Genomic DNA, 72089 nt, shown 5'->3' with positions numbered 1-72089 from the left:
AGCCAATCTTCGCTTAATTCGTAGTCCCTGTTTCGAGTTACAAATATTAGCAACAGAACCAATATCAAATACCCAGGTGCTACTGCGAGCATTAGTAAGGTACATATCAATAACATGTATATCACATATACCTTTGTTCACCTTGCCATCCTTCTTATCCGCCAAATACTTGGGGCTGTTCCGCTTCCAGTGACCAGTCTGCTTGCAGTAGAAGCACTCAGTTTCAGGCTTAGGTCCAGGTTTGGGTTTCTTCTCTTGAGTAGCAACTTTCTTGCTGTTCTTTTTGAAGTTCCCCTTCTTCTTCCCTTTGCCCTTTTTCTTGAAACTAGTGGTCTTGTTGACCATCAACACTTGATGCTTCTTCTTGATTTCTACCTCCGCAGCTTTCAGCATTGCGAAGAGCTCGGGAATAGTCATATTCATCCCTTGCATATTATAGTTCATCACGAAGCTCTTGTAGCTTGGTGGCAGTGATTGGAGAATTCTGTCAATGATGCAATCATCTGGAAGATTAACTCCCAATTGAATCAAGTGATTATTATACCCAGACATTTTGAGTATATGCTCACTGACAGAACTGTTCTCCTCCATCTTGCAGCTATAGAACTTATTGGAGACTTCATATCTCTCAATCCGGGCATTTGCTTGAGATATTAACTTCAACTCCTGGAACATCTCATATGCTCCATGACGTTCAAAACGTCTTTGAAGTCCCGATTCTAAGCCGTAAAGCATGGCACACTGAACTATCGAGTAGTCATCAGCTTTGCTCTGCCAGACGTTCATAACATCTGGTGTTGCTCCAATAGCAGGCCTGGCACCCAGCGGTGCTTCCAGGACGTAATTCTTCTGTGCGGCAATGAGGATAATCCTCAAGTTACGGACCCAGTCCGTGTAATTGCTACCATCATCTTTCAACTTTGCTTTCTCAAGGAACGCATTAAAATTTAACGGAACAACAGCACGAGCCATCTATCTACAATCAAGCATAAACAAGCAAGATACTATCAGGTACTAAGTTTCATGATAAATTTAGGTTCAATTAATTTACTTAAAGAAGTCCCACTTAGATAGACATCCCTCTAATCTTCTAAGTGATTACGTGATCCAAATCAACTAAACCATGTCCGATCTGTTGGGGAACGCAGTAATTTCAAAAAATTTCCTACGCACACGCAAGATCATGGTGATGTACAGCAACGAGAGGGGAGAGTGTTTTCTACGTACCTACGCACACCGACTGCGGAAGCGATCACACAACATAGAGGAAGTAGTCGTACGTCTTCCCGATCCGACCGATCCAAGCACCGTTACTCCGGCACCTCCGAGTTCTTAGCACACGTACAGCTCGATGACGATCCCCGGGCTCCGATCCAGCAAAGCGTCGGGGAAGAGTTCCGTCAGCACGACGGCGTGGTGACGATCTTGATGTTCTACCGTCGCAGGGCTTCGCCTAAGCACCGCTACAATATGATCGAGGTGGAATATGGTGGCAGGGGGCACCGCACACGGCTAAGGAACGATCTCAAGGATCAACTTGTGTGTCTAGAGGTGCCCCCTGCCCCCGTATATAAAGGATCCAAGGGGGAGGGCTGGCCGGCCAAGGAGGAGGGCGCAGGAGAGTCCTACTCCCTCTGGGAGTAGGATTCACCCCCCAATCCTAGTTGGAATAGGATTCCTCGGGGGGGAAGAGAGAGAGGGGGGCCGGCCACCTCTCCTAGTCCTAATAGGACTAGGGGAGGGGGGAGACGTGCAGCCCACCTTGGGCTGCCCCTGTCACCTTTCCACTAAAGCCCACTAAGGCCCATATAGCCCCCGGGGGGTTCCGGTAACCTCCCGGTACTCCGGTAAAATCCCGATTTCACCCGGAACACTTCCGATATCCAAATATAGGCTTCCAATATATCAATCTTTATGTCTCGACCATTTCGAGACTCCTCGTCATGTCCGTGATCATATCCGGGACTCCGAACAACCTTCGGTACATCAAAATGCATAAACTCATAATAACTGTCATCGTAATGTTAAGCGTGCGGACCCTACGGTTCGAGAACAATGTAGACATGACCGAGATACGTCTCCGGTCAATAACCAATAGCGGGACATGGATGCCCATATTGGCTCCTACATATTCTACGAAGATCTTTATCGGTCAGACCGCATAACAACATACGTTGTTCCCTTTGTCATCGGTATGTTACTTGCCCGAGATTCGATCGTCGGTATCCAATACCTAGTTCAATCTTGTTACCGGCAAGTCTCTTTTTACTCGTTTCGTAATACATCATCTCACAACTAACATCTTAGTTACAATGCTTGCAAGGCTTATGTGATGTGCATTACCGAGAGGGCCCAGAGATACCTCTCCGACAATCGGAGTGACAAATCCTAATCTCGAAATACGCCAACCCAACATGTACCTTTGGAGACACCTGTAATGCTCCTTTATAATCACCCAGTTACGTTGTGACGTTTGGTAGCACCCAAGGTGTTCCTCCGGCAAACGGGAGTTGCATAATCTCATAGTCATAGGAACATGTATAAGTCATGAAGAAAAGCAATAGCAACATACTAAACGATCGGGTGCTAAGCTAATGGAATGGGTCATGTCAATCAGATCATTCAACTAATGATGTGACCTCGTTAATCAAATAACAACTCTTTGTCCATGGTTAGGAAACATAACCATCTTTGATTAACGAGCTAGTCAAGTAGAGGCATACTAGTGACACTCTGTTTGTCTATGTATTCACACATGTATTATGTTTCCGGTTAATACAATTCTAGCATGAATAATAAACATTTATCATGAAATAAGGAAATAAATAATAACTTTATTATTGCCTCTAGGGCATATTTCCTTCAGTCTCCCACTTGCACTAGAGTCAATAATCTAGTTCACATCGCCATGTGATTTAACAGCAATAGTTCACATCACCATGTGCTTAACACCCATAGTTCACATTGATATGTGATCAACACCCAAAGGGTTTACTAGAGTCAGGAATCTAGTTCACATCGCTATGTGATTAACACCCAAAGAGTACTAAGGTGTGATCATGTTTTGCTTGTGAGAGAATCTTATTTCAACGGTCTTTTACATTCAGATCCATTATGTATTTTGCAATTTTCTATGTCTACAATGCTCTGCACGGAGCTACTCTAGCTAATTGCTCCCTCTTTCAATATGTATCCAGATTGAGACTTAGAATCATCTGGATCGGTGTCAAAAAATTTGCATTGACGTAACCCTTTACGATGAACCTTTTTGTCACGTCCATAATCGAGAAACATATCCTTATTTCACTAAGGATAATTCTGACCGCTGTCCAGTGATCTACTCCTAGATCACTATTGTACTCCCTTGCCAAATCAGTGCAGGGTATACAATAGATCTGGTACACAGCATGACATACTTTATAGAACCTATGGCCAAGGCATAGGGAATGACTTTCATTCTCTTTCTATCTTCTGCCGTGGTCAGGCTTTGAGTCTTACTCAACTTCACACCTTGTAATACAGGCAAGAACTCTTTCTTTGACTGCTCCATTTTGAACTACTTCAAAATCTTTTCAAGGTATGTACTCATTGAAAAAACTTATCAAGCGTCTTGATCTATCTCTATAGATCTTGAAGCTCAATATGTAAGCAGCTTCACCTAAGTCTTTCTTTGAAAAACTCCTTTCAAACACTCCTTTATGCTTTACAGAATAATTCTACATTATTTCCGATCAACAATATGTCATTCACATATACTTATCAGAAATGTTGTATTGCTCCCACTCACTTTCTTGTAAATACAGGCTTCACCGCAAGTCTGTATAAAACTATATGCTTTGATCAACTCATCAAAGCGTATATTCCAACTCCGAGATGCTTGCACCAGTCCACAGATGGATCGCTGGAGCTTGCACATTTTGTTAGCACCTTTCGGATTGACAAAACCTTCTGGTTGCATCATATACAACTCTTCTTTAACAAATCCATTAAGGAATGCAGTTTTGTTTATCCATTTGCCAGATTTCATAAAATGCGGCAATTACTAACATGATTCAGACAGACTCTAGCATAGATATGAGTGAGAAACTCTCATCGTAGTCAACATTTTGAACTTGTCGAAAACCTTTTGCGACAATTCTAGCTTTGTAGATAGTAACACTACTATCAGCGTCCGTCTTCCTCTTGAAGATCCATTTATTCTCAATTGCTTGCCGATCATCGGGCAAGTCAACCAAAGTCCAAACTTTGTTCTCATACATGGATCATATCTCAGATTTCATGGCTTCAAACCATTTCGCGGAATCTGGGCTCATCATCGCTTCCTCATAGTTCGTAGGTTCGTCATGGTCAAGTAACATGACCTCCAGAACAGGATTACCGTACCACTCTGGTGCGGATCTCACTCTGGTTTACCTACGAGATTCGGTAGTAACTTGATCTGAAGTTACATGATCATCATCATTAGCTTCCTCACTAATTGGTGTAGTAGTCACAAGAACAGATTTTTGTGATGAACTACTTTCCAATAAGGTAGAAGGTACAATTACCTTATCAAGTTTTCTACTTTCCTCCCACTCACTTCTTTCGAGAGAAACTCCTTCTCTAGAAAGGATCCATTATAAGCAATGAATGTCTTGCCTTAGGATCTGTGATAGAAGGTGTACCCAACAGTCTCCTTTGGGTATCCTATGAAGACATATTTCTCCGATTTGGGTTTGAGCTTATCAGGATGAAACTTTTTCTCATAAGCATCGCAACCCCAAACTTCAAGAAGTGACAACTTTGGTTTCTTGCCAAACCATAGTTTATAAGGCGTCGTCTCGACGGATATAGATGGTGCCCCTTTCTAACGTGAATGCAGTTGTCTCTAATGCATGACCCCAAAAATGATAGTGGTAAATCGGTAAGAAACATCATAGATTGCACTATATCCAATAAAGTGCGGTTATGACGTTCGGACACACCATTATGTTGTGGTGTTCCAGGTGGCGTGAGTAGTGAAACTATTTCACATTGTTTTAACTGAAGACCAAACTCGTAACTCAAATACTCTTTTCCACGATCAGATCGTAGAAACTTTATTTTCTTGTTACGATGATTTTCCACTTCACTCTGAGATTATATGAACTTTTCAAATGTATCAGACTTCTATTTCATTAAGTAGATATACCCATATCTGCTCAAATCATTTGTGAAGGTCAGAAAATAATGATACCCGCTGCAAGCCTTAAATATTCATCGGACCACATACATCAGTATGTATGATTTCCAACAAATCTGTTGCTTGCTCCATTGTTCCGGAGAACGGTGTTTTAGTCATCTTGCCCAAAAGGCATGGTTCGCAAGCATCAAGTGATTCATAATCAAGTGATTCCGAAAGCCCATCAACATGGAGTTTCTTCATGCGCTTTATACCAATATGACCTAAACGGCAGTGCCACAAATAAGTTGCACTATCATTATTAACTTTGCATCTTTTGGTTTCAATATTATGAATATGTGTATCACTACGATCGAGATCCAACGAACTTGTTTCATTGGGTGTATGACCATCGAAGGTTTTATTCATGTAAACAGAACAACAATTATTCTCTGACTTTAATGAATAACCGTATTGCAATAAACATGATCAAATCATATTTATGCTCAACGCAAAAACCAAATAACACTTATTTAGGTTCAACACTAATCCCGAAAGTATAGGGGAGTGTGCGATGATGATCATATCAATCTTGGAACCACTTCCAACACACATCGTCACTTCACCCTTAACTAGTCTCTGTTTATTCTGCAACTCCCGTTTCGAGTTACTAATCTTAGCAACTGAACTAGTATCAAATACTGAGGGTTTGCTATAAACACTAGTAAGTACACATCAATAACATGTATATCAAATATACTCATGTTCACTTTGCCATCCTTCTTATCCGCCAATCACTTGGGGTAGTTCTGCTTCCAGTGACCAGTCCCTTTGCAGTAGAAGCACTTAGTCTCAGGCTTAGGACCAGACTCGGGCTTCTTCACTTGAGCAGCAACTTGCTTGCCGTTCTTGAAGTTCCCCTTCTTCCCTTTGCCCTTTTCTTGAAACTAGTGGTCTTGTCAACCATCAACACTTGATGTTTTTCTTGATTTCTACCTTCGTTGATTTCAGCATCACGAAGAGCTTGGGAGTTGTTTCCACTATCCTTTGCATATTATAGTTCATCACGAAGTTCTACTAACTTGGTGATGGTGACTAGAGAATTCTGTCAATCACTATCTTATCTGGAAGATTAACTCCCACTTGATTCAAGCGATTGTAGTACCCAGACAATCTGAGCACATGCTCACTAGTTGAGCAATTCTCCTCCATCTTTTAGCTATAGAACTTGTTGGAGACTTCATATCTCTCAACTCGGGTATTTGCTTGAAATATTAACTTCAACTCCTGGAACATCTCATATGGTCCATGACGTTCAAAACGTCTTTGAAGTCCCGATTCTAAGCCATTAAGCATGGTGCACTAAACTATCAAGTAGTCATCATATTGAGCTAGCCAAACGTTCATAACGTCTGCATCTGCTCCTGCAATAGGTCTGTCACCTAGCGGTGCATCAAGGACATAATTTTTCTGTGCAGCAATGAGGATAAACCTCAGATCACGGATCCAATCCGCATCATTGCTACTAACATCTTTCAACACAATTTTCTCTAGGAACATATCAAAATAAACACAGGGAAGCAACAACGCGAGCTATTGATCTACAACATAATTTGCAAAATACTACCAGGACTAAGTTCATGATAAATTTAAGTTCAATTAATCAAATTACTTAAGAACTCCCACTTAGATAGACATCCCTCTAATCCTCTAAGTGATCACGTGATCCAAATCAACTAAACCATAACCGATCATCACGTGAGATGGAGTAGTTTTCAATGGTGAACATCGTTATGTTGATCATATCTACTATATGATTCACGCTCGACCTTTCGGTCTCCGTGTTCCGAGGCCATATCTGCATATGCTAGGCTCGTCAAGTTTAACCTAAGTATTCTGCGTGTGCAAAACTGGCTTGCACCCGTTGTAGATGGACATAGAGCTTATCACACCCGATCATCACGTGGTGTCTGGGCACGACGAACTTTGGCAACGGTGCATACTCAGGGAGAACACTTCTTGATAATTTAGTGAGAGATCATCTTATAATGCTACCGTCAATCAAAGCAAGATAAGATGCATAAAAGGATAAACATCACATGCAATCAATATAAGTGATATGATATGGCCATCATCATCTTGTGCTTGTGATCTCCATCTCCGAAGCACCGTCATGATCACCATCGTCACCGGCGCGACACCTTGATCTCCATCGTAGCATCGTTGTCGTCTCGCCAATCTTATGCTTCCACGACTATCACTACCGTTTAGTAATACAGTAAAGCATTACATCGCGATTGCATTGCATACAATAAAGCGACAACCATATGGCTCCTGCCAGTTGCCGATAACTCGGTTACAAAACATGATCATCTCATACAATAAAATTCAGCATCATGCCTTGACCATATCACATCACAACATGCCCTGCAAAAACAAGTTAGACGTCCTCTACTTTGTTGTTGCAAGTTTTACGTGGCTGCTATGGGCTTAAGAAAGAACCAATCTCACCTACGCATCAAAACCACAACGATAGTTTGTCAAATAGACTCCGTTTTAACCTTCTCAAGGACCGGGCGTAGCCACACTCGGTTCAACTAAAGTTGGAGAGACAGTCACCCGCAAGCCACCTGTGTGCAAAGCACGTCGGGGAAACCGGTCTCACGTAAGCGTACGCGTAATGTTGGTCTGGGTCGTCTCGTCCAACAATACCGCTGAACCAAAGTATGACATGCTGGTAGGCAGTATGACTTATATCGCCCACAACTCACTTGTGTTCTACTCGTGCATATAACATCAAACCATAAAACCTAGGCTCGGATGCCACTGTTGGGGAACGCAGTAATTTCAAAAAAATTCCTACGCACACGCAAGATCATGGTGATGTACAGCAACGAGAGGGGAGAGTGTTGTCTACGTACCTACGCAGACCGACTGCGGAAGCGATCACACAACGTAGAGGAAGTAGTCGTACGTCTTCCCGATCCGACCGATCCAAGCACCGTTACTTCGGCACCTCCGAGTTCTTAGCACACTACAGCTCGATGACGATCCCCGGGCTCCGATCCAGCAAAGCGTCGGGAAAGAGTTCCGTCAGCACAACGACATGGTGACGATCTTGATGTTCTACCGTCGCAGGGCTTCGCCTAAGCACCGCTACAATATGATCGAGGTGGAATATGGTGGCAGGGGGCACCGCACACGGCTAAGGAACGATCTCAAGGATCAACTTGTGTGTCTAGAGGTGCCCCCTGCCCCCGTATATAAAGGATCCAAGGGGGAGGGCTGGCCGGCCAAGGAGGAGGGCGCAGGAGAGTCCTACTCCCTCTGGGAGTAGGATTCAACCCCCAATCCTAGTTGGAATAGGATTCCTCGGGGGGGAGAGAGAGAGGGGGGCCGGCCACCTCTCCTAGTCCTAATAGGACTAGGGAAGGGGGGAGGCGCGCAGCCCACCTTGGGCTGCCCCTTTCACCTTTCCACTAAAGCCCACTAAGGCCCATATAGCCCCCGGGGGGTTCCGGTAACCTCCCAGTACTCCGGCAAAATCCCGATTTCACCCGGAACACTTCCGATATCCAAATATAGGCTTCCAATATATCAATCTTTATGTCTCGACCATTTCGAGACTCCTCGTCATGTCCGTGATCACATCCGGGACTCCGAACAACCTTCAGTACATCAAAATGCATAAACTCATAATAACTGTCATCGTAACGTTAAGCGTGCGGACCCTACAGTTCGAGAACAATGTAGACATGACCGAGATACGTCTCCGGTCAATAACCAATAGCGGGACCTGGATGCCCATATTGGCTCCTACATATTCTACGAAGATCTTTATCGGTCAGACCGCATAACAACATACGTTGTTCCCTTTGTCATCGGTATGTTACTTGCCCGAGATTCGATCGTCGGTATCCAATACCTAGTTCAATCTCGTTACCGGCAAGTCTCTTTTTACTCGTTCCGTAATACATCATCTCACAACTAACATCTTAGTTACAATGCTTGCAAGGCTTATGTGATGTGCATTACCGAGAGGGCCCAGAGATACCTCTCCGACAATCGGAGTGACAAATCCTAATCTCGAAATACGCCAACCCAACATGTACCTTTGGAGACACCTGTAATGCTCCTTTATAATCACCCAGTTACGTTGTGACGTTTGGTAGCACCCAAGGTGTTCCTCCGGCAAACGGGAGTTGCATAATCTCATAGTCATAGGAACATGTATAAGTCATGAAGAAAAGCAATAGCAAAATACTAAACGATCGGGTGCTAAGCTAATGGAATGGGTCATGTCAATCAGATCATTCAACTAATGATGTGACCTCATTAATCAAATAACAACTCTTTGTCCATGGTTAGGAAACATAACCATCTTTGATTAACGAGCTAGTCAAGTAGAGGCATACTAGTGACACTCTGTTTGTCTATGTATTCACACATGTATTATGTTTCCGGTTAATACAATTCTAGCATGAATAATAAACATTTATCATGAAATAAGGAAATAAATAATAACTTTATTATTGCCTCTAGGGCATATTTCCTTCACGATCATCACGTGAGATGGAGTAGTTTCATTGGTGAACATCACTATGTTGATCATATCTACTATATGATTCACGCTCGACCTTTCGGTCTCCGTGTTCCGAGGCCATATCTGTATATGCTTGGCTCGTCAAGTATAACCTGAGTATTCCGCGTGTGCAACTGTTTTGCACCCGTTGTATTTGAACGTAGAGCCTATCACACCCGATCATCACGTGGTGTCTCAGCACGAAGAACTTTCGCAACGGTGCATACTCAGGGAGAACACTTCTTGATAATTAGTGAGAGATCATCTTATAATGCTACCGTCAATCAAAGCAAGATAAGATGCATAAAAGATAAACATCACATGCAATCAATATAAGTGATATGATATGGCCATCATCATCTTGTGCTTGTGATCTCCATCGAAGCACCGTCGTGATCACCATCGTCACCGGCGCGACACCTTGATCTCCATCATAGCATCGTTGTCGTCACGCCAATCTTATGCTTCCACGACTATCGCTACCGCTTAGTGATAAAGTAAAGCATTACAGCGTGATTGCATTGCATACAATAAAGCGACAACCATATGGCTCCTGCCAGTTGCCGATAACTCGGTTACAAAACATGATCATCTCATACAATAAAATTTAGCATCATGTCTTGACCATATGACATCACAACATGCCCTACAAAAACAAGTTAGACGTCCTCTACTTTGTTGTTGCAAGTTTTACGTGGCTGCTACGGGCTTAAGCAAGAACCAATCTTACCTACGCATCAAAACCACAACGATAGTTTGTCGAGTTGGTGCTGTTTTAACTTTCGCAAGGACCGGGCGTAGCCACACTCGGTTCAACTAAAGTTGGAGAAACTGTCACCCGCAAGCCACCTATGTGCAAAGCACGTCGGGAGAACCGGTCTCGCGTAAGCGTACGCGTAATGTCGGTCCGGGCCGCTTCGTCCAACAATACCGCCGAACCAAAGTATGACATGCTGGTAAGCAGTATGACTTATATCGCCCACAACTCACTTGTGTTCTACTCGTGCATATAACATCAACATATAAAACCTAGGCTCGGATGCCACTGTTGGGTTTCGTAGTAATTTCAAAAAAATTCCTATGCACACGCAAGATCATGGTGATGCATAGCAACGAGAGGGGGAGAGTGTGATCTCCGTACCCTTGTAGATCGACAACGGAAGCGTTTGGTTGATGTAGTCGTACGTCTCCACGGCCCGACCGATCAAGCACCGCAACTACGGCACCTCCGAGTTCTAGCACACATTCAACTCGATGACGATCCCCGGACTCCGATCCAGCAAAGTGTCGGGGAAGAGTTCCGTCAGCACGACGGCGTGGTGACGATCTTGATGTTCTACTATCGCAGGGCTTCGCCTAAGCACCGCTACAATATTATCGAGGACTATGGTGGAAGGGGGCACCGCACACGGCTAAGAATATGATCACGTGGATCAACTTGTGTGTCTAGGGGTGCCCCCTGCCCCCGTATATAAAGGAGCAAGGGGAGGAGGCCGGCCGACCCTATAGGTGCGCCAAGGAGGAGTCCTCCCCTCTCCTAGTCCAATTCGGACCAGGGGGGAGGAGGCGCGCGGCCCACCTCTGGCAGCCCCTCTCTCTCTCCACTAAGGCCCATATGGCCCATTACTTCTCCCGGGGTGGTTCCGGTAACCCTCCGGCTCTCCGGTTTTCTCCGAAATCACCCGGAACACTTCCGGTGTCCGAATATAGCCGTCCAATATATCAATCTTTATTTCTCAACCATTTCCAGACTCCTCGTCATGTCCATGATTGCATCCGGGACTCCGAACTATCTTCGGTACATCAAAACTCATAAACTCATAATATAACTGTCATCGAAACCTTAAGCGTGCGGACCCTACGGGTTCGAGAACAATGTAGACATGACCGAGACACGTCTCCGGTCAAAAACCAATAGCAGAACCTGGATGCTCATATTGGCTCCCACATATTCTACGAAGATCTTTTATCGGTCAGACCGCATAACAACATACGTTGTTCCCTTTGTCATCGGTATGTTACTTGCCCGAGATTCGATCGTCGGTATCCCATACCTAGTTCAATCTCGTTACCGGCAAGTATCTTTACTCATTTCGTAATACATCATCTCGCTACTAACTCATTAGTTGCAATGCTTGCAAGGCTTATGTGATGTGCATTATCGAGAGGGCCCAGAGATACCTCTCCGACAATCGGAGTGACAAATCCTAATCTCGAAATACGCCAACCCAACATGTACCTTTGGAGCCACCTATAGAGCACCTTTATAATCACCCATTTACGTTGTGACGTTTGGTAGCACATAAAGCGTTCCTCCAGCAAACGGGAGTTGCATAATCTCATAGTCATAGGAACATGTATAAGTCCTGAAGAAAGCAATAGCAACATACTAAACGATCGGGTGCTAAGCTAATGGAATGGGTCATGTCAATCAGATCATTCACCTAATGATGTGATCCTGTTAATCAAAAAACAACTCCTTGTTCATGGTTAGGAAACATAACCATCTTTGATTAACGAGCTAGTCAAGTAGAGGCATACTAGTGAAACTCTGTTTGTCTATGTATTCACACATGTATTATGTTTCCGGTTAATACAATTCTAGCATGAATAATAAAAATTTATCATGATATAAGGAAATAAATAATAACTTTATTATTGCCTCTAGGGCATATTTCCTTCACTCCAAGCTCGAAACTGCTTAACTGGCATACTCATGCAATTCTCTTATGATCATCAGAACTTGCTGGCGCGGCGAAGGAGCAGGTTCCTGTGATCCTTGGTGAAACCTGTAGATATGCCACTTGCACCTACTATAGTACTACTATTGTTCTGTTAATGCATTAGGTTTTGCGAAGCTTCCGCTCAACCTTATGGTTTATTATTAGTTATGGATCAGTTCATAACTCGAGATCTTCAGTTGTATTGTTTATCTTCAGACTGATGGTTTATTTGTGTCACTTTTTGCATGTGATCCTGTTGTGAGCTGCAAACTCAAACTCTTCTGCAGTTGTGAGATGCAAACTCGAGATCAGGGTGCTCCCCAAGCTCAAAATCACAGGAACAAGGTTATCAGATACACTTAACTGGCATAGTCATGCACTTTTAATTAACTACATACGGCTTGGATATATATAGCATCCTTTTGATCAAAAGAACTTACTGGCGCGGCGAAAGATACACTTAACTGGCGTAGTCATGCACTTTTAATTAACTACATACGGTTTGGATATATATAGCATCCTAATGATCAAAAGAACTTCCTGGCGCGGCGGAAGAGCCGGTTCCTGTGATATGCCACTTGCGCCTACTATAGTACTACTCCTGTTCTTTTCATGCATTAGGTTTTGCGAAGCTTCAGCTCAACCATATGGTTTATTATTTGTTATGGATCAGTTCATATTATAAGTAGTTTATTTTTCATTTTTTTTGTTTCACTTCACACAGATGGTTTATTATAGTATTGAAGCTTCAGCTCTACCCTATAGGTTACATGTTTAGACTGTAGTTGGACTTAATACATTACAACAATCTGATGGTCACCTATGTCATTTTTCCTTTTGGCATACAAACCTTGACTATTGCATGGAACCTATTAGATTCAAGTGTCATAACTACCTGTTGTTTGTGTCACTTTTTGCATGTGATCCTGTTGTGAGCTGCAAACTCGAGATCCTTGCCAGATGATGCTATTGATGACACCGTTCCGAGGGCCGTCACCAGCCCCAAAATCCTAGAGTAGAAGTCACCTGCAAGAAATCTGGGTGTCACTTATGTGCAAGTAAAATGAAATCCTTGCAGTAATGAACTTGGGGCTGACAAAATGACCAAAGAGCTGACTGTTGCCACTTGATGCTTCTACTGACACCGGCAAAGAGATGGTTCACCACCTGCAAGCATTCACATAGAAAGAATAATGAACTTGGGGCTGACAAAATGAACAAAGCATGTATGGCCACAGCATATTCGGCAGTTAGGTGTAAATTTCATTTTTCAGAGTCATTGAATGGTGACGGAACCTGTTTTTTTCAATTCTAGGTTCTCAATCAACCTGGCGAGGAGTGGACAGGAGTAGAGATCCAGATTTGTAAGGGTTAAAATACCTAAACACCCAACCTGTTTCGTCCCACGCCGGTCCATATCATGGGCACTCAGAGGGATCATACGGGATCTTCATGAATTTGCAATCGCCTGTCCAGATAGTGTACAATACAATGGATCGGCCGCAGATCAGATGATATGGGATCAGCGACGGATGATACGGGATCTTCCTGTCTTTGAAGTCGGATGGCGGCGTCGAAGGGATTGACCGACGGTGAAGGCCGTCAAGGGTTTGGGCGGCGGTGACGGCGGTTTAGGGGTTGGGCGGCGGTGACGGCGGCCAAGGGATGACCTGCGGGGACGGAAGCTGTGTGTACAAAGGGACGAATGAGGGCGACGGGCAAGTGCATCGAGGGAACGACGATTTTCGGGTGCGACGGGTTCTGTCTCGGATCGTACGATCAGGTGTAATTTCGTAGGTTAACCGTAGTAGATTTTTTTAGGTCGTTTTTTTATCGCTGAACCGTCGCGGTTCACAATGGGCGTCCTTGTAACTTGACGTTTTTTGTTTCGGTTTGGAGAGAAGATGCGGGGGACCGGTGGGTAGCGGGAGGTGGGACGAAGTACCAAAAAAAACCAGGGGAGGTGGGACGAAAATTGACCGGCGGAGACTACCAACTGCTCTATTAGGAGTAGAGATCTCTTCACCCGCATTTTTTTACCTAAACCTCCAAGTAAATCTATGCAATCATCCAAAATCGGAGCAGCTACCATCGATTGTCCTTCATTAAGATCGGAGCTGCTGGTGGCGGGGATCTAGTTCGGGCGAAATCCCTAGCCGGCCATGGCCGGCCGCGCCGACGGCGACGCGTAGGGCGCCGTTCCCCTCCTTGGAGGCGTCGATATGGACTGATCTCCTCACTTCCCCTTCCCCTAGGTCTCTCGGGCGAAACCCCTAACTTTGTTGGGCAGCGGCGGCGCTCACGGCGCCGTTCCCTTCTTGGAGGCGCCGCTTTGGGAAACTTGGGGTTGGGTGGCGCTTGCGGGTGGTGGCCGACGGCGGTGGTGCGGACCTATCCTAGCATGGATCTACGTCCGTTGCTTGGAGATGGACTCGCGTAGGTGGAGGTCGTCGTTTGGCGTCGTGGTGGCGTCCATGGCGGAGGACCTTCCAAGGCTCGTGTAGCTGGAGGTCGTCGTTTGGCATCGTGGTGGCGTCGATGGCAGAGGACCTGCCGAGGTTGACACCTCAATCTGCTCTGAAGACGGACCAGTGGAAGATGGCGGTGACGACACATGTGAGTGCGTCCGACCGGTTTGTGCCCCGGACCCGGTAGATGGCTCAGTCGGGGCCTCCGGCTTAAATGTTAGGCTTATGTGAGAGGTCTGGGTATGTGGCCCGGTTTACACCCCTTCATCATATGGATAGGAGTAGCGGCAGATGTTGCCAAGATGACGGATTCAGACATATTGTTGTTCTACTTTGTAAGATTCTAGAGAATAATCAATAAAATGGCTGTATGCATCCCCAAATACAGAGGCCAGGGGTCATCCTTCTTTTCTAAGAAAAAGATGTAGAGCGTTTACTACAATGATGTTGCCCATCCGTACGACAATGTTATTGCACGCCATAATCTGAACTAGCTTCAATCCCTCACAAAGTGCTGCAGCTTCTGTAGAAACTACATCTGCAGCGTGTTCCAACCATGTGGCAGAAGCTGCTATAAAATTTCCTCTATGATCTCTGATGACAGCACCGCAGGACCTGTGTTATCCTCCTCACTAAAACATGCATCAACGTTCAAGACTTGTTGCGCTGCCAGAACTGTTGGCCATATGTTTCGTCTTGGTATATTCACAGGTTTGGCCATCGCCAATTTCGTGTACTGGTTAGTACTAGTGCACGTGCAACGCATGTCTATTTAGACTAATATAAGTCTGCACGTGCAACACGCGTCTATTTGGATTAACACATTATCCTAAACTTAATACAAGACAATTTATTCTTAAATTTGAAATTTCCCTATAAAGTACACAATCTCTTATTCTCAACTTGTACAAATAATTTGAAATATCGTTTCTCCTTAATCAGCATGCCTCCTATATTAAAAGACCACCCACTTTTCCCAATGTATAAAACTCAAAATTATTTAGAAGATTCATCATGATTCTTCATATGCACACATTTATGCAAGTATAATCACACATGAAATTGTCACTTAGGACAAGCTAAGGAAGCGTTTCAGTGCCAACAAACTCCAATCAAGAATTATTATTACAATTAAGTGCCAACCACAATAGTGGGAAGAGACATTTATGGTTTGTTGAAAAGAGGAAGCAATTGTCAGATAGAGAAGTGTAGAGATGTCTTGACTGCATAGAATCAGCTGTGAAACAAGACCAAAAAAATGCTAGTTGGACCATCTGATTCTACTATTGCACCACAAGTGTCGTAATGTCTGCAAGCAAGAAAAGTGACTTGCTTTATTATGAAAATAGAACATGTAAACCAAATAAAAATTACAGTGATAAATTGCATAATTATACTTGTTATTCACTGGACAAAAGCATTAATATGACAACTTGGAACAGTTACTTGAGTACTACACATTTCTTTAAGGGCTCAACATTCTAAAATTTTGACAATATAAGAAATATCCTCTCAGTTTGTAGTAATAATGATACGAAGATAAATAATTTGGAAATGGTCATCAACATGCGTAGGCTACCACTTGTAAGAATAACAATGGCAAAAAAAGGCCAACAAATGCCGGTTTAGAAAGAAAAAAACTGCAGACATGCTTCCAATTTTAGCAACTCTAGTGGATAAAACATACCTTACCTCTCAAGTCAGGAAATAGTCAAATGAAAAAAATGTACTTCTTATAAGTATTAGAGATGAAGTCATAAGGATCATGATTCAAGATATTTGGAGAAACATGGTTGGTCTCTCTGTATGATGCGAACTCGTCACCCCTACCAAAATGGTCGTGCGTAGTATGTAATGTAGAGTGCAATAATGAAATAAAATAAATGATGTGAGAATTTACCATGACCACAAAATATCCTACATTCGTCATCATCATAATCAACATGCATTTTCCTAATAGGATGCGCGCGTGATCATTTTCCTAATAATAGGATGCGTCCGTGATTAGTTTCCTAATAATAGGATGCGTTTGTGATTAGTTTTCTAATAATTAGATGTGCCTATGATTAGTTTCTTAATAGGATGTGTCCATGATTATAGTTTCTTAATTGACGAGGCGCTTTCATATTTTTCTCCATAGTGGAGTACGGTCAGTCAATGTAAATTGCTAAGTGTATGCAGAGAACATATTACGTTAAGGCTAGCCGTTATATTGAGTTTAGTGGAACTAATCATGTGGTGGTCATGTATTCGTATACGTTTTGTGAGGTGCATTTAGAAAAGATAATGTTTGCTTTTTTATAAGTAGTATAGATACATAATATCAGAGGATAGCGGATCGAGTTTTTCTTTTTTTTAGCGTATAAGATGGATCGAGTTGTGCCCTGATGATAACAAGGTGTGGGCCATGACTCATGTATGGGCCATTATTTCGGGCTGCCTATCCTCCAGGTCACGGTAAGGCTTCTAGCTTTTTAAGAGAAAGGACAAAGCCCACATACAAACGCCGTGCGTGAGCCGAACGAACAAGCAGACAGAGAAGCAATTTTTAATCCCACATGGCTTAGCTTAACGTAAGCATCCCAATTTATAAGACCGCCAGGCTATTTAGGGGGCGTGCCTAAAAGAGAGCACATCCAACCCAACCTGTGCGGTCTGCACATCCAGCAACCCCAACTGGATATTGAAATTGAATTCATGTAGCGTATGAAACATACGCCTGGTTAATGTTTTTAAAAAATTTGTTTCAAACAATCTCAAACATTATTTTGTAGCTCGTAAATAATTCCTTATTTTATGTTTCAAAAATGCATACTTTAAATAGCCTCAAACATTGTTTTGTATGATTGACATGCACACCTCATATATAATTCCTTTTATGTCGTATATGCCCGGTATATAATCCCTTTTATTTCATTTGATGTAATTTCTATTTCTATATTCTAATTTAAAGTAATCTCAAACGTTATACTTTAGCCTGGTAAATAATTTATTTTCTTATTTTTCGCAAATTCATATTTTGAATAGCCTCAAACATTGTTTTGTATGACTGGCATATAATCCTTTTATTTCATTTTGCGTAATTGGTATTTTCATTAACCTCAAACACTGTTTTGTATGGCATACATTACTACATTATTTATTATGACCAGCCAGGCAGCCAACAAGTCCGTATGTTGCAATGATAGAACCCGTGGATTCGCCTGCCCTTTGTCTGTTGCTCGGGCGGTTGCTGGTGGGGTGGGGAATCCTCATGCATTCGCTTAGGTTAATACTTTAGATTGGGGTTTTAGTCCTTACAGGTGCGGCGCTAGGGCAGATGGTGGTGCCTCTTCTTCAAGCTTGTCTTTCGGGCTCTGGTACTGCTCGAGTTCGTTCGTATGAACATAGTCGACGGACATTTATTATGACTAACACACAGCATTGGAATTCCCATGCTCAAATTTGAGAACTACTTGAGTTTGTTTGCTATTTTGGAAGCATTACCTGATTTTTCAGTCACTGGAATGGGCAAAACGCACTTTCGTAAGAAATAACATGCAAACGAATTCCAAAAGGGATGAAACTTTGCATAGTGTCTTCATCTCATCCATGTAGGGTGTGGTAAGAATTTGAGACCGTCACGGCAAAAACTTGATGCACCTCGTGTAAAAACTAAACGCTCTCCAATGAAGTATCATACTTTCGAACAGAAACCATCGCCCGCCACACACAACTCCATTTTTCTAACTCATTTAAAATTCAAGGTTTTTATATGACTAACACACATCATTGGAAGTCACATGCTCAAATATGAGACTATTCCGGGATTAGGAAATACGATTTTTAAAGGATTTTCCAGACATAAGATAAATGTGACGGGCGGCTAGTAACACCCGCCACTGCAAACATTTGTAAACTTGAAAAAAATGACATGGGTTACCAAAATACTACACTGCCAGGCAAATACTATGCCCGCCACTAGTTTGTGATGTTCCACTGGCAGGCCCACAACAGGTGCGCCCACCACTGCTGTTTTTAGCTTATAAGCAAATTTGGAAGAGTTTAGAAGTTATGGGTTTTATATTTTGCCCGCCACTACTATGAGGAGTGCAATGGCAGGTGCTAATTTCTGCCCGTCACTGGAACTTTTACAAAATAGGTTTGGCGGGTTTTTGTTGGCGCCCACCACTAATGTCAGGCCGACTATAAGCCTTTTCTCAATAGTGCTGCCTCATAGGGATTTCGCAGGCGAGCATGCCCTCTGCGCTCTTCGTTTCACGGTGGCGTGTCGGGGGGGAGGGGGAGGGCTCTCGAAGGCTCTTCGTGCCGTCTGATATGCCCGTATGGCGCACAGCAGGTCGACCCACCTCGGGGGTCCATGACAGGTGGATTGTGCGCGCGGCAAGAGCCACTATCATACTACGCCTTCACGCGACCGCATGCGAGGTCTTCCACGCGACGAGGAGGCCAGACTCGCCTGTCAACGTCTTTGCATGCACTAAGCCGGTTCAGTCACGGCAAGCGTGGTTTCGATCACGCCCACGTGCAATGTTTTGCGCGTTGTCCCGGGGGCGACGAGCCAGGCAGACCCGCCAGTCGACGTCTTCTCCCCATGCTTGGCTCAATTGATAGCAACATGCGGGTCGTGCGTCGCTCCATTTGGTTTGATTGCACATTTTGAAAATGTCGCTTAACGACATTGTAAAGTCACAAAAAGTATGTAATGGGACACATTTTTGCCACTATGCAGTCTAGTTCCTAAATAATATATAGTTGATAATTATCATGATACATGTGTTTACATAGATTAAATTGAGCTTGTAGTACCCCTACAAATTGAAGAGAATGACAAACAACAAATATAAAAAATTATGGAGTCAATTGTGACTATGTGTTTGTGTATAGGCCATTAGGCTCCAAATCCATGTGATATAGCGACTGCCGATACAGTGACTATGTATCATGATATTAGAGTTGCCCTTATAGCAACAAATTTGGATGTGTTTGATTTTTCTCTCCAAAAGGAATGCCTAGGAGGAAAATTCTAAGGACTAATCAAGCAAATCAAACAAAGTAGATTTTTTTTTCTAAAGAATCAAATCCTCTTTAGAACTTACGACATTCCTTTGAATCAAAGAAGCCCTTTTTTCTTTTACCCGAGAAAATTATCTTACAGCTCGTCAGCTCGCCAGTTGATAGTCCACATGGTAAAAACTCATTAAAGGGAAAGACAATATCTAAGTTTGACATGTGAAACCTTCCAATGATGTTTTTCACCCATACACGACTGAAGTTGTTTCTTGGCACTGTGTTAAATAAACAACTTTGTTCGCGTATGGGTGCAAAACAGTTCAATACAATATACAAGTGGCTTTTCATTTCTTTAAGTTTGACTGCAAGTAATTGACAACCATTCGCTATCACAATAGTGCTGACTGATGTATGAAACCATGGACATTTTTTGTGGATCGTCCTTCTTATCTGATGCTGAGAAAATGCGGACATGTGTTATAGAAAAAAAACGAAGAAAAAGTGGTGAAGAAACGAAAGAAAGAAACTTAAGCAACACCACTCAAAGGAAGGAAAATGGAAAACCCAAAGAAAACCGTGAAAACCCATGAGAAAACAAAGAAAACCCAAGAAAAACAAAACAAAACTGGAGAAAAAAGAATGAAAAGAAAAAAACCAATGAAAACCAGGTAAAGAAACAAAGAAAGAAAATAAGTCATAGAAAAAAGAAAAACCCCAATGCATACAAAGAAAGTAAAGGAAACACCCGTTGAAAAAAGAAAAGAAAAACAGAAAAACCAAAAAAACCAGTCAGAAAAGAAAGAAACCCAAAAAAAATAGCGACCCAGCGAACAAGACATCGAGTAAACGTGATAGATGGGCTGGCCCCTACCTGCAGATCCTTTAGGCGAGACGAGAGCTATACTCGGTATAAGCAAGATATAGCTCTCACGGTTAAGGATGACAATTTTACCCATATGTATGGATACCCGCGGATACCGTATCCGCATAGGCAGGGTATGGGCACAATTTTATACACATGGGTAGTACCCATACCCTACCCGTTAAGTCATGGGTAGGGCACGGGTATAGTCTTGTACCCATGAATATACCCATACCCTACCCGTTTATACTGACACGTGTACCTTACCCGTGAAGTGTGTCGTGAGATTGTGAACCTATGTTAAACTTGTCACCAATCGTCAATTTGAATTGAGATAATTGTTATATACTTATCTATTTGTTACCGAGTTGAGATAAATATATTTTTTGTCAAATGTGGTATTGATGAATGTGAAATTATGAATACTACTATTTGATCTACCCGTTGGTTACCCAATGGGTATGGATACCCGCCTGGTATGGGTACGGGTAAAGTTTCATACCCGTGAATACGCGTATGGGTAGAATTTTGTACCCATTGACTACATGGGTATGGGTATGGTATTGCTCTGCCCGCCCCATACCCTACCCATTGCCATTCTTACTCACGGCAATTTTGATAAACTATCTCTGTCAGCGGGGCGTGACTATGTCTCGCCTTCAGCGAGAGGGGCAGGAACCTTGGCTGAAGGGAGACCGAGTGGGCCGGCCCAGAATCGTGGGATGCAACAGCGTCCTTGTTCTGTTTTTTTTATGATTTATTTTCCTTTTTTGCTCTATTTTTTATTTAACTCTAAGTATATATATATAAACCACTCTATAAAAATATATGAAAAAAAGTTGACCAAGAAGTTGAAAAATGTTGAATGTGTATAGAGAAAACGTTTATCACATATACGAAAAATGTATAAGAAAATGTGTATAAATATTTTGATCATGTATTTAAAAAATTAATCAAGCTTTGAATTTTTTTCTGAATAAGTATTTTAAAATTTTTGACCAAGCATTTGAAATTTGATATATGTGTATAGAAAAAATGTTGATCATGTATTAAAAAATGATGATTTTTTTATCATGTATATCATAATATTAATCAATTATTTGAAAAAATGTTGATCAAGTATTTGAAAAATATTAAATATGTACTGAAAAATGTTAACCATGTATTAAAAACTGATGAATTATTTTTATCATGTATATAAATATGTTAGTAAAGCATTTGAAAAAAATGTTGAACAATTATCCAAAAATGTTGATCAAGCATTTTAAAAATGTTAAATGTGCACAGAAAAAATGTTGACCATGTATTTAAAAAATGATGAAATTTTTTGATCATGTATATAAAAATGTTAATTGAACATTTGAAGAATATTGAACAAGTATTTGAAAAATGTGATCAAGCATTTGAACAATGTTAAATCTGTATAGAAAAATATTGAGCATGTATTAAAAAATGATAATTTTTTTACATGTATATAAAAAATGTTAATCAAGCATTTGAAAAAATGTTGAACAAATATTTTAAAAATTGTTAATCGAGCATTTGGAAAGTGTGAAATGTGTATAGAAAAAATGTTTACCATGTATTACAAAAATGTATTATTTGTATTGGAAAAATGTTAGACGTGTATTTGAGAAATGTTATTGACATATACATAAAATGGAGAATAATAACCAAAAGAACAAAGAAAACCAAAAATATAAACAAAATGAAAAAGGGAAAAGGAAATAAAAATAAATAAATAAAACACAGAAAATGATGAAAAATGGAGAAGAAAAAAGATAAAGAATCAAAATAAAAGAAACAAAAAGAAGAACAAAGAAAACCCAAGAAAACAGAGAGCAAAAAATCTGTGAAAACTGAGAAAAGAAAACGAAAAAAAAACCCGGCTCAAATGGCATAAAGAATTCGCGCGCCCAGTAGATACCACGAATGGAACCTGGTCGTAGTGGCTACCAGCGCGCGTGATATCGATCGCTGGTCATGTATTGGAAATGGTATGTTCAAAAACCGTCAACTTGCCCTTCAGGGTTGAGGAGAGACTACAAAATGTGCCACCAGCTAGTGTATACAAAATGTACCACCAGCTAGTTTCTCTCTTCCACCATATGCAAATACAAAATGTAAGCTCGTGGGGAGAGCTCAGATGCACGAGCAACTAATCAATTGGGTCACCGGAGACCACACCCAAGTGGTGATACTTAGTTTAGTCGCCAACCTGGTCAGGAAACTTAATTAATTTACCTATATTGCATGCAGGAACAACACGCCTTTGGGTTGGGTGCTACCAGGTCCAAGTAAAGTGCCCCTGACACCCGATTGCTTGCTTAATTAGGATGAAAGTAATAAGAATGCATGGGTGGGACATGCAGGTACCTGCAAGACAATCACACCACCACAATGCACAAGCCCAAATTGCATGTTTTCTTTTGCTAATTTATGCCAGCTGATTTAATAATTAAGTATTACTTGCTCCATTCCTAAATATAAGCCTTTTTAGAGATTCTAATACGGACTACATTCGAAGAAAAATGAGTGAATCTACACTCTCTAAAATATGTCTATATACATCCGTATGTACCATATTGAAATATTTAAAAGGGCTTATATTTAGAAACAAAGGGGGTACTTATTAGCTTGATCAGAGACCCTTGTATTATTTCTCAAAAGTGAAGTACAAACAGCTAGCCTAATTGCACAGAAATTAGACTAGCTAGTTTGCTCTAGGTACCAATCCAATAATAGTATACCTAATAAGTTGTGCCGCTATCTACCCTAAGACTGTACGGCCATCTGGCCAGTTCTCTTCTCCTGCTAGCATCCCATTTAGTTAACCCCCAATCAATCAATTCAACACCAATTCCAATGTTGATCTCTCTTTATTTATTTGTTTACTCCCTCTATATACAGCTCAAAGAGTTGGCATCTGATAATGTCCATGCACAACTGCCATTTCTTCCGAGTAATGTGACAAAGTAAACCAACAGTTGACCTTGTCGTTTGTCGACCCTTGCTTAACTCTAGAGCTCATAATCATCATCTAGCATGTATACTTGTATAGTGCCACTGGCTTATACCTGCACGTGGCACCAATTATCTAGCATCTATATGCTATATCTGTACACCTCCATCGACCACATCCATGGTTGCATGACTTCGCATTACATCATAATTGGTTAAGGGGTAACCATATGGATTCACGACTAAGCTTGAGCAGAACCTTTTCTTGCAAATACATTTTTCACAAATCTACCGCGTTAAAAAATCTCCCAAAAAATGCAAGGATGCGTGCTGCATGTATGACATCTAGAGTTGTAGACTGTACATCCCATGATCAGAAGGGATAGATGAATGAGATTGACAGCCCAACATATAGGCAGTACCAACTACATGCATAAAAGTCAACACAAGGAAATCCCCTTGAAAACTACAAAGATCCTATCCATGTATAGTGTACATGTTCGGTGTCAGGGCACTCCGTCAACTATTTGTATATAATCACAACTTGAAGAGGAAAAATGCATGTGGACTACATAATAAGGCACATATAGACATCCAACTAGTGCCAACAAGATCAACAAGCCTAGAAGCAGTAAATTTAGTGCAACTTGTGGCATTAATTAAACTCCTTTTTTGGTTCCTTATTATTAGAGGAAAATGACGACTCTTCTCCTCAGGTTAATGCAAGCTAAAGTTTCATCATAAATCTATTGTTTTCTTTCGAGAAGAATTGAGAACCAAATGATTAGTCTGCATGTTTTATGATCAATTGAGCTGCAACTTCCACTGTGTGCGTTGGGGTAAAAAAGGATCAAGGGAAAAAAGTATGGTCAAGTTTACATTTGTACTTCCTTTTGATCCAAAATATAGGATTTTTAAGGCTATCACATTAATTTGGTCTCCGTGATGGTAATTTCACCATCCATGTGTATGCGATACTAAAAATAAATTACATATAAAAAATATGTTTTATGATACATTTAGCAATACCGATTCGATATTATTGATGCTGCCAATTTTTATAAACTGTCAAAACTTAGGAATATATAACCAATTCTAGAAGACCACATTTTGGAACAAAGTACATGATTTTATTAGCCAAATTGCTAGTGTTGCTTGTGTCACCCAAACTGCCTCGGTCCATACCAAATAAAACATGTCCATCCATTGTCTATGAAATTAAATATGTCCCTCTTTATTTCCACAAAATGTAAAATTTGGAGGATAACGAAACTAGGAACCAAACAGTACTTGGTCGGATTGCAATGCAATACCATAAACCATCGTCGACCTGATCTTTGGTTACAACAAACAACTACTCCATCCGTCTAGATGTGTAAGTCATCTTACGAAAATCAGATATTCCCAAAAGTCCTAGGCGCATTGCATTAAATTTCTTTCTCGTTCCCCTCCCAGCCTCGTACTACTGCCCACGTAGAATAAGTGCAGGGGGAAGAGGAGGTGCCAGCCAGTGCATGCATCGCTGCTGGACTTTGATTAGGCAAGAGATTGATGGTTGTTTTGCATGCACTCACGTATTCAATGCTGATTTTATTTCCATTTTAAACCAGCGCTGTGATTGGAAGATTCCCTGCTTGTCGTGCTCCTTCTCGTCCAATCTCAATCCACCTAGGTCGCGGTGCTCTTCCTAATGTGACTTACACACCTAGACAGAGGGAGTAAACCCAATGTGGTTTTCGCCATGCAGGGCATTACACACCTACCTACCTACCTAAATTGACAGTCTGGCCCTTGAGAGTTGAGTCTACATCACCACTAGCATGTACTAGTATAATCTTCATTTGAAGGAAACTAATGCAAGTTGGTCTCACATGCATGACCAACGAATAAACTAGGCAATGGAGATCACCCAAGTGGGGATTCATAGTTTACTCACCTGAGGTGTGATTGGCCAGAATCTCTTGGTCAGGAAACTCTACTTGATTATTATTAGACATATAAATAACAAAACCCTTGTGCTTCGCCAGGGAACAACCTTTGGGTGCGACCAAGTCCAGGTAAAGTGGAGGTGAGGTGACCTAAACAACATTTCTAAGGGTGATCCCAACTTGAAGATGAAAAATGTCATGTGGACTACATAATAAGGCAGATATATACATCCAACTAGTGCCAACAAGATCAACAAGCGTATAAGCAGTAAATATAATGCAACTTGTAGCATTAACTAATTCCATTTTGAATGCTTATAATTAGAGTAATATGATGACTCTTCTCCTCAGTTAATGCAAGCTAACGTTTCATCATAAACCTAATGATTTCTTTCGAAAAGAATTGAGAACCAAATGATTTTTCCGCATGATTCTATGATCAATTAAGCTGCAACTTTCACTTTATGCTTTAGGGTAAAAACGGATCCATGGAAAAAAGTATGGTCAACTTTACATTGTGTACTTCTATCTGATCCAAAATATAGGATTTTTAAGGATATTGACCAATTCGGTCTATGTGATGGTAATTTCACCATCCATGTGTATGTGATGTTAAAAATAAATTATATATAAAACATATATTTCATGATACATTTAGGAATATCGATTTGATATTATTGATGTTGCCACTTTTATAAACAGACAAAACTTAGGAATATATAACTAACAAAATGCTAGAAGACCCACATTTTGTATCAAAGAAGTACATAATTTTATTAGCCAAATTTCTAATGCTGCTTGCGCATCCAAACTGCCGGTCCATACTAAATAGAACATGTTCGTCCATCGTCTATGAAATATGTCCCTCTTTATTTCCACAAAATATAAAATTTGGAGGATTCTGAAACCAGGAACCAAATAATACCTGGCGGGATTGGCAATTCAATACCACAAATGGTTGCCGGCCTGATCTTGGTTACTTCAATGTGGTTTTGAACCATGCAACACATTACACACCTCCCTACCAACCTAAATTGAGAGTCTGGCTCTTGAGAGTTGAGTCGACATCACTAGTAGCATGTAGTATAATCTACATTGTAAGGAAACTAATCCAAGTTGGTTTTAGATGCATCGCCAGCTAATTAAACTAGGTCTTGGAGATCAGCCAAGTGGTGAATCATAGTTTACTCACCTGAAGCTTGATTGGCCAGACTCTCCTGGTCAGGAGACTTTACTTGATTGTTATTAGACATATAAATAACTAAACCCTTGTGCTTCACCAGGGAACAACCTTTGGGTGCGACCAAGTCCAGGTAAAGTGGAGGTGAGGTGACCTAAACAAAATTTACAAGGGTGATGTCACCAAACCAAATAACCGGCTTAACTATCATGCTGCAGTACTAACAGATATTTTTAGGGAAAATAACATTATTAGCTAGCTCCAGATTGCTCGATTGATTAGGGTATTTGCAATGGTAGGCTCGGACAAGTGGATGACAAGCCTACCACCACAGATGCACACACCCAAATCCCGCATTATTTTTCCTTTTTGTCATTTGCTATATTTTTTATGCACTTATGCAAGCTCGCATGCAATAGTTCTCCTAGCCTAGTTGCATCAACAAACTAAGTAATTTACACAAGGTACCAGCTCAATAACAGCTAGTCATAGTATTTTGTACTGCTACTATGATACTTGTACTAGAATTTGGTTAGTTCTACAGCTTTGCATCTCATCTAACTAACCCTAATTAACCAACTCCATCACTATTTTTGAGATGATTGTCTATATATATACATGGGTCAAATATACACCTGGCATCTACTTCGTCTATCCCAATTGTCGTTTACCAGTGTTATTAGCTATTACAAGGACTTTTCTTGCAAATGTGGCAGAGTTAATTTTACTGTAAATAGCAGTTGACCTCCTTAACCAACCACCATCTGGCTCTTTTATACTGCAAATGGCAAATTATCTATCAATGCACATCTGTCGCATCGATGGCTTAACTACTTGGTTTAACTTGACGAGGACCTGTTCCCTTCGATCTTCACCAATCCGTCGAATTGACTTATATCGACTTTGTTGTCGGTTTCTTCTGTAAAAATAAATAATTGGCTTGAAATTGCTCTGGGCCTCATGGTTTCACATTCACCTGCTTCCTAATTAACATAAAATTAAGCGTGGCACGTCACACGTAATACATATAAGCAGCTTAGTTGAGGATGCATTTGGACCGTTGATCCGAATAATCAACGGCTGAGATTAACCCCGTGGTGTGTATGCCTGGCATACAGAGTCAACGGATGAAGGGTAGACGACTTGGCGGGAAATCACAAAGATCCCATGCTTGCTACTATATATAAACACACATGTGCAGGTGTACTTAGGCATCATAATTCATACTAACACGATAGGGATTAGAACCAAAGCTAGCTAAAGATCAGCCAAGAGTTGCAGCAAATCAATGGCGTTGACGGCTGCGAGGGAGAGCAGAGGGGCAGAGGGGGGAGGAGGAGGAGTTGAGCTGTCGCGCGGCGGCAATGGTGGCAATGGCGAAGAGAGGATCAAGCGGGAGCACATGTTTGACAAGGTGGTGACGCCGAGCGACGTGGGCAAGCTGAACCGGCTAGTGGTGCCCAAGCAGTTCGCGGAGCGGCACATCCTCCCGCGGCTGCTCGGCGGCGCGGCGAAGGCGGCCTGCTCGGGCGCCGTGCTGCGGTTCGAGGACGGCCGCGGCGGGGGCAGGGCGTGGGCGTTCCGCTTCTCCTACTGGGGCAGCAGCCAGAGCTACGTCATGACCAAAGGGTGGAGCGCCTTCGTCCGTGACCGCCGCCTCGCCGCCGGCGACACCGTCTCTTTCTGCCGCGCGGGCGCACGCCTCTTCATCGACTGCCGGCGGCGTGGCGCCGGAATAGTAGCCTCGGCGCCGATGACACGCCTCCTCGTGCCAGCAATTGTGCCGCAAGTTGTCACGCTCATGCCGCAGCGGTCGACGTCGTCAGACGAGAGGGCGGCGCGTGGCCGCTGCGTCCGGCTGTTCGGCGTGGACCTCGAGCTCGCCGGCGCCGAGCCGCTGCCGCTAGATTTGCAGCTAGCTTTGATGAGAAGATGACCTCCGCTTGTGCCTCACTTGCCTGATGCTTCCAGTTTTAGTAAATTGAGCTCCAGTTTATAGCAGATTATTAGATAATCAACGCAAGAAGGGATCACAAAATAAGATAAGATTGTGTCCATGTAGTGCATGTTTATCCATGAAGATATCAAGTTCACACGGTTGAATAGTTCAATTATTTCGATCGATCACTTTAAATCTAATCCATCCCCTAAATCTAACTCCGATTAAAATTTGTCCATGTATATAACAAGTGGAGCCAAGAATGGTCTTGTGCATCACAATGATGCAGGGATGGGGTTTAAGGGCATCTCCAATGCGTACCCTCCAAACGCTCGCAAATCATGTGGACCGAGGTGTCCAGACGCTTGAAACCATCCAACACGGTACCCCATCGGTCCATGAACATGTCCGGCAGTCCGAAATCCCGCAATCCGGACACAAACTAGAGGGAGCTTCACGGGCGTCCGGACCGCCAAATCCCTCCCCAAAACCTTCTCAGTGTAAAAAATGCTCTTCGCGCGAAGCAGTCGCCGCACATTCATGCTAGTTGGACCGTTGCAGAGCGGACATGACTCCACATGGCATTGATGCCGGCCAAAGCAATGCAACCAGACAAGCAGGCGGCCCCGCTTCAATGCCTACGTTGCGACCGAGAAGCCTACCCTGGCCGGTGCGCCGCATTGAAGCCAGCGGGGCACTGGCGGCACATATGATGGAGGCAGTTGTTGGGGATGGGAAGTTCCTTTTGCCATTAGGAGTGCGCAAAATTTCCCAACTATTGAGGAGGGTTTTTTAGCTACAAAATATTTTTGTTGGCCTGTTTTTTAAATGTGTTAGAGTGCTCTTACTCCCAGTAATTTCAGTTTTTGGATGAGTTAGAGATACCCTCACAATGCAAGTATCATGTATTGTAACCTAAATAAAAAGGATGTGGCAGGGCAGTTAAGGATATGAGAGTACAATACTATAGGCCGTCAAACATGAAAAGTTGTCGCAGGGCAGTTAAGGATATGAGAGTACTATACTATAGGCCGTCAAACATGAAAAGTTCATAAGAAATAAATCAAGCCACAACTTTATATTGGGTGAGTAAATGCAGTGAGAATATGATACTAATGTACACACAAAAATCCTATGTGTTGATCTATGCTACTCAGTGGCCGTCCTAGGAGATGCCACAATGTACATGTACAAGGTGTAGCCAATATAATTTCAATACACTAATTCAAATTTATGAGTATACACTACAAGTAGTTTAATTTGGTCTAGACATCATCATAATTTCAACAAATAGTCCTAACTAATAATAAGATGTTCAATAATTAGAACTAAGTATATATCAGCCGCACGAGTATAAATTATAGATTGGCCAACTACCACTCTCATGTCACTCAAATTGTCTCAATCCAGATTAAAACTTACACCTCCATCGTCTTTAAAATCTGACCCCCTTTTCTTTCTCAAAATATAAACTTCTGAGTGTCAAACCAAAAACCAAATATTACGCATAAGTCCTTTGGAGAATTGTGCGCCCCTGTGACATGCTGGTCGTGATGGACCTTAGTCCCATTTGTGATGAGCTATTTCAGCCATGTGTGATGAGGTATTTTGTAGCAGTGATAGTACTTGCCTAGGTTGCAATGCAATTCCACAAATAGTTGCCGACCTGACCTTGATTACAAGAAACAACTAAACTCAGTATGGTTTTGGACAAGACAAGGGACCTGAATGGTTCTATACATTAATACTTTTTGCAGGCAAGTGCGGTGCATTACACACCTAAACCCTGCATGCAGTGATTAATATTGCCGACCTGGACCTTGAGAGTTGAGACTACATCACCACTAGCATGTAGTATAATCTTCAACTATAATCAAATCAATGCAAGTTCAAATTGGGGGAGGGGGAGGTGTTTGAGATGCACGCCCAACTAAATAAACTAGGCCACTGGAGATCAACCAAGTGGTGGTTCACACTTGGTTACCTAAGGTTTGGTGGTTCATAGTTTAGTCACCCGAGGTTTGATTCGCTAGAATCTCCTGATCAGGAAACTTTATTTGATTTCTATTTCACATATAATAATTAAACTCTTGTGCTTCACCAGGGGACAACCTTTAGGTGTGACCATGTCCAAGTGTAGTGGGGGATGACCTAAACAACATTTCCAAGGGTGACATCATGAAGCCAATAAACCTGCTTAATTATTATGTTGTAGTAGTATTAACCAAATATTTAGCTAGTTCTCTTCATTGATAAGGGTATTAACGATGGTTGGGCTGGGGCAGGAGGATTATAAGCCTACCAATACAAATGCACATACCCAAATTGCACATTAATTTTCATTTTGTCACTGGACATATAATTTTGTTGCCAATTATGCAAGCTAACAAATAATTATCCTGGCCTAGTTGCATCAAGAAACTGACTAATTGCTACACACACAAAAAAGAAACCAACTAATTTGCATCAAGAAACAGACTTGTAAGTGCATTATGTCAGTCCATCAACTTGCATCTCTTCAAATTAACCCCAATTAACCAAATTCATCACTAATTTCTTTGCGTTCTGTAAATATAGCTTAAATATATACTAGGCATGTACTCTTACATGTATGTATTGTTTGTCGCAAAGGTTTTTCTTCCAAATGCAACAAATCTAACTAATTAGCCATTAACATCCTTAACTATTCTACGCTAGCTCATTTGTCTTCAAACCTTATCATCATCTTGCCCTTATATAGTATGTGCAACTGGTAATTATCTATCCATGCACAGCTATCACATTGATGGCTTAATCACCTAGTTTAGCATGACCAAGACTTGTTCCTTGGATTTTCACTAATCTACCGCGTTGACTTGTATCGACTTCATCGTTCTTTTGGTTTCAGATGTACAGATAATTAGTTTGAAACTCAATTAGTCACATTCTGTGCTCCATGGTTTCAAATTCACCTGCTTCCTAGTTAACATGAAACTAAGTGTGACATGTCACACATACATGAAGGTTATTTGCATCGATCGAGGTAGAGACGCAGGGGGTTTTCAGTCTTTCTCGAGTAAAAAACATCACGTACATACATCAACAGTTAATAAGGGTGCATGTAGACCATACATACATCTGATGATCAGAAAGGTCGATGGCTGAGATCAACCGCATGTATGTACCAAGTAAGGAAAGTCAACGGATCCAGGTCATTTGAGCGATTGGCATTCTTATTTGTAGCTCTTCAGCATCAAAGAGGATCCACGCAAATCCAGGTCAAGTGCAGCTAATATTGATGCAAATTCCATGCAAAATACCACAAGCTAACCCCTTGCCAACCTTGGTTAGAACTTACAAGAAAAAACTGATCCGAATCCAAAATGGTTTTGGGCTGGACATGGGACCTAAACGCACTCCTACAAAGTAGTAATACTAATTAATATTGGTGCAAATGCATTGCACTGCATTCCGCATTACAAACCTAAGGGACCTACCATACTTGCAGTGAACTGGATTGAAATGGAATATTGAAAGTTGTCAATTTGGCCCTTGAGAGTTGAGTAGAGACTACAATATTTAATCACAAGCTAGTATATTCTTTAACTATATGCAACCACAGCCAAGTGGTGATTCTTAGTTTAGTCGCCTACCTGGCCAGGAATCCTTACTTATTGCATAGTTGCATACATAAAAAAGGTGCTTGACCGAGTCCAAGTAAAGTGGAGGTGATGATCTTAACCTTATTTTTAAGGATGGTGTTATCACCAAGCCTCAACCTTCTGGCATCCAATGGCTTCATTGATTAGGGTAATAAGGATATTAAGAATGTATGGGACATGAGGATGCATGCATGACAAGCACACCACCATAATACACAAACCCTAATTGCATAATTTCTTTTTAACAGGATGTTTTAATCATGCAAGCTAATACAATGATTAAGTGCTTATTACCTTGCTCATAGCCCCTTATATTGTTTCTCAAAAGAAAAATCCCAACAAATAGCTAGCCTGTTCCTCTGGTCTAATTGTGTACAAATTAGACTAGTCAATTAGTTTATTCTGTGTACTAACCCAATAATAGTACTCCTAGTAAGTTGTACTACTAACAAGATTTGTGCGACCATCTGGCCAGTTCTCTTCCCCAGCTTGCATCCCATCCAGTTGACTCTAGTTAATCAACCTGTCACTAATTTTGTTGTTCATCTCCCTTTCTCTTTACTTCCTCTATTGAAAATATAGTATTGCTCGTCTCTATACACTAGTGCAGAACCGGGCAATAGCACCGGTTCGTAAGGCCCTTTAGTGCCGGTTCGGTAACCGGCACTAAATTGTAGGCACTAAAGCCCCCCCCCTTTAGTACCGATTCAGCACGAACCGGTGCTAAAGGGCAACCACGTGGCACGAGTCAGCTCCGTGGGCGCGTAGGACATTACTACCGGTTGGTAACACCAACCGGTACTAAATGTTTGGGTGTGTTTTGGTTTTATTTTTTATTTTTACTTTAATTTTGTGTTTTCAATTTAATTTAGTGATTGTTTTACATTATAATGAGTTGTTAAATCATTAGGTGATTAGTTTGACTGGATGTGTGGATCCTAGCTAATTAGTCATCAAGTATATGTCATATCCATATTATATATACTTGATCACCTACTTAAGTGATCGAGGTAATATGGATATGGCATATACTTGATCACTTAGCTAGAATCCATCCAGTTGAAACTTGAAGGAAATATGCCCTAGAGGCAATAATAAAGTTATTATTTATTTCCTTATAATCATGATAAATGTTTATTATTCATGCTAGAATTGTATTAACCGGAAACATAATACATGTGTGAATACATAGACAAACAAAGTGTCACTAGTATGCCTCTACTTGACTAGCTCGTTAATCAAAGATGGTTATGTTTCCTTACCATGAACAATGAGTTGTTATTTGATTAACGAGGTCACATCATTAGTTGAATGATCTGATTGACATGACCCATTCCATTAGCTTAGCACCCGATCGTTTAGTATGTTGCTATTGCTTTCTTCATGACTTATACATGTTCCTATGACTATGAGATTATGCAACTCCCGTTTGCCGGAGGAACACTTTGGGTGCTACCAAACGTCACAACGTAACTGGGTGATTATAAAGGAGCATTACAGGTGTCTCCAAAGGTAGATGTTGGGTTGACGTATTTCGAGATTAGGATTTGTCACTCCGATTGTCGGAGAGGTATCTCTGGGCCCTCTCGGTAATACACATCACATAAGCCTTGCAAGCATTACAACTAATATGTTAGTTGTGAGATGATGTATTACGGAACGAGTAAAGAGACTTGCCAGTAACGAGATTGAACTAGGTATTGGATACCGACGATCGAATCTCGGGCAAGTAACATACCGATGACAAAGGGAACAACGTATGTTGTTATGCGGTCCGACCGATAAAGATCTTCGTAGAATATGTAGGAGCCAATATGGGCATCCAGGTCCCGCTATTGGTTATTGACCAGAGACATGTCTCGGTCATGTCTACATTGTTCTCGAACCCGTAGGGTCCGCACGCTTAAGGTTACGATGACAGTTACATTATGAGTTTATGCATTTTGATGTACCGAAGGTTGTTCGGAGTCCCGGATGTGATCATGGACATGACGAGGAGTCTCAAAATGGTCGAGACGTAAAGATTGATATATTGGAAGCCTATATTTGGATATCGGAAGTGTTCCGGGTGAAATCGGGATTTTACCGGGTTACCGGAACCCCCCGGGAGCCATATGGGCCTTCATGGGCCTTAGTGGAAAGGAGAAAGGGGCAGCCCAAGGTGGTTGCGCACCTCCCCCCTCCCCAGAAGGTGGCCGGCCCCCCTCTCTCTCTTTCCCCCTTTGGGGAATCCTAGTTGGAAAAGGATTGGGGGGGAGTCCTACTCCCGGAAGGAGTAGGACTCCTCCTGCGCCCTCCTCCTTGGCCGGCGCCCCCCTCCCCCCTTGGCTCCTTTATATACTGAGGTAGAGGCACCCTAGAACACACAAGTTGATCCACGTGATCTATTCCTTAGCCGTGTGCGGTGCCCCCTGCCACCATATTCCTCGATAATACTGTAGCGGAGTTTAGGCGAAGCCCTGCTGCTGTAGTACATCAAGATCGTCACCACGCCGTCGTGCTGACGGAACTCTTCCCTGACACTTTGCTGGATCGGAGTCCGGGGATCGTCATCGAGCTGAACGTGTGCTCGAACTCGGAGGTGCCGTAGTTTCGGTGCTTGATCGGTTGGATCGTGAAGACGTACGACTACTTCCTCTACGTCATGTCATCGCTTCCGCAGTCGGTCTGCGTTGGGTACGTAGACAACACTCTCCCCCTCGTTGCTATGCATCACATGATCTTGCGTGTGCGTAGGAAAATTTTTGAAATTACTACGAAACCCTACAGTGGCATCCGAGCCTAGGTTATTTATGTTGATGTTATTTGCACGAGTAGAACACAAGTGAGTTGTGGACGATACAAGTCATACTGCCTACCAGCATGTCATACTTTGGTTCGGCGGTATTGTTGGACGAGACGACCCGGACCAACCTTACGCGTACGCTTACGCGAGACCGGTTCCCTCGACGTGCTTTGCACATAGATGGCTTGCGGGCGACTGTCTCTCCAACTTTAGTTGAACCAAGTATGGCTACGCCCGGTCCTTGCGAAGGTTAAAACGGAGTCTATTTGACAAACTATCGTTGTGGTTTTGATGCGTAGGTGAGATTGGTTCTTACTTAAGCCCGTAGCAGCCACGTAAAACATGCAACAACAAAGTAGAGGACGTCTAACTTGTTTTTGCAGGGCATGTTGTGATGTGATATGGTCAAGGCATGATGCTGAATTCTATTGTATGAGATGATCATGTTTTGTAACCGAGTTATCGGCAACTGGCAGGAGCCATATGGTTGTCGCTTTATTGTATGCAATGCAATCGCGGTGTAATGCTTTACTTTATTACTAAACGGTAGTGATAGTCGTGGAAGCATAAGATTGGCGAGACAACAACGATGCTACGATGGAGATCAAGGTGTCGCGCCGGTGACGATGGTGATCATGACGGTGCTTCGGAGATGGAGATCACAAGCACAAGATGATGATGGCCATATCATATCACTTATATTGATTGCATGTGATGTTTATCTTTTTATGCATCTTATCTTGCTTTGATTGACGGTAGCATTATAAGATGATCTCTCACTAAATTATCAAGAAGTGTTCTCCCTGAGTATGCACCGTTGCCAAAGTTCATCGTGCCCAGACACCACGTGATGATCGGGTGCGATAAGCTCTACGTCCATCTACAACGAGTGCAAGCCAGTTTTGCACACGCAGAATACTCAGGTTAAACTTGACGAGCCTAGCATATGCAGATATGGCCTCGGAACACGGAGACCGAAAGGTCGAGCGTGAATCATATAGTAGATATGATCAACATAAACAATGTTCACCATTGAAAACTACTCCATCTCACGTGATGATCGGTTATGGTTTAGTTGATTTGGATCACGTAATCACTTAGAAGATTAGAGGGATGTCTATCTAAGTGGGAGTTCTTAACTAATATGATTAATTGAACTTAAATTTATCATGAACTTAGTACCTGATAGTATCTTGCTTGTTTATGTTGATTGTAGATAGATGGCTCGTGATGTTGTTCCGTTAAATTTTAATGCGTTCCTTGAGAAAGCAAAGTTGAAAGATGATGGTAGCAATTACACGGACTGGGTCCGTAACTTGAGGATTATCCTCATTGCTGCACAGAAGAATTACGTCCTGGAAGCACCGCTGGGTGCCAGGCCTGCTGCTGGAGCAACACCAGATGTTATGAACGTCTGGCAGAGCAAAGCTGATGACTACTCGATAGTTCAGTGTGCCATGCTTTACGGCTTAGAATCGGGACTTCAACGACGTTTTGAACGTCATGGAGCATATGAGATGTTCCAGGAGTTGAAGTTAATATTTCAAGCAAATGTCCGGATTGAGAGATATGAAGTCTCCAATAAGTTCTATAGCTGCAAGATGGAGGAGAACAGTTCTGTCAGTGAGCATATACTCAAAATGTCTGGGTATAATAATCACTTGATTCAATTGGGAGTTAATCTTCCGGATGATTGCGTCATTGACAGAATTCTCCAATCACTGCCACCAAGCTACAAGAGCTTCGTGATGAACTATAATATGCAAGGGATGAACAAGACTATTCCCGAGCTCTTCGCAATGCTGAAAGCTGCGGAGGTAGAAATCAAGAAGGAGCATCAAGTGTTGATGGTTAACAAGACCACTAGTTTCAAGAAAAAGAGCAAAGGGAAGAAGAAGGGGAACTTCAAGAAGAACAGCAAGCAAGTTGCTACTCAGGAGAAGAAACCCAAGTCTGGACCTAAGCCTGAAACTGAGTGCTTCTACTGCAAGCAGACTGGTCACTGGAAGCGGAACTGCCCCAAGTATTTGGCGGATAAGAAGGATGGCAAGGTGAACAAAGGTATATGTGATATACATGTTATTGATGTGTACCTTACTAGAGCTCGCAGTAGCACCTGGGTATTTGATACTGGTTCTGTTGCTAATATTTGCAACTCGAAACAGGGACTACGGAATAAACGGGCACTGGCAAAGGACGAGGTGACGATGCGCGTGGGAAACGGTTCCAAAGTCGATGTGATCGCGGTCGGCACGCTACCTCTACATCTACCTTCGGGATTAATATTAGACCTAAATAATTGTTATTTGGTGCCAGCGTTGAGCATGAACATTATATCTGGATCTTGTTTAATGCGAGACGGTTATTCATTTAAATCAGAGAATAATGGTTGTTCTATTTATATGAGTAATATCTTTTATGGTCATGCACCCTTGAAGAGTGATCTATTCTTATTGAATCTCGATAGTAGTAATACACATATTCATAATGTTGAAACCAAAAGATGCAGAGTTGATAATGAAAGTGCAACTTATTTGTGGCACTGTCGTTTAGGTCATATCGGTGTAAAGCGCATGAAGAAACTCCATACTGATGGACTTTTGGAACCACTTGATTATGAATCACTTGGTACTTGCGAACCGTGCCTCATGGGCAAGATGACTAAAACACCGTTCTCCCGTACTATGGAGAGAGCAACAGATTTGTTGGAAATCATACATACCGATGTATGTGGTCCGATGAATATTGAGGCTCGTGGCGGATATCGTTATTTTCTCACCTTCACAGATGATTTAAGCAGATATGGATATATCTACTTAATGAAACATAAGTCTGAAACATTTGAAAAGTTCAAAGAATTTCAGAGTGAAGTTGAAAATCATCGTAACAAGAAAATAAAGTTTCTACGATCTGATCGTGGAGGAGAATATTTGAGTTACGAGTTTGGTGTACATTTGAAAAACTGTGGAATAGTTTCGCAACTCACGCCACCCGGAACACCACAGCGTAATGGTGTGTCCGAACGTCGTAATCGTACTTTACTAGATATGGTGCGATCTATGATGTCTCTTACTGATTTACCGCTATCGTTTTGGGGTTATGCTTTAGAGACGGCCACATTCACGTTAAATAGGGCACCATCAAAATCCGTTGAGACGACGCCTTATGAACTGTGGTTTGGCAAGAAACCAAAGTTGTCGTTTCTTAAAGTTTGGGGCTGCGATGCTTATGTGAAAAAGCTTCAACCAGATAAGCTCGAACCCAAATCGGAGAAATGTGTCTTCATAGGATACCCAAAGGAGACTGTTGGGTACACCTTCTATCACAGATCCGAAGGCAAGACATTCGTTGCTAAGAATGGATCCTTTCTAGAGAAGGAGTTTCTCTCGAAAGAAGTGAGTGGGAGGAAAGTAGAACTTGATGAGGTAACTGTACCTGCTCCCTTACTGGAAAGTAGTACATCACAGAAAACTGTTTCAGTGACACCTACACCAGTTAGTGAGGAAGCCAATGATAATGATCATGAAACTTCAGATCAAGATACTACTGAACCTCGTAGATCAACCAGAGTAAGATCCGCACCAGAGTGGTACGGTAATCCTGTTCTGCAAGTCATGCTACTAGATCATGATGAACCTACGAACTATGAAGAAGCGATGGTGAGCCCAGATTCCGCAAAGTGGCTTGAAGCCATGAAATCTGAGACGGGATCCATGTATGAGAACAAAGTATGGACTTTGGTTGACTTGCCCGATGATCGGCAAGCAATTGAAAATAAATGGATCTTTAAGAAGAAGACTGACGCTGATGGTAATGTTACTGTCTACAAAGCTCGACTTGTCGCAAAAGGTTTTCGGCAAGTTCAAGGGATTGACTACGATGAGACCTTCTCACCCGTAGCGATGCTTAAGTCCGTCCGAATCATGTTAGCGATTGCCGCATTTTATGATTATGAAATTTGGCAGATGGATGTCAAAACTGCATTCCTGAATGGATTTCTGGAAGAAGAGTTGTATATGATGCAACCGGAAGGTTTTGTCGATCCAAAGGGAGCTAACAAAGTGTGCAAGCTCCAGCGATCCATTTATGGACTGGTGCAAGCCTCTCGGAGTTGGAATAAACGTTTTGCTAGTGTGATCAAAGCATTGGTTTTATACAGACTTTCGGAGAAGCCTGTATTTACAAGAAAGTGAGTGGGAGCTCTGTAGCATTTCTGATATTATATGTGGATGACATATTGCTGATTGGAAATGATATAGAATTTCTGGATAGCATAAAGGGATACTTGAATAAAAGTTTTTCAATGAAAGACCTCGGTGAAGCTGCTTACATATTAAGCATTAAGATCTATAGAGATAGATCAAGACGCTTAATTGGACTTTCACAAAGCACATACCTTGAAAATTTTTTGAAGAAGTTCAAAATGGATCAAGCAAAGAAAGGGTTCTTGCCTGTGTTACAAGGTGTGAAGTTGAGTAAGACTCAATGCCCGACCACTGCAGAAGGTAGAGAGAATATGAAAGATGTTCCCTATGCATCAGCCATAGGATCTATCATGTATGCAATGCTGTGTACCAGACCTGATGTGTGCCTTGCTATAAGTTTAGCAGGGAGGTACCAAAGTAATCCAGGAGTGGATCACTGGACAGCGGTCAAGAACATCCTGAAATACCTGAAAAGGACTAAGGATATGTTTCTCGTATATGGAGGTGACAAAGAGCTCACCGTAAAAGGTTACGTTGATGCAAGCTTTGACACTGATCCGGACGATTCTAAATCGCAAACCGGATACGTATTTACATTAAACGGTGGAGCTGTCAGTTGGTGCAGTTCTAAACAAAGCGTCGTAGCGGGATCTACATGTGAAGCGGAGTACATAGCTGCTTCGGAAGCAGCGAACGAAGGAGTCTGGATGAAGGAGTTCATATCCGATCTAGGTGTCATACCTAATGCATCGGGTCCAATGAAAATCTTTTGTGACAATACTGGTGCAATTGCCTTGGCAAAGGAATCCAGATTTCACAAAAGGACCAAACACATCAAGAGACGCTTCAACTCCATCCAGGATCTAGTCCAGGTGGGAGAAATAGAGATTTGCAAGATACATACGGATCTGAATGTTGCAGACCCGTTGACTAAGCCTCTTCCACGAGCAAAACATGATCAACACCAAGGCTCCATGGGTGTTAGAATCATTACAGTGTAATCTAGATTATTGACTCTAGTGCAAGTGGGAGACTGAAGGAAATATGCCCTAGAGGCAATAATAAAGTTATTATTTATTTCCTTATAATCATGATAAATGTTTATTATTCATGCTAGAATTGTATTAACCGGAAACATAATACATGTGTGAATACATAGACAAACAAAGTGTCACTAGTATGCCTCTACTTGACTAGCTCGTTAATCAAAGATGGTTATGTTTCCTTACCATGAACAATGAGTTGTTATTTGATTAACGAGGTCACATCATTAGTTGAATGATCTGATTGACATGACCCATTCCATTAGCTTAGCACCCGATCGTTTAGTATGTTGCTATTGCTTTCTTCATGACTTATACATGTTCCTATGACTATGAGATTATGCAACTCCCGTTTGCCGGAGGAACACTTTGGGTGCTACCAAACGTCACAACGTAACTGGGTGATTATAAAGGAGCATTACAGGTGTCTCCAAAGGTAGATGTTGGGTTGACGTATTTCGAGATTAGGATTTGTCACTCCGATTGTCGGAGAGGTATCTCTGGGCCCTCTCGGTAATACACATCACATAAGCCTTGCAAGCATTACAACTAATATGTTAGTTGTGAGATGATGTATTACGGAACGAGTAAAGAGACTTGCCGGTAACGAGATTGAACTAGGTATTGGATACCGACGATCGAATCTCGGGCAAGTAACATACCGATGACAAAGGGAACAACGTATGTTGTTATGCGGTCTGACCAATAAAGATCTTCGTAGAATATGTAGGAGCCAATATGGGCATCCAGGTCCCGCTATTGGTTATTGACCAGAGACATGTCTCGGTCATGTCTACATTGTTCTCGAACCCGTAGGGTCCGCACGCTTAAGGTTACGATAACAGTTACATTATGAGTTTATGCATTTTGATGTACCGAAGGTTGTTCGGAGTCCCGGATGTGATCATGGACATGAAGAGGAGTCTCGAAATGGTCGAGACGTAAATATTGATATATTGGAAGCCTATATTTGGATATCGGAAGTGTTCCGGGTGAAATCGGGATTTTACCGGGTTACCGGGAGGTTACCGGAACCCCCCGGGAGCCATATGGGCCTTCATGGGCCTTAGTGGAAAGGAGAAAGGGGCAGCCCAAGGTGGCTGCGCACCTCCCCCCTCCCCTAGTCCTATTAGGACTAGGAGAAGGTGGCCGGCCCCCCTCTCTCTCTCTTTCCCCCTTTGGGGAATCCTAGTTGGAAAAGGATTGGGGGGTAGTCCTACTCTTCCGGGAGTAGGACTCCTCCTGCGCCCTCCTCCTTGGCCGGCGCCCCCCTCCCCCCTTGGCTCCTTTATATACTGAGGTAGAGGCACCCTAGAACACACAAGTTGATCCACGTGATCTATTCCTTAGCCGTGTGCGGTGCCCCCTGCCACCATATTCCTCGATAATACTGTAGCGGAGTTTAGGCGAAGCCCTGCTGCTGTAGTACATCAAGATCTTCACCACGCCGTCGTGCTAACGGAACTCTTCCCCGACACTTTGCTGGATCGGAGTCCGGGGATCGGCATCGAGCTGAACGTGTGCTCGAACTCGGAGGTGCCGTAGTTTCGGTGCTTGATCGGTTGGATCGTGAAGACGTACGACTACTTCCTCTACGTCGTGTCATCGCTTCCGCAGTCGGTCTGCGTTGGGTACGTAGACAACACTCTCCCCCTCGTTGCTATGCATCACATGATCTTGCGTGTGCGTAGGAAAATTTTTGAAATTACTACGAAACCCAACAAAACTAATATGCAATTTCTTTCATAAATGATATAATAACTCATCATCATCATATTAATTAATATAAAAACTCTTGCATCATATATATCATCACCAACGGTTTTCATAGCAAAGATATCATCGAGTTCAACATGGTAATGATACTATAAGCGTTCATAACACCACAAAAGCAAATCACTCTTTGAGATTAAGTTCAGGACGAAGAACACGAACATGAGAGGACAAGTACTAAGAGCATGAACTAGCTAATTAATCACTCCTGCTGCTCTCTCTCGGGTAAAATAGCATAGAACATGTATAGCTTTGCTGATTCATCATATTGGAGCATGCAGATGAACATGTCTCCTAATCGTGGGTTGCGCTTCTGATTGCTGCCCCCTAGTACTTCTCTGTGGTCGTTCACAATTTTGCTCCAGTCTTTTACTATTAAGCATTCATCGCTATTAGAAATCCTGAATGCACTAAAGTGCATTGTAGGATATCTTGGCCGTAAGCTAACAATATTCATGGTACCTTTAGTCTCGATCCACTCAGGCACAACATTCATCGGGAGTCCCTATTGAAGAACATCGTATAGTAACATACTTAGCAATGAAGTTTAGCTTAAAAAAATAATGTATGCAAAAGATGCACTGAGGAGAAATAGTAGAAATCTTATCATCTTTCCTAAATATATGTGACCGTAGTTCAGTATGAACACTATTGGTCGCACATTTTGAGTACTAACATTTCTAAGTGCAGGAAAGAAATTTGTCTTGACAGCATCAAGATCCTCAAGCCATGAAACATAATGACTTGTCTCCTCGCAGTTTAGTTCAGTCCTGGGACAGTGGACGGTCCTGTCTACCAAGCGCCGGACATGTTTGCTTGATTGGAAGTAAGCTGTCAATATAAATTGAGATCTATTAATTATTCAACTGGTTCAAATAATCTCATATCGAAGACATAAATATGGTTGAGAAACTCACATAATGGTAGAACTGGAGGCGTCTGCACATCGACCCAGATGTCTCTATTACCTTCAATATCATCTTCCGGACGAATATCAAAGGTGATAACCATATCAGGCTCAAATGCATAAGCCTTGCATAGTACTTGCCAAGTTTTGCATTCAAAATAGGTGTATGTGTCTGCATTGTATAATTTGACGTTGAAGGTATAACCATGCTCGGTCTTCAAGTAAACTCTTTTTACCTCCATAGTTTCGTTAGGACTGAAACCTATCTTATCCAAGACAAAAATTCTTGCATGGCAGGGGATACGCTAGTAGAATAGTGAAAAATTAAAATTAAAAGTTGAAGCAAATGAAGCATAAGTCATGCTTAATTACGAAAAAAAGACTTGTCGTTGTGACTTACTGTATCCACTTCGAAGTTCTCATCCAGCTTGATGCTGAAGCGTCTATCATCAACTAGAAAATTTCTGCCGCACAGGCCGCGCTGGTCTTCGCAGTATTCGCACATAATAAAATCGTGTTCGTCGTCAGACGACATTCCTATATTCATATGTGAAACATTAAACACTTATTAGTTCTTCTGTTAATTCAACTAGTTCAACTAATTAATTGAACTAATTCAACTAAGCACTTACGAAGAATATACCTAATTAATTGAACTAATTCAACTAACTAGTTCAACTAATTAATTCAACTAAACTAGTTCTATTAATTTTCTTACTAAAAATAAGGTAGCTAGTTCTATATAATAAAATGTTAATTAGATAATGAAATCTCATATAACTAAATTAAATATATATCTAACATATAATTTATATCTAATTCATCTAACATTTGACATTAATATCTAACATATGTTCATATATAGGTGAAACATTAAACACTTACTAGTTCTATTAATTCAACTAAATAAACTAGTTCTATTAATTCAACTAAGCATTTACTAAAAATAAACTAGTTGTATTAATTTCTTACTAAAATAAAGTAGGTAGTTCTATATAGTAATATTTTGATTAGATCATCAAATCTCATATACCTAAATTTTCTTACTAAAAATAAACTTGTTCTATTAATTTTCATACTAAAAATAAACTAGTTATATTAATTCAACTAGTTCAAATATCATATATATACCTAATTAATATCAAGCTATACTAATTCAACTAGTTCAACTTGTTCTAATTCATGTAAAATATATTTGACATTAATATTTTACATCTTTTCCATATAATTCATCTAACATTAACATTCTAACATTATTATCTACGTAATTTATCAAACATTAATCTAAACAACAGAAAATAGAAAATAAGTAAAAACAATGTGTGTGTGTGTCTGTGTGTGTGTGTGGTGTGTGGTGTGTGTGTGTGTCTGTGTGTGTGTGTGTTGTGTGTGGTGTGTGTGTGTGTACGAGGGGGGGCGGCGGCGTACGGGCGGCGGCGGGCGACGACGGGGACGGGCGAGAGGCGGCGGCGATGGGCGCGGCGCGCGGGGGCGACGGCGCGGTGACGGCGACGACGGGTGGCGGGGGCGACGGCGGTGACGGCGACGACGGGCGGGGGGGCGGCGGTGATGGCGACGACGGGCGGCGGGGGCGGCGAGGGCGACGCGCGATGGGCGACGGGCACGGCGAAGAAATTGGATCGAGAAGAAGTACTGGTGGTCGATGAAACTGATTTTTTTGTAAGTGCCATATATATAGGAGGAGTCTTTAGTACCGGTTGGAGGCACCAACCGGTACTAAAGGCCAATTTTAGCCAGGCCAAGGGGCGGGAAACGACCCCTTTAGTACCGGTTCGTGCCACGAAGCGGTACTAAAGACCCACCCTCCAACCGGTACTAATGATTGTGCGCTGTCACGGCGGTGCACAATGTTTAGTCCCACCTTGCCGAGCGAAGAGCAACCGCACTGGTTTATAAACCCAGCCGCGGCTGCTCCTTCGAGCTTCTCTATATAGCAGGCTTTTGGGCCTAACTAGGGCGCGCTGCCCTGTGAGTCTGCTGGCCCTTCTGGGCCTGCATTTGCACACCCTAGGTCTGGCAGGCCCACTGGGCAGCGCGCCAAACATTTTTTTATAGTCCGGAGTTCAAATAAGTTTAAAAAACATTGAAGTGGCCGTGTAATAGATGAGTTCTTGTCCGAAACCCCGATACTCTGAAAGAGTTTGTCCAGTTTGTACACGAAGTGCGTCCAGTTTTTGCCGTGACCCTCTCTACTCTTTCGCACATGCTATGCGGGTGAAATGATGATACCATGCCAAGATTCAACATTTTCAGAATTCATTTTGTAGTGATTTTCAATTTCACGGTCATTTAGCTCTCTAAACAATTAGGTAAATGACCGAAAAACAATAAATGATGTCAGAACATGTTGGAAATTGATGACATCGCTTTGAATGCTGCATACTGAACACAAAAGAAGTCCGGAGTTCAAATAAGTTTAAAAAACATTGAAGTGCCCGTGTAACAGATGAGTTCTCGTCCGAAACCCCGATACTCCGAAAGAGTTTGTCGAGTTTGTACACGAAGTGCGTCCAGTTTTTGCCGTGACCCTCTCTACTCTTTCGCACATGCTATGCAGGTGAAATGATGATACCATGCCAAGTTTCAACATTTTCAGAATTCATTTTGTAGCGATTTTCAATTTCACGGCCATTTAGCTCTTTAAACAATTAGGTAAATGACCAAAAAACAACAAATGATGTCAGAATATGTTGGAAATTGATGACATCGCTTTGAATGCTGCATACTGAACACAAAAAAAGTCCGGAGTTCAAATAAGTTTAAAAAACATTGAAGTGCCCGTGTAACAGATGAGTTCTCGTCCGTAACCCCGATACTCCGAAAGAGTTTGTCCAGTTTGTACGCGAAGTGCATCCAGTTTTTGCCGTGACCCTCTCTACTCTTTCGCACATGCTATGCGGGTGAAATGATGATACCATGCCAAGTTTCAACATTTTCAGAATTCATTTTGTAGTGATTTTCAATTTCACAGCCATTTAGCTCTCTAAACAATTAGGTAAATGACCGAAAAACAACAAATGATGTCAGAACATGTTGGAAATTGATGACGTCGCTTTGAATGCTGCATACTGAACACAAAAGAAGTCCGGAGTTCAAATAAGTTTAAAAAACATTGAAGTGCCCATGTAACAGATGAGTTCTCGTCTGAAACCCCGATACTCCGAAAGAGTTTGTCCAGTTTGTATATGAAGTGCGTCCAGTTTTTGCCGTGACCCTCTCTACTCTTTGGCACATGCTATGCGGGTGAAATGATGATACCATGCCAAGTTTTAACATTTTCAGAATTCATTTTGAAGTGATTTTCAATTTCACGGCCATTTAGCTCTCTAAACAATTAGGTAAATGACCGAAAAACAACAAATGATGTCAGAACATGTTGAAAATTGATGACGTCGCTTTGAATGCTGCATACTGAACACAAAAGAAGTCCGGAGTTCAAATAAGTTTAAAAAGCATTGAAGTGCCCGTGTAACAGATGAGTTCTCGTCCGAAACCCCGATACTCCGAAAGAGTTTGTTCAGTTTGTACACGAAGTGCGTCCAGTTTTTACCGTGACCCTCTCTACTTTTTCACACATGCTAAGCGGGTGAAATGATAATACCATGTCAAGTTTCAACATTTTCAGAATTCATTTTGTAGTGATTTTTAATTTCACGGCCATTTAGCTCTCTAAACAATTAGATAAATAACCGAAAAACAAAAAATGATGTCAGAACATGTTGGAAATTTTACGGTCTTCGTGAAGCCCCAGCCTGACCATAGCCCGACACAGCCTCATTAGTACCGGTTCGTGGGTAACTTTTAGTGCCGGTTCATGCCACGAACCGGTTCGTGGCATGAACCGGCACTAAAAGTTACCCACGAACCGGTACTAATGATGTCCGCCCGCCTAGCTGTTGGAACCGGCACTAATGGTCATATTAGTGCCGGCTCAAATTCAAACCGGCATTAATATGCTTCACGTTTGATCATTTTTCTACTAGTGATATATATCTCAAAGAGCAGGCACTTGGCTCCCAATTACCATTTCTTCCAAACAATGCGACAAAGTTAATTAGCAGTCGACCTTGTCGTTCATCAACCCGGGATTGTGTCTAGAGCTCATCATCATCATTTGGCATGTTACTTGTATAGTGCCACTGGCTCATACCTGCAAGTGGCACTAATTATCTACTTCCTCCGTTCTTAAATATTTGTCTTTCTAGACATTTCAAATGACTACTACATACGAATATATGTAGACACATTTTAGAGTGTAGATTCACTCATTTTGCTCCGTATGTAGTCACTTGTTGAAATGCCTACAAAGACAAGTATGTAGGAACGGAGGGAGTAGTACTTATATGCTCTATATATACACCTCTGGCGATCACATACATGGCTGCATGACTTCTCATCATATGATATAATGATAATTTGTTTAAGGGTAACCATATGGCTTTAACAACTAAACTTGACCATGTCTTTTTCTCGCGGGTACAATTTTCACAAATCTAGCGCATTAAAAAAATCCCCCAAGAACATGAGGATGCATGCATGACCCGTAGAGTTGTAGACCGTACATATGATAATCAGAAGGAAAAAAAATACTGAGATTGACCGCCCAACATACAGGAGTACCATGCATGAAAGCCAACGCGTGGACGACTTCGTGCGAAAACTACAACTCCTGTCCATGTAATGGCATCTCCGATCCATATATCACTCGGTCAGCTATCTGTATAATATATACAAATATCTCAGTTCAGCTTAAAGATGAAATATGGCATGTGGGCTATGTAAGGCCAATATATGCGTTCAACTGGTACCAGGCTACCGGCAATCTCAACAAGGAGACCAAATTCAGAGCAAACAGTTTAATGCAACTTGTGGCGTTAATCTATTCTTATGGTTGCTTATAATTACTGCCATATGATGCATCTCCTCCGTAGGTCAAGCCGTTAATTATCATCAAGTTGGTAAGCTGCAATTTTCATTTTACGTGTATCAATCAATTCAGTCTCTAGACGGTACTTTTACCATCTGTGCCAACATCCATCTTGCTCTCATAAAAATAAATATATTATAGAACCTACTTCTCATGATAAATATTGTATTTTTGTTGTTGTTGATGCTACTATTTTTTTAGTAAACAACCAAACCAAGAAATATTTAACCAATAAAAATGCTAAAAGACCCGCATTTTTTGCCAGAGAAGTACATGATTCTACTAATACCGCTCATGTCACTCAAAAAATGTATTAATCTAGATTAATAAAGCATGTTCGTCAATTTTCTACAAAATCATACATTCTTTTTTAATAAAACATAAAGTTTCGAGGAGTAAGAAACCAGAGAACAGGTGTGCCATGTGACCCCAAATTGCATATGTTCTTTCATCCTGTGTGATGTGGCCCCACATTCGCCACATATCCAAGTTGCGCATTAATTTTCATTTTGTCATTGGCTATTCAATTTTGTAGTCAGTTATGCAAGCTAACAATAATTATCCTGGCCAAGTTGCATCAAGAAACTAACTAATTTGCATCAAGAAATGAGCTTGCATCCCATCTAATTAACCAACTCAATCAAAATTTTGACGAGTATATCTTTATACAGCATATATAGCTCAAATATATACTTGGCATGTACTCTCCGTCCCAATTGTCCTTTACACATGTGCATAATCTGTCGCAAATCGTTTTCTTGCAAATGCGACAAATATCGCTAACTAGCCGTTGACCTCCTTAATTATTCACATCTAGTACGTGCAAATGGTAATTATCTATCCATGCACAGCTGTCGCACCGATGGCTTAATCATGTAGTTTATCATGACCAAGACTTGTTCCTTGGATTTTCACCAATCTCTACCACGTTGACTTGTATCGACTTCATCATTCTTTTGGTTTTTCATGTAAAAATAATTAGAATGAAACTCAATTAGTCACACTCCGCTCCATGGTTTCACATGCACCTGCTTCCTAATTAACATGAATTTAAGCGTAGTATGTCACACATACATGAACATGAAGGTTGTGTGCATCTTTCAAGAAAAAAGAAACATCACACAAACATACGGCAACAATTAGTAAGGGTGCATGTATGTCCAATGATCAGAAAGATCAAAGATGAACCGCATGTATGTATCAAGCAGGGAAATTAACACATGCAGGATAACTTTGCGCGGGAATTATGAAGATACTAAATATGCTTGAGGTATATAAACACACATGTGCAGGTGTACTTAGGCTCCATAATTCATAGCACGATTGGGGTCAGAATCTAAGCTAGCTAGAGATATGTTTAGTTGCAGCGAACCAATGGCGTTGACGGCCACATTTGGGATCAGCGGAGCAGAGCAAGAGGAGGCAGAAGGGTCGATCAACAGATGCTCCGTGACGGCCCAGGGAGGGTAAGCGTGGGAGTTCCACTTCTCCGCAACCGCCCCCAGTGACACCTGCCATGCCGGCAGGAGCCTCTTCATCGACAGCGGTGCCACAAGTCTACACACTCACGCCACAGCAAACAACGACAGACGACAGGGTCAGGGTTTCACACGAGCGATACCTCGGGCTGTTCGATGAAACCATTATGATGACATAACAAAGGGCGCTAAAACGCAGACATGACGAATACTAAGCATTGTTCATCCAGCACGGACAGCATCACCTACATGCTCCTCTACTCAACCGCCTCTACTCAAAGGCCCACTGGTTCTCCCTGCGGATCTCCTCCTCCTCCTCGGGCGTGAAGTCGTTCTTGATGTTGAAGGTCTTGCGGATCTCCTCCGGGGTCTTGCCCTTGATCATGTCCGCAACAGTCTGGCAGGTCAGGTCCAGCAGCCCCTTGATGTTAAGGAAGTTTGCGGCCTGAGAGGGGCCAAAGGGGCAAAAAGAACAGCATCGTGTCAGAGAGAAGCATTCATTTACAAAAACATAGCTAATTAAGACATACTACATGAATGTTTTTGCGGCAAAAAAACACATACAAAACAAGGCATGGATTCATCAATTAGATATCTATTCAAAGCCCAGAACATGGGTTCAGGTGTCATGAGTGACTAACGCAACTGGATCAAGATCAACAGTCAAAAGAAAATAACATAACTGTGATAAAACAGAGTCAGAGCTGATACTACTACATTCTTGCAGAAAAGATGATAACTGAACATATGGATAAGTTTTGGAAATTCATGCATGGGTTCAGATGACAAGCACCACTTCTCTGAACGCATTGGCAACGGTATGTATCAGCTGTCACTATATATATGGAACAGTGAAGCAAGACAGAACATGGGATCAGGGGTAAGCAATGTATGATCTTGGATTATGTAAATGCAACATCTGAGATACCACCCTATCTAGAATGAAACAAGAAACAACATAACAGTAAGAAAACAAGTTCAAAGCAATACTACTGAAGACCTGCAGAAAAGCTCAGAATTTTACAGTTGGCAACTATCGCTTGGCACAAGAACAGGCACAATATGTGGAAATTTAGCTACCACTATGCAATGTATGTAATGTTGCTAGTACACCATAATCAGGCAACCGTGATAGATAGAAGGCATGCAAATTTGGATCCAGAAGATTAGACAAGATAGTAAAGACATGGATACAAAGTTTGAAACAATAGTTTAATTGTGTAATTTTGCATCACTATGTAAAAAGCACAATTAACAGTGAACCAATTGCTAGATAAACAACAGCGCATATATTTATTGTTCTGTGTGTTCTGATGTTTCCACAAGTTAATCAGAGAGAAACTTGACATTCTCTACCACTCGCACAATAAACTGGCACAATGATAGTGCATCTAACAAGTTGAAATGGATGGCAATCAATTATTCCCACGTCCACAAGAACATGGAATGGTCCCTGTGTACATCGAATAAAATATCTGTTTTTCACGACATTAATCTATCCAATCTCCAGATTGCAGAGTAGGACAAGCAACAGACCAATCATGTAAACCTAACCTAATCCGCTCGAATCTAATCTGGCTCGATGACGGCGCGTGTAGCCCGTCCAATCTAATCCACGGGCAGACCAATCTCGATCCGAGCCCCAGCCCCAAAAGGGGAACAGCATCACGAAACAGCAGATCTAGAGTTTACAAGGAGGGGGGATCGAGGGATTCCTTACCAGGATGAGGTCGAAGAGGGTGGCCTGGTCGACCTTGACGAACTCGGCGTCCCAGTTCTTGAGGTCCTCGGCGGGGGGCGCCGCCGCGTCGGGCGCGGCGGCCCCGGCGGCGGCGGCGTCGGCGGGCTTGGCCTGGACGTGCTTGTTGCAGTACTCGATGACCTTGGAGAGGATCTTGGAGGTGACGTTGGGGAGCGGGATGCCGTTGTCGGCGCAGTCGTCCTCGATCATGTGGCGGATGGTCTGCGACTCCATGGCGACCGCCTCCTCCACCTCGAACTCCTCCCCGTCCGAGCTCTTGAGCGTCACCATCTTCTTCTCGCCGGCGTCTCCCGCGGCCGCCATCGCCTGGATCCGGGCTGGGGGTGGGGGCGGACAGATCGGGGATTGGGGATCGGGGAGGAGACGCGGCGACGGCGGAGGAAGAGGAAAAGATGGGAGCTTTGTTTCTTGCGGTGTGGGTTGGGCCTGCTTATGGGGTCCGGGCGGGGTATTTATTTATTTAATTTTTTTTAGGTGATTTTGGTGATGGGGGCACCACGTGGACGGATATCTTGCCTATCGTAACGTCCACAATCACCACGAACACACACACACACACCCCTGCCCCTGTTCATCTCCTCCGTGCCCTTCTACGCCGACCTCCATAAGTACGTCACTGTCATCATAGATCCTCGACGCATCTCCCATGCCCTCCTCTGTCCGAGCAGTCCCACCGCCCACCATCATCACCACAACCTCTCCCTCCTCCTCCTCAGCGGCGGCGGGAAATCCCTAGCAATATGAGGAAGAGGAAAGACGACGGCAAGGAAAGAGAGGAAAGATAGGTGCTTTGATGCTGGATCTTGGATGGGTTGGGCTTCTTTGGTCGGGTTGGGGGAATTTATTAGGGGTGGTTTGGGCAACACGTGGACAGATAGAGTGTCGTACGTCAAAAGGAAGCGAGGGCAAATAATTCATAAGCCAAATTTGGGCCGTATAGATGGATTAACCGTTGATCAAAGTTAAATCTTGGAAAATCATTGTATTTGTGGTTTCATAATTTGGCTTCTGCTTGAGCACTAGAGTTTGTCATAGGCACCGAAATTTAAGTTTATGTGATGAAGAAGGTTGTATTTATGATAACACTAGTAAAAGGTCTCGTGCGTTCTTACGGGGACATACATCTTTCTCGCTCCATCCTTCCCATGGGTTCTCAATGTGGCCATGTTGATGCTCTCGATCTTCTCGAGCTAGGCATAGTGTTAGAGTTTGATGCTCCTCCTTGACTACTCTTGTGATATTCTATCCCACCATAAGACATGGGTGCTCATTCCACCGGTATAATAGTTTCGTCTGCGTGCGACAGGTGCGAAGTTGCTGAATAAAACTAGAACATCATCGTTGCCAGTAACACTCGTCCTAAGGCGAAATTCAAAACCATGGGAAACCGCATGTACTATATCAGACCCTCTCAAACCAACGGTCAAAACTATTCGAACACCTAACGGGATCCTAACATGCAAGTCAAAAAGCCTTATATATATTCACACATATATAACTCAAATTACAAGCCAAAATCAAATAATCCAATAGCACAACTTACTACACGATGAAATCTAAGAAATAGAGATGACCCGTTCACAAATTGGTGTAGGTCCCAAAATGCAACCAAGAATACGCACACGATCTGGCCTCTTGTCGTGTCTCTGGCCCTGGCCAACTAGCGTCTTTTCAAATGACTATCGGCTTTCGGATGCGAATGTCACGGTTGGCTTGCGCTAATCGACATGTGATCCAAACTTGGGCGTTCCACCGACTCGCCGTCTCAAATTAGGTGGCACGTCTTAATGATGGCTATTGTCTGTTGGTGGAAGCCGTCTGGGTTCAGTATTGACGACCACAAAAGAGCGGTGGTGAGGACGCTCTAAGGCGCTTTGATCTAGTGCATGTGTTCGGATGATGAGGGTCATTGTTTGGGAGGTAAACAAAGAGAAGAGAGCTACATGGGCATCTCCCATGACAAAAGGTGATCCTCTGGGCCCATTAAGCTGACACTGATTTGACTAAAAGAAAGATATACAAGAACTATACAACTACTATGCATCTGGGTGGGCCATAGCTTCACATGGATCTCATAAAATACGAGTGGCATGAGATCTACCGCTAGGTACCGTCACCACTCAAAATGATTTGCGTTTCTAATACTAGTCAATGTGTACGTGTAATGCACGTTAATTTTGAATTATATTAAGTGCATGTCGATATTAAGTAGGATATTTTTGTGTGTTATTATGTGATCAGCATTATATTTGGCATGAAATTAACTGCACTCTAAACGTGTTGAGTGCTCGACATTGAAGCAGCCTAGTCGTTGATTGACATGATTTGATGGCCGAGACTAATTGAATCTGCCCCCTTGGGCCTTTTTATATTGGTATAGATATAGATTTTTTTCGAGACATAGATGGTGTAGGCACTCGAAGAGAGAGGGCTCAAAGAGGATAGCCCAATGGGCTGGGATGCCTGAATTTGTGTCATGCAATAGTCCACTGAAAGATTATTCCCCATTCGCAGGCCCGTCCAATAGTCATGTGGGTCCATCATGCTGACATCTCCCACTTGTTTTTATTCCTTTTTACTCTTTAAAAAAATTAAATAAATATATTTAAAAAATCAGTTTAGTTAACTTTTTTACTAAGTGTTCGTCATGAAAAATGCTCATGTAGTGTAAAAAACCACCCGCTCAACTTTTAGAAAATGTATGTTACGTTTAAAAAATGTTCACGTGTTTCAAACAGATGTATGTGACATTTTTCCAAAATTTTATACAATATACTCGTCTATTTCAAAAATATATTCGTAGCAATAAAATGATTTCCACATTAATTAAACAATGTTCAAGCGTTTCAAAAAAGTGTTTGTGATTTTTTTAAATGTAATAAAATGTTATCATAGTTTTCAAATAATGTAACCTCGTGTATTTGAATTATTTAACACAAATTTGTATTTTTAACACATATTAAAAATGTTAAAAAATATGTATTTGAAAAGATGAATAATGTATTTGAAAAATGTAAGATGTGTATAAATGTTTTAGTTGTATATACAAAATGACAATGAGTTTGGAAAAAGTAGACATTAAAACATATGTTTGAAAATATTTTAATCATGTATTTGAAAAAAATAAGCATGTATATAAAAATGTTACTGATATACACAAATAAATTTACAATGTCTATAAAAATAGACATTTGTTCGAAGTAGTAAAACAAAAACAAAGAACACCAGTGAAACCCGAATGAAGAAAACAAGGGAAACTGAAGAAATGAAGAAAAGAAGAAAAATAAATAGGGAAAAGGAATACCAAAGAAAACCACACAAAAACAGATGCAAAATAGTAAAAAAAAAACCCAACAAAAACCACTGGAAAAAAAACATGCGTGTTAGCAACAGTATGGGCCGGCGTAGTAGCACTACAACTAGAGGCAGGACCTACTTACATCTTGCAGCGTGCGAGAAGTAGCGCCCGAGGACAACGAATGTGCCGGCCAAGATTAGGAGCGAGCGAGAGAGCAGTATAGCGAGTGAGTTGTTTCTACCGCTTTTCAATTGTTTTTTTGTTTTCCTTTGAAAACACAAAAATGATTATTTATTTCAAAAGGTGAAGAATATTGAATTTCAGAAGATTTATTGAAAAACCAGAACCCATTTTATAAAAATGCGAGCATTATATTTTTCCAAAAAACGTGAACGTTTTCTAAAACATTTTGTGAATATTTTTGAACATGAAAGGCAATTCCTAAAATGTTTCATCTTTCCGTGGGCCACCATGTTGGGCTTGTTAAGCCCAAGTGAGTCACTAATGAAGCTATGGTGACCAATAAATAAAGCCTGGTAGCTTTTCTAAAAAAAAATAGGTATATTGTTCTTCAAACAATATTTGGTGTTTTCTATTTGAATATTCTGAAAATATGGAAATATAAATAGATTAAAGTGGACACACAACAAGTTAGATGTTTTAAAAAGTAAAAGCACATAAATGTGTAGGTTTTCACACTGTTCGTTCCTTTTAAGATTTTGTGACAAAGCCTCAAGCTTCGGATGAGATACCAACGTTTGCCAGTCCTCGGCTTATGAATGTTTACATTTTATGAAGAAAATGAGGAAGTAAGATGCCAGTATGGTAAACTAAAGTTTGATATGGTTAAGGCATATGGTCGAGTGGAATTGAGCTATCTCGAGGCCACCATGATAAAACTGGGTTTTCATCATAATTTTGTACCCTTTGTTTTATTAGTGGTTTTGCCGTGACCTTTTGGTGTTATACAATGGCGAGAACTAAAGATTTTCCATCGAGGGATACAAAGCCATGTGTCATGCACCGAGGACTTGGCACCACCTCAGTATTGGCGAGAACTTTTTTGCCAATGGTTGCGCAAATCATTAAATTCGATTTCCCCGAACCTCCACCATGTGTCGACCTGTGGGCATGGCGTCACGAGCAGCACCGCATATATAATGCTTGTTAATTCACACACAAAAACCAACTTGTAAGAAAAAATCATTTGGCTTAGGGGCACGGCCCCCTCAACCTTGTATGTAGCCCCGCCGTTGTATATCATGCTTGTTAATTCACACACAAAAAAGGTGCTTGAAGATAGGCCCGAGGGTAGGCAGGCGAGCTCATCGGTGGCGAGAGATCCGCCGCCACACTGGTGCCGGCGGACCCTCGCTCCCAAAGGCGAGGCAGAGGATGAAGAGGAAGCTTCCGTGTCGACGGTGGCCGGCGACACTTTTGTGGCCATGACAACACAACTTGGCAGGGCAATGCAGGCAGGCAGGGAGATACTTGTTGGATTCGATGGACACTTGAATCTTTCCTAGAGAGAGACAGAGATTTGTAGAGAGAAGATAGTTTTGGTGGGTGGGTGAGTGAGTGAGTGAGTGGCCTTGGCCTTTTGGTTGTTTGTGTTGCTCTGTTCCCTCCAAAAACCAGGAGCACCACTTCATCCTCACCTCCGCTGCCTTCCACTCATCTCCCTCCACTCTATCCACCACCTTCCCTCCCGCTCCTTAACCTCCCACCCCTCCCCCCCGCTCACCTCCCCCGCCCCTACCCACCTTGATCGATCCCCGTCCACACTCCCTCCCTCCCTCCCGGCGCCATGGCCGCCGTCACGGCCGCGGCCGTCTCCCTCCGGGCCGCAACCACCACCTCCACCTCCCCGTCCAGCGCGCCGCAGCACTCCCACTGCAGCTTCCCGTGCGCCGCAAGAACGACCGCCGTCTCCCGCCGCGGCGTGCTCACCGTCCGGGCGCAGGCCGTCTCCACGGATGCGGCGCCGGTGAAGGAGAAGAAGGTGTCCAAGAAGCAGGAGGAGGGGGTGGTGACCAACAAGTTCCGGCCCAAGGAGCCGTACGTGGGCAAGTGCCTGCTCAACACCAAGATCACCGCGGACGACGCGCCCGGGGAGACGTGGCACATGGTCTTCTCCACCGACGGCGAGGTGCCCTACAAGGAGGGCCAGTCCATCGGCGTCGTCGCCGACGGCCAGGACAAGAACGGCAAGCCCCACAAGCTCCGCCTCTACTCCATCGCCAGCAGCGCCCTCGGCGACTTCGGCGACGCCAAGACCGTACGCTCGATCCGTCGATTCCGCCGCTCCGTTGGCACTGCTTGTCGCTGACTGAAATCGATCCGGCTGCAGGTCTCGCTGTGCGTCAAGCGGCTCGTCTACACCAACGACGCCGGGGAGGTCGTCAAGGGCGTCTGCTCCAATTTCCTGTGTGAGTCCCAACTCCCAGAGATGAGGAAATCTGCATTTTTCGGCTCTGAAAAATCTGAAAAAAGTATTCAGACTTAACAGTGTTCAGTTTAGTTCAGGCCTTTTGCAGTTCAGATATCAGGATGAGTTAATCCTTCTTTTTTATTAAATTATACACATTCCTGCTAATGCTATTTCTTCATTGCAATCCAAAATAATTATCTCGGCAATGGATTTGGCAGTTAGTACGATCTCCACTGATGTTCTTCTGTTGCATTGCATCCCCTGTACTTCCTTTTCGAAAAATCAATCGCTAGTGTTCAGTATTCAGAGTCGGTTCAGTCGAGGCTCTGCAGATCATCAATAATCTGTTTCTTATGCTAATTAGTAGCTATTTTAAAACTCGGTAGTATCTCATTCTCATTATCGTGGCTATTGCATCCTCCTATACTTATGTCTGAACAAGGTGTTAGTGTCCAGGCTTCAGAGTCGGTTCAGTTCAGGAATTGTAGACCTTAAATAATCTGTTTCTCGTGCCAATGAATATCTGCATCATGATTTACTAACGCTAGTCAGCTCAGGCTCATTTAAATTTGTGTTTTCTTCATTGGAATCCATGAATCTTATCTCTGCAATGGATTTTACAAGTTGGCACTGTCTCGGCTGCTATTCTTCAGTTGCATTGCATCCCCTTGTACTTCTCTCTGAAAAATAATCTGCTACTGTTCAGAATTCAGAGTTCGTTGTATTCAGGCTTTGCAGGCTTTCCAGATCATCAAGATGTGTTTCTTGTGCTGATGAATTATGTATATTGGGAAACATAAATTATGTCTGGATCACCATCTACGAACACTGGATTTAATCACTGCTATTTTACAAGTTGGTAGTGTCTCATTCTCACTGGCATGTTTGTTGTTTACCATGCTAATGCAGGCGACCTGAAGCCCGGTGCCGATGTCAACATAACAGGGCCGGTAGGCAAAGAAATGCTCATGCCTAAAGACCCAAATGCTACTATCATCATGGTGAGCCTGAACCCGATGATTAAAACATGCAACAATTCATCCATCACAAACTGATGGCCAACTAGTAATTTCAATGTTGTCGTTTGCTTGCAGCTCGCGACAGGGACCGGTATCGCGCCATTCCGGTCATTCTTGTGGAAGATGTTCTTTGAGAAGTATGAAGACTACAAGGTAATACATACATAGTGCTTATGATGTTTGTCTGCTATTCCCTGTCCCACCTGGTACTGAATACCTTATGTTCACAAGAAACCTGAATCAACAAATTAATGTGTGAATCCCTTGTGCTCTTGTGCAGTTCAATGGCCTAGCCTGGCTCTTCTTGGGAGTTCCGACCAGCAGTTCTCTGCTCTACCCAGAGGTCGGAACATCGATCACCTCTCGTAGCCTCCATGAGATTTTTCTCTCCAAGTGCTACTTCATTGTTTCTTGTGACACTTGATCATCTTTTTTGGCTGCACCTGCATTTGTGAACATCAGGAGTTTGGGAAGATGAAGGCGAAGGCGCCGGACAACTTCCGGGTCGACTACGCCATCAGCAGGGAGGAGACCAACGCGGCGGGAGAGAAGATGTACATCCAGACCAGGATGGCAGAGTACAAGGATGAGCTGTGGGAGCTTCTGAAGAAAGACAACACCTATGTGTACATGTGTGGACTGAAGGGCATGGAGAAGGGTATTGATGAGATCATGATCCCATTGGCTTCAAAAGAAGGTACTACAATACATTCTTCTGAATTTTATTTATTTTTGTCGATACAATAACTTGAGCAGTTTAGTGCGAATGGCGCTGAATTTTGCGTCATTTTGACGATGCTAGGGATCGACTGGATAGACTACAGGAAGCAACTGAAGAAGTCGGAGCAATGGAACGTCGAAGTCTACTGATTCATGTGTTTCTCATTCTTGGCACTTTCTTGTGCATATGTGCCGACGCACGCCTATTCGTGCGATCGAAGAAGATTGATGTACGTACATAATAAAAGTAGATAAAGGGTGTATTATTTCTGATATTTTTCATCCTGGTTTATTTCAACTCCCAACTATATATCCACTACTATCCCCTCTGCTAAAATTCACCAACAGTATTTCACTCAAATAATGCCATTGCCATGTATACAGCTCTTACAAATTTGCAGTTAATTAGAACATTTCACGTATGTCCCCACGAAAAAAATACACTTCTTGAAAAACATAAAACATACAAAACGTGGCGACATCTAGTATACATATTTTCTCTGAATGTCTATTAGTTTTGGTTTAGAATCTTCAGATCATTATCCTACCGAGTGTTGTCTGGATCAGAACCTAAACAGCTTCACGACATGACTGACAGTGTCCTGAAGCTTAATTTACACCATTAATGGCGGTCTCACAAGAACATGGGGAAAAAAAACTGAAAAGTGTTGGAGAACTTATTTGCTGCACTTGTTAACACCCACCCAATTGATGGGGGGCTCCTCTGTTTTCCCAATCTTCAGTCAGGGCTGCATCTGGACTTGCACCTGTTGTTGCTGTTGCTGCTGGTGCTGCACTGCTTGCTGCTGTTGCTGCTCTCTGTCATCCTCTGCAATTTTTGGAGGCTGCTGCAGGGCCTCCTGCCTCTTGCCCCACAGCAGCAGGTACAGCCCACCTATCACGAACACCGATCCCAGCACACTGCAAAAGCGCAATTATATTGTCAGGTGTCGTGTCGAGTCAATCATGTGTGGACACTCACACTAGGCAGGTGCATGCATGATCTCAGTGCGTGCCTGAAGCTCTGAATCTGCATGATCGTTCAGGTGTGGTGCTAGTGGAATGGTGTGGTGTCGTCGTACCTTCCGAGGTAGAGCGTCTCGTGCAGCACGGTGAAGTCCATGACGGAGACGATGATCTGCACCACCGGGATGAAGGCCGCCACGAACACCGGCCCCCGCTTCTCGATGCACCACGTCAGCAGCACGAACGACACCCCGCACCCCACCACGCCCTGGACGAATTCAGACAAGCGAGCTGATCGTCAGTGACTGACAGTTGATACAAGTAATTCAGTTGAGGTATGGCGGCGTACGGCGTAGAGGATGGTGAGGATCTGGAACTTGGAGGTGACGAGCCAGGCGGCGAGGCCGAGGCTGCGGTGGGCGCAGAGCCCGACGGCGGCCACCTGGAGGAAGCTGAAGGTGGACATGAAGGCGTTGCAGGAGTAGACGTAGGGGTACTTGCGGGCGAGCCGGCCGTGCAGCAGGAACCAGCAGGAGAGGCACACGCAGTTGCCCAGGATCGCCACCGTGCCCAGCGTCCACTTCTTGCCGGCGGCAGGGTCGGCGCCCACCGGCGACGGCGCGGAGTAGTGCAGCTGGCCGTGGTGGGCGTGGGTGAGGGGCACGCCGCGGTAGAAGGTGAGCACCATGGCGCCCGCGAGCGACACCAGCGTGCCGGCGAGCTTGGCGACGCCCGTGGCGGTCCTGAGCTTCAGGGACTCGGACCGCGTGGCGGCGGCGAGGAGGAAGGTGAGGACCGGCGCCACGTTGGAGAAGGCCGTGACGAAGGTGGCCGTGGTGTAGCGCAGCGCCACGAAGATCATGTACTGCCGCAGCGCCGCCCCCAGCGCCGCGCTGGCGAAGAGGTAGGCGAAGATCTCCAGCGTCATCCTCGGCCGCGCCTTGCCCTCCCGGAAGTAGGCGATGGGGCCGAGGAAGATGGCGGCCGTGAGCTGCTGCAGCGTCACGAGCACCAGCGGGTCCAGCCCGCCGTTCATGGCCACCTTGACGAGCGACACCATGACCGCCGCGATCGCGTTGAGGAACACCATCACCACCACCGGCCACACCCCGCCGCCGCCGCTCCCCCCTCCCATCGCTCCGCCACCAACGCGCGCAGGCAGGCGATCGAGCCGGTGGAGGGGAAGATATGCGGCGAGCGGGCGGGCGAGCAGGTTGGGTCGGTGTCAGGCGGGCTTTATAGCCGTGAGAGAGGGAGGAAGGAGAGGGCGAGTGGGCAGGGATTGTCCATGGGAGGGAGGGAGGATGATGCAAGAAAGAAGAGGGAGAAAGCGAGGGAAGGGAGGGAGGGGGAATCGTTTCAGGTACGGCGCGCGGCTTTTGGTTTCGCCACCACCACCACACCGCCGGGAAAGGTGACCGGACCAGACACCGGAGCAGAGGCCAGATCGGTTACAACAGACGGGAACTGTGTGGTGTGCTGTGGGTAGCATGCAAGTGTATGCCTCTGCATCATCTACGTGTGGTGTGGTGTGTTGTGTGTGTGTGAGATGCATCACCTCATCGCCTCATCTTTTGGTATGGTAGCTGCTATCAATCATGGGCTGGGTGCCCCAGCCAGCCAGCCACCTACACCTATCTATCTATGATCCGTCTTTTCCCAAAGGCGGCAACAAAGAAGATCTTTTCCTCCTTTATCCTCTCCTCTTCTCTTCTCTTGATTGTGCATGTATAGGTTGCTGTTGTTGTACGTTGTAGGTTTGGAAAGAAGAGAGATTCTCTACATTTTTGGATATGTGTTATCTCTTACTGTTATAATACTATATAATATGCACATTTCACAAAAAAGATCTTTGCTTTCTTGATCCTCTCTTAGTTGTGCAGAAGATTGGAGGAGATTTCATCAAAAAAGGAAGGAAGGAAGGAGGAAAGAAACTGGACAGGGCGTTGGATATGTGTTATCCCTTGCATTTTGGTCCATGCCATGGTCGGCGGCGCTAGAGCTAGCCCTACTTGTAGGCCTTTTGATCTCATCACCTATCTTGTATGTTATACGGCGACAAGTGTGCGTACCACAAGGTTGTACAAACGGTCACTTTTGACCAAGAGTTTATGGGTACGTTTAATTGGATGGCAGCCAACAATCGCCTTACCATTTTTTCCATGTTGACCGAGGGCGTTGGCGTGCGTTTGGATCATGGCCAGGATTTTGAATATACGCCAAAGTTTTGGCCAACGGTTCAACTTTCTCGCCAAAGGCGGGCGAAGCGTTGGAGGCGAAATCCTCCCAAATAATTGGCACGCCGCGATTTGCTAGGGCGAAAGCGGGCACGGTCCAAACAATCCCTATATCACTCCCTGCCTCCGACGGTTTCTGTGACCTTGTGGCGGATTTACTCGTTTTGGAAATCCCGTGAGACTGCTCTTCTAAGAGTTTCGTTTGTTGTTATTATGATTTTTGACCTTATTTCATCTCATTAAAAGGCAGCCCTTGTCGGAGGGTGGGCATGGCACGTCTAGTTCAAATGAACCTGGTTTTGACCGGAGTGCACCTACCGGATATATGCACACCTATGTATCTTTGATCCGCACCAACAACTTAATGTGAACCCGAAGATTCTTCTCTGTGTTGGGTTTAATCTCGCACGGGTTCTGTGAGGATGAGTACTACGTCTTCTAACTGTGTGCTTCTTTGTGGTTCGGCCTGGACCATTGGTTTGCTTACAACCAAGGAATCCTGTTCCCTGATCCCTCTTTGTTAAATGAACTTACATGGGCAAATTTTGCTTTTGCTCCTTTTATTGTCAACTAGCCCAACTATTCTGCACGGATCCTGGTAATCGCTTTCTTATCATGTGGTGTTATCGAGAGGTTGCTAGAATGTCAAACTCTTTCAAACCTAAATTCAATTTTTGTTAGTGCACCACTATAGGGCATGTTCTTTGGCAGCTTAAAAAATAAGCCGCCTTCTTCCCATCTTATTCCATAAGCCGCCTCTCATTCACTAGGTCCTCTATACAAATTATGGATAACTAATTGACAAGGCTCAAAAATTTAAGGGGCAACTTACTTTTTTAAGCTGGGGAGAGGTAGCTTATTTTTTTAAGCCACCCACGAACTAGCCCTAGGTATTCTCTAGGTAAGAGGAACTCTATCACAATCGCCATATTCACCCGAACTGCATAATAATTGCCATGTGGAACACGAACCACAAAAAGCAGCTCCACCGGAGTTGCCATCCACACCTCAATCGCCATCATTTTTGAAGCTCCCTCCATATTTGGCCTCCCAACCTCCATATTGAAGGATGGGAGGGATACTTTAGAGAACACTCCATAATTTGTTGGGCGTGGCTGGAGGGAAAATTTTCATCAACCATCCCACTGGAATCGAGCACTGCCTTCAAACTTCGAGTCGTCATTGTCAAAATTGAGTCGTCGTCGCCGTTGGAATCGCGTCATTGCTCATGCAGCTGATTACCCCGGAGAGGAAGGTCATCGTGGTTCATAGGAGCTTGAGGCCCATGGAGTCAGGTGCAGGACCGTGTCGTGCACATCCATGACGACAGCTCCTAGAGAGAGGATGGTCGCCGTAACTCGTAGGAGCTTAAGCCCATGGCGCCGTCATGTGCTAGTGCTGCTGGGAGCAAATAGCCCAGTGTGTCATCAGGAGGAGTAATCCGTAGTTGGATTACTAGGTTGATTTGAGGGTAGCCATGGGACGCTGGCTGGCTTGATCTAAGAGTAGCCATGGGCGATCTGGAGAGGGTGGTTCGGACATGTGGTTGCGGGATGAGAGATTAGGGGAAAATAAAGCGAAAGAAAGAAGGTGCCCCACAAGGTGTGAAAAATTTGGAGGTTGGAATATAGTGAACCTGACTTTGCAGGCAGCCTAGTCAGCATCCATATTTTTGGCGATCGACTACATAACGAATATGGTGATTCTCAAATTATGCAACATCTGCCAGAGTTGCTCTAAGCCACCTACACCCATCTATCAATCTTCCTTTCTCCAAAGAAAGCAACAAAAAAGATATTTTCTTCCTTTGTCCTCTCTTGATTGTGCATGTAGGCTTCCAACGGAAAGGAAACCAGTGCATTTTTTATCTATGAACGCACATACGCACACCCTGCTCCTATGAGCCGGCATATCATTTTGAGATTTACGAAGTTACCGTAGATGCCTCGTCGTCGACGGAAACGTCTCCTCCCACTGAATGCGCATCGCCGAAAATCCTGAAATAAATCCAGGAATAAATGTGAGCTGGGGACACCACAATCCCTCTAACCATCCAACCACAGGTTGGTTCACGAAAAGATATTTGCTTTATGTGTTATCTCTTGATTGTGCATGTTACATTTTTTCAAATAAATGAAAGAAAAACTGAACATATAGGATATTTGTTATCCATTCGCATTTTGGTCGATATGCATGCATTGTCGGCGGCGCTAGGGCTATAAAAACATGGAACAACTAGGCATTTTGATCTCATATGTGATAGGGCGATAAGTGTGCGTGCCAAAAGGTTGTACAAGTTGGCTCTTCTCGCCAAGAGCTTACCCTCTCACTTCCTCACCACATTTGTGTGACCTTGTGGCGGGTTTTATTACTCGGTTCTAAAATCGTAGTGGATTTCTTATAATATATGATAACTTAATTAAATGGACTAACATTTGTCTAAGTTTATTTGAGATTAAGTCTCAGTGTTTGAACATAATTGTTGACCCCTTAATTCTTCATGTCCAAGTGTTGGCAAGGCGAAGGATATTTCTCATGGCTTTGCTGATTCAAGATCATATTAAGTCCTTAGGTATGCTGATACTATCCAAAATGATTAACTGTGTTGGGTGATAATCAAATTCCAAAATCACACAAGCACCTCAATCATTTCCCTACTATCTCTCACATTTTACATTATTTGGTGCTACCGAGTTAGAATTCTAGGTGTAGCCTATATTTCATATACACGTACCTATCCCATTGTTATTTTTTTTCATTTGAACCATCCGCTTCTAAGAGAGAGCCACCAAGTCACGTGTCTTTCTCAAAGGAAGTTCTACTCTAACATCCATGCCAAACCTTCCAATCTCTATTATCATCTTTGCTTTCAAGCGAATCTTTCAAGGCTTCATCCTATGAATGTCTGCGTGTGGCAAAGATTTTCTTTGGACGCACAAGCAACCTTATCTAGTTACTTATGGAGGGTGTGCACCTCGTATATCGGCTAGGTGTGTTTGGGACCATCAATGTGTGAAGGAACAAAGGGCTTGGAGATCGCTTACTTTGTGAAGATATACCCCGAGTGAGGCTCGACCTTGATGGTCGATAAGCCATGATGGTATAGATGGGTAAGCTCTTTGTAGGCCCTTGTTGGGCAACGCTACCAAGGCTTTCAACTTTGTGGTATGTAGTATTAGAGCATTTTGTGGTTGAAACCTCCACTAATGAGTAGGATAGCGCCAACTATTCGAACCCCGGGGAAAGAATAGCGTTTGTGGTCTCTCTCCCGAACAGTTTACTTTGCAAGTTTCTATCACACATACTATTTCACAGACTTGTAGGTGCAAGAAGTCTCTAGCTAAGCTTAGAATTCATAAGAATTTAAATTGACTAGAAATTTTAGGTTGTTAATTTTTCTAGTATAAATTTATTGCAATGATTTTCCTTAATTTATCATATGTTTTGAACCCAACGAATATGTAGCTTATTGTCTGGGTGTGGCACGACTAGTTTAACTGAACTTGGCTCTGACCAGAGTGGACACCTAATGGGATCTCTGATGCGGATTAACAATTTATGATGAAGATTCCTCCTCTTTGCTGGATTCCTTGAGTATGTCATCTTCACTTTTGTTTGTACTTTGTAGTCGAGAATGTGCCATAGAGTAACTGGTATGCACCGATGATGTGGTGCGCTTGGGTAAAAACTGGATCATGGGCCTTGGTAAGATGCACCTAGAAAATACATGTCTCTGTTGTCTGGCTAGTCCGTTGTTGTATTATTCTAACATGCAGCGTTCGCCTGCCAAATCCGGTGAACAAACAAACTGAGATGACAGTTGACGCAATTTCATAATCATGGTGGTAAAAATGTGATTATGTTTCTAGATAAAATGTCTCATGGTTGTAAGTGAAAGTTGAAAAATAGAATAACCCTACATCTAATAAATATGGCACAAGCTTTTTCATCTGCGAAGCATGTGTACTTGGGTCCAGCATATCTATTAAAGTGGATTTGGAACAGAATCTAATTTGGCAATAATGAACCATAAAATAAAAATAATTAAACTTTAACCCATCTTTGCAGCATCACCATGCTTGCGGTGAGATTCTACAGTTAGGCCTCTTTTGGTTCATAGGATAGAATTATCGTAGGAATAGGAATCTTGTAGGAAATGAGATGACATGTATCTCAAATCCTATGAGTAGAAATAGGAAACAAGATATCATTTGGTTGACACCAAAGGAATTTTTCCATTGAGTCTAGGCTCATTTTTATTTTCCTATGAAAGGTGGAGTATAGGAACCAATCCTATGTAGGAATAGGAATCCATTCCTATGAACCAAAGGGCTCTAAAGGAAAAAATCCTATAAGAATCCTATCCTTTAGAATTCCTATGAAATTCGTCCAAACCAAAGGAGGCCTTAGTGTGGTGGGACCGAGTTGCAATGTGGGTGAAACACTTGTTTAACGACCCCAAGATTTTGTAACACAATGCCACTTTGGCCTTCTTTGGTTTGGAGGAATTTTATAGGAATTATAGAGGATAGGATTTTTATAGGATTTTTTTCTTTAGAGCCCTTTGGTTCATAGGAATGGATTCCTATTCCTACATAGGATTGGTTCCTATCCTCCATATTTCATAGGAAAATGAAAATGAGCCTAGACTCAATGGAAAAATTCCTTTGGTGTCAACCAAATGACATCTTGTTTCCTATTCCTACTCATAGGATTTGAGATACATGTCATCTCATTTCCTACAAGATTCCTATTCCTACGATAATCCTATCCTATGAACCAAAAGAGGCCTAAAGTTGCAACTTGCTCTATGACATCCTCTTCGCATGATTCTATGAGCGCGCCATCTTCGCTTTAATTTGCGGTTGCTTGCGCACAAATAGAAACGGGTATGGACATATGAGGCGGGTGCACTCTTGTCAAAACCGTGTTATTGGGACCACAACATCACCTGGGGAAGACACAACTAGACAATATGTGTTGACGTTCATCATCTAGTCACCTGACTTGTCATGCCAAAGATAAAAAACCAATTTGTGATCATGATTGGTTTGCTGCCAATATTTTCTAGCCAAATGGTGGTATTGCCAAATATTGGCAATACCAACACTTGGCAACTTTCTATGAGATGGCATGACGACTCGATAACCAACCAAGTAGTAGCCAATTTTTGGCACAATGACAAACATTGGCATGCCAATTTTTGGCACCTAAGCAATTATGCCCAAAGAAACGGGGAGGACCCGGGGGGGGGGGGGGGGGGGGTATGCGACTCATTTTTTATTGTCCCATGATCTTAAATGAGAAGTACTCTATATATCTAAATTCTTCTATGTCACGGGCATTTGCATATGTGCTTGGGGCTGACGTGACGGTTAAAGTAGACGTGGAATAGAATATATTTGATTGGAAGAATAAACCATTGGTGAGATGAAAATATTTGACATTACTTTGTAGCAAAAGAGAATTTATTTTATGCCATCCCTCCAGCGTAAGTATGTGGTTTAGGGTGGGTCGAGGTGCAACCGGTGCTAAGAGCATCTCCAGCCGTTGGTTCCCCAGGCGGCGATTTTACACGCCCCCGGGGGCGAGCCGGCGCTTAAATCGGCGCGGGGTCGAGCGGGTTCCCAGCCGCTCGCCCCAGGGTCGCCCCGAACGCGTTTTTTTATTTTTTAAAAAGCTGAATTCGGCGAAGTTCGGCTAAAACTCGGCAAACTTGATATTCATATTAAACATGTTCGGCGTTTTACATAAATTATTAAGAAAAACTAATCTATGGGGCGAAGAACTCCATCAGCGCGGCGAAGTCGCCGATGTCGCCGCCGTCCTCGTCGTCGTCGGCGGCCTTCTCCTTCTTGATGGTGCGGCCGCCCCTGCTAGACCCCTGCCTGGCGTCTCCATGGGGGACAGGCGGTGGCGGCACGTCGTCGTCGTCGTTGCTGTCCTCGAGGACGACGATGCCTCCCTCGTCCCGGCCACGGTGACGAGCTTCGAGCCGCGCGAGGGCGGCGCACTGGCGTTCCTTCTCCGCCTGCAGCCAGTCGTCGCGTGCCCATTTGAGGGCCGCCTCGTCGTCGAGCGCCTCCTCCTTGATGCCGCCGCCGAGCCCGGGCTCCGTCTTCACGACGGGGAGCCCTGGCTCTGTCTTCGGCTTCACGAGTCGGGGAGGGGACGAGGACGAGGCGCGGCCGCCGCCTTCGTTGATGACGATGCTGGCCGGTTGGGTGCGCCGGCCGAGCGGGGTCTCCACTGCGGGCTCGGCCTTGATGCCGAAAACCGCCGGAGAACCGGAGGTGTGGGATGAGGAGTGGGAGGAGGAACGAGACGAGGACGACGAGCCGGAGAAGAACCACCTTGGCATCCATTGCCTGGCGCCGCGACGGGTCACCGGAGCACCGGCCGGCCCTCGAGGGTACGTGAGTGGCGGGTTGTTGCCACCCTCGAGGTGCGCGAGAACCTTGCGGAGCGTCCGGCCGGGGACGGACCACCACAGCCTTTGCCCCTCGCTGTTCCACCGGCCGCCCACCGCCACCGCTGCCCCGTTGGTGGAGGCGAGGCGTTGCTCCTGACGACGCTGGAAGTACGCCGCCCACACCTCGTGGTTGTCGGCGGCGTACTGCGGGGAGGTGCGCTGCTCCTCGGGCAGGGACGAACGAACGCGAAGTGATCGGGGCGTGCGACGACGTCTGGCGGGGGGGGGGGGGGGGGGGGATGGGGACGCCTCCGGCGCTGAGCCTCCATCCTGTCGGCCCGGCGCGCATGTCTGGAGGCGCCGGAATGTTCGCCTCGAACAATAGGTACGCCTCCCACGTCTGCAGCGAGCGGCGGCCGAAGCCGTTGGCCGCCGCTCCGTCGCTAGGGAACCACTCACACATTGTCGTGGATGGGCTGGGAGAAAGGAGAGGTTCGTCGGCGGTGGAGAGAGAGACATAGAGGTTCGACGACGCTAGAGAGAGACAGGGAGCACGACACCTGTGGCCAACGGCGGGGGTGGGGCGACGCTTTTTGTAGCCTCCGGGGAGGCGTGTGTACGCGGGGCGGGGAGTGAGGCGGCGCCGCCCCGCCCGTGAAGAGCCGCCCCGTGAGGAATCAATGGAAGGCTGACCGGCGGCAGCCTTGGCATTGATTCCCCGCGGAAAACTGAGGCGTTCGCGGGATGACAAGGCGAGTGTCGCTGACTCGTCGGGCCAGCGGCTCTTTCACGCCAAAACCATTTCGCCCGGCGCCCCCTAGCGCGCCGGGTTCGGCCTGGGTCAGCGGGTGTCAATTTCGGTCCGAGCCGGTGAAAATTGGGCTTCTGGGGACGCAACTGGGCCGATTTTTGTGCATCGGCACGAAAAAATCGCCTGGGGAAGGCGTCTTGGGGGCTCGGCTGGAGATGCTCTAAACGCTGGTTGTGTCGAGCCCACGAACAATGTGCAACACAACATCTCAAGAAGGTTACTCCTCACCCTGTGGCTTCCTCTTCACAGGATTCTATGAGTGTGTCATCTCCACTTCAGCATTTCGAGCGCGCAGATGTCAGGCCGGGGAGAAACAACCTATGGTGAGATGAAAGTTGTCACAACGTGGAAATCGCGGGTGTAAATGTGACGTCTATGTGTTCTTAGAATAGAACGAAGTTATCCCACGGCTGTAAATGAAAGTTAAATAAGGAGAGAATAAATACCATTGCAAGCATTCTCATCTTTGAAGCATCTGTACTTGGGTCCGGCCGACATAACAGTAAAAAGTAAAGTGAACGGGGAATAGAATCTGGTCGGCAAGAATAAACCATGAGATGAAATAAACTAACATTTTGCAGCGGAAACATAAGTTTGTCCCATGATCATATATAGATAAATGTGACTTGGTTATCCTAGATAAGAAAATTTGTCACATGATCATAATGAAATATAAAAAACACATAGAAATAAACTCTGTTGTCTATCTAAACAAATTCTCCTATGTCCTGAGTTGTTTTATATTCGAAGCATCTGTATGGGGCCATCGACGTGGAATAGAATCCGATTGACAAGAATAAACCATAAGATGAAAATACTAACATTAGTTTGTAGCAAAACGATTGTTTTTACCCAAGCAATGACGATGTGGCGAGGTCACAATCATGGGGGGTAATGCGACTTGGTTTATCCAGAATAGTAAAAATGATCCCATGATCGTAACTAAAAAGGTGAAAATATAGGGGGGGGGGGGGGGGGGGATCTTTATCTATCTAAATAAATTGTCCTAGTCATGAACATTTATATCTTTGAAGCATCTGTACTTGGGGGCTGACATAACGGTTAAAGCGAAGTGAAGTGAGCACAGAATAGAATCTGGTCGGCAAGAATAAACCATGAGATGAAATAAACTAACATTTCGCAGAGGAAACAGAATAAAAACCTTTATCAGAACCGGTTACCAATGCATCTCTGCCAAAGATTGCATCCCAAACTGTGGATCGAGACCAGAGGTGGGAAAAGAATAGTGAGGTTGAAGGGGAAAATGCATAAATGAGATGACACGAGGTGAATTGGAAACCTGACCTATCTAGGCCTAGCTTCTCATAGCCAGTCAAGTGCATGGAAGAATCAGTTGTCAGTCCGCGTCAGTAGTCACTGGAATGGAATTGTTCCTTTCTTTCTTCTCTCTCCCAGTACTCTAGTGACATCTGACAACCGAGCCTGAATCACACATTACAATATTGCCTAGATAGATAGATCCCATGCACTGTCCATTCATAAATTGCAAAAGGCAACGGTTGACATGGGAAAAGGATATGGATCCGATGCTATGCTTCTTTTTGTTAACTCAACAGTGTGCCCCTCCTGTTCCGTCCGTCCGTGGAAGCGACGTCTCTGGCCTGTAGCAACCGATGTACGTGCGATCGATTGATCATACGGCTCCATCGACGATATCTTTCACATATATTCCAGTTCAGATATCAGAATCCCCTTTGGATGGTTCAGTACTGCATGATCAGTTAAGTTTATGTTGCTCTGATTTTTTTTTTCTTCGGAAAAAGGAGTATAACCTCTCGGGTGTACTACACCCGAGAGTAGCCACTACTTTCCGCTCTGTATAGACTGATGTACACAACCATGATCAATCGAAGCAAATTCAAAATTCGTTTCTCAGCAAACATGATCGATTTAGTCGATCAATGAAGCGATTTTTTTTTTTGCTTCAGAAACCAAACGGAAATGATCTCCTTAGTTTGTATTGTTCACTGCATGATCAATCAAGTTACTTTTAGAAAAACTATGATCAGTTAAGTCTGTGCTGTTGTCAACTCTGACGGTGAAAGGAGAGAGCTGAAATGGATGCAGAGATCCTTTTTCCTTGCCCTGGTTGGCAAGTTATCATCACATTCATATATAGCCACATGATGATGATCATCTTACTCGACTAGTCGACAGTAGTAGCACCCACTGACATTCCTCGATCTGCTAGCCATGAGCATTCATAGATCAATGCAAATCTAGCTAGCTAGCCCCTAATTACATCATTTTCCTTCGAGACCATTCGGCTAGCTAGTCATCATCATCTCCATCTCGATCTAGAAAGAACTTGCAGTGTTGAATATGTAGGCAGGGATATATCGGATCATCCTAGCTTAATTAGCTTTGTTAGCAATTGGCACACTACACTACACATCCTCTTTGAGGAGCTAGCTAGCCACCTTTGCTTGCCTCCCCATCTTTTGTGTTAGAGAGGACATTCTCGAACAGGATCTTCTATCTGCACAGTGCACTATCTTTTTTCAGTAATGACCTCTCTAGTTTGCTAGGCTAGCTATCAGCCTATCACATGGCATGGTCACCGGGAGGGACAAGCTCTTTCCTGGTTTTCTTTCTACTTGTTGGAGTACACACTACACCTCCTTCCCAATTTAGTTCGCCCTGTTTGTGGAAGCTGTCCCTTGAAATTACACCTTCCTCCTTGAAGAGACTGGTAACTAAAATTCTTGTGAATACTTTCCCGAGGCCACTATGTATAAATGATCAACACGTGGAGCCCTGATGACTGGGATGCGCTACAAGTGGAAAAGCCAATAACCAGATTTTTTGGATCATGGTGTCACGTGATGTGATATAA

General features: G+C 43.4%; 4 protein-coding genes across 4 annotated transcripts; 2 read left to right on the top strand and 2 right to left on the bottom strand.

The window, feature by feature from the left end:
- Nucleotides 1-28073: 28073 nt before the first annotated feature.
- On the top strand, nt 28074-28968 carry LOC125524109 (B3 domain-containing protein Os06g0107800-like). The gene has a single exon (XM_048689182.2). It carries the CDS (start codon nt 28146-28148, stop codon nt 28791-28793), a length of 648 nt encoding a protein of 215 aa, XP_048545139.1. The 5' UTR covers nt 28074-28145; the 3' UTR covers nt 28794-28968.
- A 20734-nt stretch (nt 28969-49702) lies between these two features.
- Nucleotides 49703-51775, bottom strand: LOC125520649 (SKP1-like protein 1). The gene is made up of 2 exons (XM_048685612.2): nt 51297-51775; nt 49703-50021 (listed from the first exon to the last, which is right to left on the bottom strand). The coding sequence occupies exons 1-2, from the start codon at nt 51639-51641 to the stop codon at nt 49848-49850; spliced, it is 519 nt and encodes a 172-aa protein (XP_048541569.1). The 5' UTR covers nt 51642-51775; the 3' UTR covers nt 49703-49847.
- Nucleotides 51776-56366: 4591 nt separating this feature from the next.
- LOC125525924 (ferredoxin--NADP reductase, leaf isozyme 1, chloroplastic) lies at nt 56367-59081 on the top strand. Its single transcript, XM_048690931.2, has 7 exons — nt 56367-56914; nt 56987-57065; nt 57977-58068; nt 58162-58239; nt 58367-58429; nt 58549-58783; nt 58889-59081. The coding sequence occupies exons 1-7, from the start codon at nt 56444-56446 to the stop codon at nt 58954-58956; spliced, it is 1086 nt and encodes a 361-aa protein (XP_048546888.2). The 5' UTR covers nt 56367-56443; the 3' UTR covers nt 58957-59081.
- A 313-nt stretch (nt 59082-59394) lies between these two features.
- Nucleotides 59395-61054, bottom strand: LOC125525923 (WAT1-related protein At3g30340-like). Its single transcript, XM_048690930.2, has 3 exons — nt 60122-61054; nt 59889-60040; nt 59395-59727 (listed from the first exon to the last, which is right to left on the bottom strand). The coding sequence occupies exons 1-3, from the start codon at nt 60905-60907 to the stop codon at nt 59550-59552; spliced, it is 1116 nt and encodes a 371-aa protein (XP_048546887.2). The 5' UTR covers nt 60908-61054; the 3' UTR covers nt 59395-59549.
- Nucleotides 61055-72089: the final 11035 nt, after the last annotated feature.

Source organism: Triticum urartu, chromosome 7A (assembly GCF_056163025.1).
Source record: "Triticum urartu cultivar PI428250 chromosome 7A, HENAU_Tu73, whole genome shotgun sequence".
NCBI lineage: Eukaryota > Viridiplantae > Streptophyta > Magnoliopsida > Poales > Poaceae > Triticum > Triticum urartu.
This window is presented reverse-complemented; position numbering and strand designations above follow the sequence as displayed.

Bases quoted from the DNA above. Each gene is read 5' to 3' on its own strand.
- LOC125524109 (XM_048689182.2), top strand. From the start codon at position 28,146: ATGGCGTTGACGGCTGCGAGGGAGAGCAGAGGGGCAGAGGGGGGAGGA.
- LOC125520649 (XM_048685612.2), bottom strand. From the start codon at position 51,641: ATGGCGGCCGCGGGAGACGCCGGCGAGAAGAAGATGGTGACGCTCAAG. The intron at 50,022-51,296 runs GTAAGGAATCCC...GGCCCCTCTCAG, and splicing joins CCCTCTTCGACCTCATCCTG to GCCGCAAACTTCCTTAACAT.
- LOC125525924 (XM_048690931.2), top strand. From the start codon at position 56,444: ATGGCCGCCGTCACGGCCGCGGCCGTCTCCCTCCGGGCCGCAACCACC. The intron at 58,240-58,366 runs GTAATACATACA...GCTCTTGTGCAG, and splicing joins AGAAGTATGAAGACTACAAG to TTCAATGGCCTAGCCTGGCT. The intron at 58,784-58,888 runs GTACTACAATAC...TGACGATGCTAG, and splicing joins CCCATTGGCTTCAAAAGAAG to GGATCGACTGGATAGACTAC.
- LOC125525923 (XM_048690930.2), bottom strand. From the start codon at position 60,907: ATGGGAGGGGGGAGCGGCGGCGGCGGGGTGTGGCCGGTGGTGGTGATG. The intron at 60,041-60,121 runs GTACGCCGCCAT...GAATTCGTCCAG, and splicing joins TCCTCACCATCCTCTACGCC to GGCGTGGTGGGGTGCGGGGT. The intron at 59,728-59,888 runs GTACGACGACAC...GCGCTTTTGCAG, and splicing joins GAGACGCTCTACCTCGGAAG to TGTGCTGGGATCGGTGTTCG.